Source organism: Helianthus annuus, chromosome 2 (genome assembly GCF_002127325.2).
Source record: "Helianthus annuus cultivar XRQ/B chromosome 2, HanXRQr2.0-SUNRISE, whole genome shotgun sequence".
Classification (NCBI taxonomy): Eukaryota; Viridiplantae; Streptophyta; class Magnoliopsida; order Asterales; family Asteraceae; genus Helianthus; species Helianthus annuus.
Window position 1 is genome coordinate 80,806,018 of NC_035434.2, and position 72,089 is coordinate 80,878,106.

A 72,089-nucleotide genomic window follows, 5' to 3' on the forward strand; every position below is an offset into this window, starting at 1 on the left:
ACACAATATTATTCCTATATCATTCATATATCACTCATGCAACAACAAATTTCGAATTCTCTAATTTCATCCAAAAATTCAAGTAGAGATTTCTTATAAAATTCACATACCTTATGACCCCCTTACAGTGGTGATCACCAATCTAAGCTCGAATTTCATTTTGGAACTGATTTGTGCCTCCAATTTATGAGTTTTGTGTGATTTAGGGTTTGATGGAGGTTCTTGGTCGCCCCCTGTATTCTATTCAATCCAGACACACACTCAATGTGTGTGTTTGGTGTTTTTATTTTGTTTTTAATAAGTTAAGTTTCAAACTTAATACCTTTAGTCCCCCATTTATTATCAGGTTTTTATCTTAGGTGTTTTAACTCACTAGCAAGCCACTACAAGGCTTTTCCTCTAACTAGGTTATTCTGTTTCTGGTTAATTCATTTTGTTTATTTACCAATATTGTATTTATAATAACAAATTTATATTTTCGGGGTGTTACAGTTAAAAACAATATATTATGATATCTATATGTACGGATAATAAAAGAAAAATTAATATAATTAAACCAAAATCTATGGATAAAAAGTTATGGAGAAATAACTAAAAATGAGAGAGAGAGAGAGAGAGAGAGAGAGGGGAGAGTTAATAGAGAAGAAAATTAAGGGATTGTAATTAAACATACTTGACAAATGTAAATCTTACTTTTTTAATTTAAAAAAAATGATCAATGGTTAAGATTAGTTCATTCAGTTAACTCTGAAGAAGTTGTTCACTCTTTAACACACACACACACACACACACACATATATATATATATATATATATATATATATATATATATAGGTTAATGCTAGACAAAAACCCTTAAATTTTTAGAAAACTCTGGAAACTCAAATCTCCCCCCATTTTTACCCAACCTCCCGACATTCTTTTTTTGAAAAAAATAACACATGTAATATACATGTTTTAAAGTGTTTTGCGCCAAAAAAAAAACAAAAAAGCGCCGAAGGGATTTTTTTTTTTTTAAAATAAACAAATTTCAGCAATGTCCGGTTGCCTAACATGTGTTTGGCACAAAAGATAGAAATTGCTGAATTTTTTTTTTTTTAAATCATCCCTTCGGCGCTTTTTTGATTTTTTTGGCCAAAAACTCTTAAAAACATGTATATTACATGTGTTATTTTTTTCAAAAAAAAATGTCGGGAAGTTGGGTTTTCTAGGGTTTTTTATATATATAGGGTTTTCTATATAGCTCTACCCTATATATATATATATATATATATATATATATATATATATATATATATATATATATATATATATATATATATATATATATATATATATATATATATATATATATATATATATATATATATATATATATATATATATATATATATATATATATATATATCTCGCAAGGATTACGTTAATTAAACGAATGCTATGTGTGTGTGAGCAACAATTTGTAAATATCAACTTTTACTTAGATATATGTTATTTTCTTATACTTTTATATCAAACTTTACTACTTTTACTTAGATATATTTTATTTTTTTTACATTTTTTAAATATTTTGGTAACCAATAAAATAAGTAAAACATGTTTAATAAAAAGTAAAACTACAAATTAAAATTTGTTTATGTAATTGGTAACCAATAAAATAAGTGATAATAAAAGAAATATTTTAACAGTGAAATAAAATTTCTATAAATTTGTCTCCAAGTTTAATTGTATAACTCTAGCATAATATATTTTATTAATGGAAAATTGCAGATCCCCAAATAGATTATATGACAGCAAACCCTAGAATTTCTCAGGAACATAAGCATAAAATCCTAAGCTAATCAACCCAAAAGAAGTCTGCAATTGGGACAAGACCGATTGTCTTTTAACCATTCGTTAATACATTTTTCATGAAAAACATGCCAGCTGCAGGAAACCCTACCCACCATGGATCCCTCCACCATGTCTTCCAGGCAGACGCTGCATACATTCCCTTCCTCCTGCACCTCTTCCATCCTCATCATTGGAGTCGGTCTCATACCCGGTATCACTCTGCCAGTCAAAACCACAAATCCCTCAACTGGGAGCACCATTCGTTCTTCTTCCTGCGCCTCAAACGTCCTCAACATCTCAGATCCGCACTGTATCAGACGCAAAAACGTCTGAGTCACAGAATCTTGAGGCATACCTGCCTCTCCCATGAATACCCAAGCTGGAACCCATGCCGTTATGTTCGGTAGTGTGCCCCCCTCGTAGTAGCATGGAGCAAACAACTCCAACACATGTCTTCTAGGATGCAAATACGACTGAGGGTAGTGAAACATCACCACCAACTTCAAGTAAAACTGGGGGCCGGAGTTGGGTTGGAAAGTCTCCTCCGGTACAATTGCCTCATTGGCCTCCCGAATTACGGACTGGAAACTGTATTGTACCATTTTTTATGCAGAATTAAGAAATCATGTGAGAGTAGAGATGACATCTTATAGGCGGTGTATCAGATTATCGTAATATCATTTGCAGTATAAGGATGTTTATTACTATTAGTTGTTTGGTTATCATTTCTTTATTTTTTTTCTGGTAAAACATATGTGAGAATGTATGTTAATACTAGTTTCACTTTGTGGCGGAATCTTAACTTTTTAGTATTAATTGTGTGTTCTCTTATCCAATAGAAATAGGGGTCAAGTTGTGTTTTCTTAAGAAAATCAGATTTTACGTACAACAAGTTAGAAAATATTTTATGACCGGGTTAGTGAACCCTATTGACCCTTGGTTGGGCCGTTACTTTACAAAATAATTGTGTTATATTAAGATGAGAAAACAATGTTTTACATGGTTAAAGAGATTGTATCTAGAAAAAAAGGATTATATGTAAGCCGTATGCTTGAGATAGTAATAGATTTCGGTTTGTAGAAATGGAGTCGAGTTCTATTAAGTTAACTATCATAACCAGTGGTGAAGCTTGAGATTTCCGACGGGGGTCGAAAACATATACATCCAAAACTTTCTATAGAACCAGGTGTCGAAAACGTATATACCCAAAAATTTCTATATGAAAACCACATATATTACACTACTAAGGGAAAACTTCGGGGGTCGGGCAAACCCCCCACTCCCCCCCCCCCCGCCTTACACCCCCAGCCCCTTCTAACCTGCGCCAATGATAATAACCAAGGTCGTTTAGTAAGAGATCAGGTTCGGTATCTTTCAATAAAGCCAACTTTGTAACACTATCTATATACATGGTTTTAGTTTCTCATAATAGAACTAGGTTGACTGTATATAATCAGGTTATGTATCTTTCAATACTTCGATTCTTCGGTTATGTAAGACGTTAAGGGCACATATAAATTCTTATAGTTTAATTTAGTGGCTTCACATGTGGAAATTAGAAATTAGATGGTATTGTATGTGAATTAGTTTTTATTTCTTTAACTTTCTTTTATATGATTTATCTTAATAGAAGTTACATATTTACTGAATCATATAGAAGCTAAGTAGACGTAGGAGTGAAACAAAACTTTGGTGAGAGGCATCGTGAATGCGCGAAAAACTGAAGGAGTCAATTAAACAGAACGAGGACATTTTTACTTCGGTCATCAAATTGTATCAGTGAGGCCGAAACTAAGTGTCCCATGCTCAAGACATTCAGTGATGTATTAACTTAAAGTAACGCCATTTCTAATAATAAGCCTTAAGGTGTAATGTAATTATTAGGCATACGATGAGTTCTCTAAAACTTTTAGTGAATACACATCTTGTTATTTGGTAATCTACTTTGGTATATATTCTACTAAGTACTTTCAGTTTCTTACCAATATGTGGTATCCTAATTAAGTAAGGAAAATTTGCATAGTGCGAATCAAATGATGGATGATAGTTTTAAATAAAATACAGATTGTTTGGAGGTCAGTAATAAGACGTTCGAACACCAAAAAGGCATATATTCATATATCAATTGGAATTAATATGGATAGAATGAAACTACTAAATTGGGACCATACACACCGTTAAAGCGTTTAGGAAGACATTAACGGACACGTTCGAATGTTTAGCGGTCGAACACCAAAAAGGCATATATTCATATATCAATTGGAATATGGATAGAATGAAGCTACTAATTTGGGACCATACACACCCTTAAAGCGTTTAGGAAGACATTAATGGACATAATAAGATTCTAGTAGCATGAAAGCTACGAACATAGGTTGCAGGATGGAAATATAGTTAGGACAATATAGGTGTTAACCACCATAGGTTCGTCCTGATTTCCAAAACCGATAATTTTTATGGAATACCTTCAACAGCACGTTTCTAAATGCGAGGTAAATTCGTTTTTATAATCTATCCAATTGTGTCAGCTATGTTGTTTGAAATCATTTCTTTTGAAAACCTCTAGAGATCTAGTAACGAATATCCGTATGACCAGAATTGTTTTCAAAAATGTCAACATCATGCGTCGGTGGAGAGGAGCATCTGCCTTGCGATGCGCTTGTGCGTGTGGACGTAACACGTGTCCATTTCGTAGGAAGAAGTGGCGGCCGGCACATCAAAGCCAAAAAGGTAGATGATGCGTCCGGCTTCCGGCGCTTGGTCTTGGCTTGGAGGCGCCTCGAGACTTGTGGCTTTGGTGGCTCCGCATACGCATGGTGGCTTGATTACACATCATCGTGTATATTTTTTTAATATTCAATGAAATTCAAAATAAATTTATAAAAGCTATAATTAAATACACAACGAGGATTTAATGTTTTGAAGAGAAATAGATGTTTTCGTACAGCATGAGCTCATGAAAAAATACACGTTTTCTTTTTCAATATGAATGAAAAAATCGTTTGTTTTATTTCCACATGACGTTTTTCTTAGCTTTAAAATTGCAAGTACCGATTTTCTCTCTAGGTGGTTTGGATCAAGATCCTCCAAGTGAACAAATCTTAATCCAAGAAAAAGTCACTTATTTAAGAATCTTGGAGATGACAACGTGTAGATGACTTTCCATTAAGGGCTTTCCAGTTTCCACCGATATATATACACCACATATCTAACTCCCATTTCTGTCAACAAATAAAATTTGAAGCAACCTTGATATTTGGAGAAATTCTTTTGAAACGTGTGTATAAAAATTTGATTGGTGAAGAAGGTATCCAAATTCTTGATACTGGGTCCCAATTGTTTTCAAAACGGATGAATAATTGTACGGTAAGTTAATGCGTCCAAGGACTCAAGAGAAGTGTCTATGTGTACGATATTGAAATTGTGTACAGTGAGTAAATGGCTTGCGTCGAAGGACTCTTTGGATGTGTCGGCTAGAGGCATATGATGCTCCACCGGTCAGATGGCATGACCTTTCTAGGCGTCGGCCAGACGTATATGATGCATCCACAAGCCAGATGCCAGGACCTTTCGGATGCGTCCACATATCAGAAGCCAGGCCTTTTGAATGCGTCAGCCTGACGCTTCAGATGCGTCCAAATGTCAAAAGCCAGACCCTTTAAATGCGTTGGCCTAACGCTTCGGATGCGTCAGCCTGGCGCAATGACATGCGTCTTACAAAACCCAAAAGAGACGCAAGCCGAGCAGCCTGGCAAGCTATTTACGATGTGCCTATTATAGTGTCCAAATAGAAGAGAGGAAGAAAATGAAAGGTGCAAGTTTGAATGAACAAGATCAAGGCTAATTATAGTGATCAAAAGATCACCAAATCAAGTCAAGTGTCCAATGAGGTATTAAGGACTGATGAGTGTCATCAGACATGTCAAAATGAGGTGAACTGGGGGCAAATTCGCGTCTTGGAGGCCAAGGAATGCAGCTAAATGGACAACTGGAATTTCTGCTGTGCTGGGTGTCCCTTACAGACCGTAAGGGTCTGGCACCGTAAGACCCTTTGAGAACAAATGTTTCACCTTTTGAAAGATAAAGCCCTTGGACTTGTATTATCACGTGTTTACCATTTTTAGCCCTTCTAATTTATAATTTAAGCTATGTGAAGGGTATAAAGGCATATAAAACTTGGATCTTGTTCCGAATATGTCGTGAATATCTTTTCAGTCAATCATACGATTACGTATTTCGTAAGTAAAATATAAAATTTTATTGAATACCAAAATGATCAAAATTGTACAATGTTTAAAAATTGCAAATGTCACAAATGAAGCACAGGTGCATGTGGCTAGGGCACTGGGGTGTGACTCTTCTTCTTTCTTATAAAAGTCTTATTTTTCGCCATGAAATCACTCCTTTTGTCGGTTTTTGAATATTTTTATTCTAAAAATTAAAAGTAAACAAATAAACGACTTATTTCCAAAATTAAAAAAAGGAAACACTAAAATATATGTTAGGTTTTGTACATATCCAGGGTCCCCGCTAGTGATTATCTTTAAGGAAATATTTTTCAAAGAGTGTCACCTCTTATATACCACTTCATGTTTACAATCACACGTATGTTGGAAAAGTTTGATAAAGTTTAGTCTATTTTTCTCATCTTTATTTGTTCCAACCATACAACTTCATGCATCGATATCTCATTTATCTTATCCCCATGTTGGACATAGGTTGGTTTGTTATGAGGCTCTCACATCATACAACACAAACACACGAATGATTATTTATACAACACATATATAAATATAATTAGTGTCCAAAAAATTTAGTGAAAACCCCATTTTCACTAAATTTTCTCAAACTTTTAATATTTATAAGTGTATTCTATATGTTCTGTATGTTTCCTATTTATGTGCCTAACATCTCTTGGGGCGTGCGCTTTTTTTCGCCTTACGTCTAGGTGATAGGAGAGGATTTTGCAGCTTGCGTGTGCCTCTCGCATTTGACAACATTGGGTGCATAGTTTCTCCACACCCACGGTTTGGATCTTCATCAAAGTAAGATCCCTTGATCTTGGTAGTTTGTTTTCTTGTACAAACCATTTACACGGCCAATCTCCTACCATATCATAGACCATTTACTCTCTCTTTTGCTCTTGCTTTCTCTCTCACTCTTTCTTTCTTTCTCTCTCTATATATTATTTCTTTTCGATGGTTTGAACATGTGAACTTTTAGTGTTGACGTTGTAAGACAATTATCATTTTTATATGTTCAATCAAGTTTTGTATGGCCATTGTTAAAGAATTGAAATCTATATGCACCTATATAAGGCAATTATAGGATGAAATCTTATATAAGTTAAGAAAACTATGAAAACTCAAATGAATGGACTTCCTTTTGCTACGTGTTATACTTTTATGCTGGAATATGTAACAGGTTGACACACATAGCATTTTTCAGTACATGTTGCAGAAAGTGCTTTTCAGTACATGTTACACGTGTCAAGCTCTTACATGTTCCAGCAGAAAAGGTGTAACATGTGGTAAAAGGAGGTCCATTCATTTGGTTTTTCATAGTTTTCTTAATTAAAATGGGTTTTCTTTCTATCCCTCCCCATATATATATATATATATATATATATATATATATATATATATATATATATATATATATATATATATATATATATATATATATATATATATATATATATAGGACAAAGATCCGTTAGGAACCACCCCTTTATTGCGAGAACCGCGAGAACCAGTGTGAACACAAACAGTAATACCTAAAAAAATCTAAAAAACACCAAAATTTTTTTTTTATTTTTTTACTATTTTTTTTGTAAAATTCGCTAGATTTCCTTTACAATAAAAAAATAAAAAAAATTCAAAAAAAAATTCAAAAAAAAAAATTCCGAGTCACAGCTATCCATGCACATATGCATTTGTATCGTTTCTTTGAGAAATTCCGTAATTCATTACAAATATTAGATAATTGCACTTTCATTTACACTACCACGTGTAATACACTAGTTTTTACGTTAACAATATTAGACATGCACATGTGCATCTATATGTATCAACATGAAATAAGGTGTTTTGGTACAGTAATTTATCTTTCGTCTATCATTCTATCCATAATACACAAACACGCACATGTGCATTTTTGTCATTTCTTTGAGAAATTCCGTAATTCATTACAACTATTAGACAATTGCACTTTCATTTACACTACCATGTGTAATACAATACTTTTTACATTACCAATATTAGAAATGCACATGTGCATCTATATGTGTTAACATGAAATAAGGTGTTTTGGTACACTACTTTGAATTCACTTTCCCTTTCATCTATCATACCATCTATAATACACTACCATTACCTCTTACAATCCATAATACAATACCATTACCTCCTACCATCCATAATACAATACCATTACCAATATTTTCACTTTATTACATGTATGTAAACACCATTTATACCATCCAATCAACATATTACATCATAAATTGACAACTATAACCAAACTATCAATCACTAGATATAACTAAACAAAAAACATATATATGGGCCTATTTCTCCATTCAAAATCACAAACTTTTTGTACCAAAACACGTTATATCATGGTTATACCTAATGATGCACATGTGCATTTTGAATATTGGTAATGTAAAAAGTAGTGTATTACGAATGGTATTGTAAATTAAAGTGCAATTGTCTATTCCTGATAACGTATTACTGAATTTGTCGAAGTAATGATACATATGCACATGTGCATGGATAACTGTTACTCGAAAAAAAAAAGTTTTTTTTTATGGTAACGAAATATAGCGATTTTTTGAAGAAGAATATTAAAAAAAAATAAAAACTTTTTTGAGTGCTTTTTTGATTTTTTTTAGATTTGATTTTGTGTTCACGTTGGTTCTCGCAATAAGGGTGCTTCTCGCATGAACCTTACCCTATATATATATATATATATATATATATATATATATATATATATATATATATATATATATATATGTGGAAGATAAAACGGAAACCCACTTGAGCTGAGAAAACTCAAAAAAATCCTATGTAACATTTTTATTTTTTTCTAAAAAAATAGGGTATATAACATAAATCTATTGAACATATTAATAAAAAATGTAAAAAGCGCCTACGAGGTTTTTTTTTTTTAATGTTCAAAATTTGTATGTTACATTTTTTTGGACATATATATTATGTAACATGAAATTTTTAACATTTTCAAAATATAAAATACTCGGCGCTTTTGTTGTTTTTCTTTTATAAAAAATGTTCAAATATATGTATGTTACATTTCCTATTTTGTTAGAAAAAAATAAAAATGTTAAATGAGGTTTTTACAAAGGGTTTTTGAGTTTTCTCAACTTAAGTAGGTTTTCATTATATATAGGAACAGGATCAGGAGAGAACGCCTCAAAGTGTGAGAACGGTGAGAACGATTCTCAGCCACAAGATCTTAGTGGTTTGTGGCTTAGATTGATGCGGTGGCATTTTTGTAAATAATAGCGGCTTTGGAACTAACAGGAGGGGTAAAATAGGAAGATCCAAGCAAATGTGCACATGCTAATCACATGCCATTTTCCCCCATCATATTTAAACACCAATAGCTTTTTTATACATGATTATTTTTCGAAAAAAATACACCATAAAACTCAGCGTTTTTTATCTTTCCAACGAGTATACTATTGATATACTTTTCGAAAAAAATTAACTAGGTTTTATGGCGTTTTTCTGAACTGAGTGTTTTATGGCGTTTTAGACTAGGTATTTTCATGGCGTTTTCTGAACTTGCTCCATAATAGCGCGCATCCCACATAATCACGCATGCCACATATTAGAGCATCTGTTAGAGCATCTATTAGAGCATCTGATTAGAGCATCTAGTACTAGAGCATCTATTAGAGCATCTGATTAGAGCATCTAGTACTACAACATCAATTATCTGATTAGCGCATCAAACAATAGAGCATCTTCTGCTGCTCTATTCTGCGTCGCTTGCATACTGCATTTGTTTTCTAAACCTAAATTTCTAACAATCTTTTTCAGAACTAGGTGTTTTTATGACGTTTTAACTAGGTATTTTCATGGCGTTTTTCTGAACTGAGTGTTTTATGGCGTTTTCAACTGAGTTTTTCATGACGTTTTTCTAAACTAGGTGTTTTATGGCGTTTTTAACTGGGGATTTTTCATTGTGTTTTTCTGAATTGGGTGCTTTTATGGCGTTTTGTTTGAACAACCAGTTCATGTGAGTGGGTTTTTGATAATATTACCCCTTAGTGTGATTTAGCATCAATGCCACATGTCACCACCAAAATCGTTCTCACCTCTAAATCCTGACTCTCTATACATATGTATATATATATATATATATACATATACATACGTATATATATAGATATATATATATATATAGGGGACCGCTAGAATGAGAACCACCACGACTTGTAAGAACCGCGAGAACCACACCATCCGGGTCGCCGTTTACCACGATTTTTTTTTACAACTAGATGTGTGTATTATAAACACAGTCGTAAAAAAAAAAATTTAAACGCCCCCCCCCCCCCCCCCGAGGGGGTAGTTTTTTACACCACAAGTTTGGTGTTTTTATTTTTTTTTCATTTATCTTTTTTTTACACCAAACTTGTGGTGTAAAAAACTACCTCTCGGGAGGGGGGGGGGCGTTTAAATTTTTTTTACGGCTGTGTTTATAATACACACATCTAGTTGTAAAAAAAATCGTGGTAAACGGCGACCCGGATATTGTGGTTCTCGCGGTTCTTACAACTCGGGGTGGTTCTCATTTTAGCGCAATTCTATATATATATATATATATATATATATACGTATGTATATGTATCTTCTCAAATGAACCTCCCTCTATATATATATATATAAATATATATATATATATATATATATATATATATATATATATATATAGAGGAAGGTTTATTTGAGAAGAAAATTTATTTGAGAAGAAAACGAATAAAGGGTATAATTGTAAAATGTTAACTAGTTTTTCATTCGTCTTATTTATTACTATCTTTAAGTAATTAATTGCTCATAAAGATTATCATTCTCTGCACTATTTTTTTCCTTACACATAAAAAGTTATCCTACACATTTCGAAATTTATCATGCACATATTTAAATTTATGCTACACAACTCTTAATTTATCCTACACACTTAGTAATTTATCCTACACTCTAAATTAATTTTTTTATTTTTTGATAAAAAAATATACATTTTGAAAAATAAGTTACAAATTTAATGTAGTTAGCTATTAAAGAGGAAGACTACAAATTAATGATCTATGTAAGTTTACAAATATACCCTTATATTAAAATTAAATGCAAATATTAAATGAAGTAAAATGAAGCATTCTTATTGGTTGAAACTTCTTTCTTGTTTCTGCTTACAAAAAAAATCTTCTCATTTGAACCCTTTACTATATATATATATATATATATATATATATATATATATATATATATATATATATATATATATATATATATATATATATATATATATATATAGGGGAAGGTTCAAATGAAAACCACTAGTTATTGTGAAAACTCGAAAACTAATTAAAAAAAGCCAAAAAAACATACAAATTTATTTCTTTTTATTTTTTTTTTTGTAAACCATATTTCGCAGGTTTTTTTATATAAAAAAAATTTTCAAAAAAAAAAAATTAGTGTAGTGCACATGTGTAATACTACACATGTGTATGTGTACTACACATGTGTATTATTACACATGTGCACTACACAATTTTTTTTTTTTGAAAAAAAGTTTTTTTTATATATAAAAACCAGCAATTTTTATAAAAAAAATTGAAAAAAAAAATTTTGTGTGTTTTTTAGGCTTTTTTTAGTTAGTTTTCGAGTTTTCACAATAAAAGTGGTTTTCATTTGAACCATCCCCTATATATATATATATATATATATATATATATATATATATATATATAGGATGGTTCAAATGAAAACAACTTTTAACGCGAAAACTCGAAAATTAACTAAAAAATTCTAAAAAACACATCAAAATTTTTTTTACAATTGTTTTATTAAAAATCGCTAGTTTTTGTATATAAAAAAACTTTTTAAAAAAAATTGTAGTGCACATGTGTAATAAAACACATGTGTGCTATTACACATATGCAGTACAAAATTTTTATTTTTTTATTAAATGTTTTTTATATAAATAAAATAGAGAAAATTGGTAAAAAAAAATTTGGTACGTTTTTTAGACTTTTTTAGTTACTTTTCGAGTTTCCGCGTTAACTAGTGGTTTGCATTTGAACCTTACTCTCTGTGTATATATATATATATGTATATATATGCATACACACACATATATATATATATATGTATGCATCTATATGCATATATATATATATATATATATATATATATATATATATATGAGTAGGGATTCGCACGGAAATTGTGTTTTTCCTAGAAAGTCTAGGAAGCGATCTGGTCCATCCGATTGGTGTGTTTAAGGGTTGAGATTAAATCAATGGCAATCTTGTAATATTTGAGTTTAATTAATTGATTGTTTTAAATGAGTAGGGGCAATTTTGTCAGTGGTCGTGTTTTAAATCAATTAGATAACCGCCCAGTTCCTAAATTCAAGCGATTTTCCCTCTCTCTCTCTCTAAACCCATCTTGAAAACCCCAATCCCTGCCAAAAATAACTACAATCATGGAAGAAAATAAGTTTAGAAACGATGGAGAGCACCAGATCAAATTAAAACACTTCTCCACCATCTCCGAGTTCATCATCACCATCCAAAAAATCGCATGTTTGGCCCGTCATGCTGGGCCTGATAAAACTTAACTATCTATCATCAACCAGCCCTTAAGGCTTCTTGACGGTCTTGTATAACATTGAGGTTCCTTGAAAAACCATTAGCTGGAAATTCTTCCTGTACTGCTTCAACTGTGACATAATTTCAAACGTGTAATCATGTTAGTGCCTTTGTACTATATAACAATATTTGCAAATCATATTCTCCGCGTGAGGCCATTTTAGTCATAACCACGTAAAATATAACAAGTATATAAGTATTAGAGAAACGATAAAGAGTGCATACCTCTACATCCGGCTTCCTCTCAAACCCAAACTTCTTGATCCACATATTAGCTTCATCAGCAGCAGGAAGTGCGAGAATTTTTACATTTCATGAAGCCAGCGGTTCTTCAATACATGATAATTAGACAAGACCGACGAAAAGCAAGTAGAATAGGCAAAATGGGCAGAGTTCGGGTAACGGGTCAAAACAGGTCGGATTGGGTTATTGACCCATTACAGATCAGGATGGGTTGACATGAAATACTTTGTCCAGGACCTCTATTGTTATATAAATAAGAGTCAGAATGATTATTTAAATCACCAAACAGAATCATTTTGGCCGGTCTCGGGTTTGGTTTTCTTTTTTTCAGAACCGTACGGTTCAGCCAAGAATTTGTTCATAGGCGTACTTAGATCCATAAGGTAAGCAGGATTATCTGTTCGACATTTAACCTTTGCATATTGGTAATGTTAAATTAATATCGAAGACTCGTATAATCTTTTATAATAGTAGATAGTGTTTGGGTGTGCTTAAAACTGTTTGAAGTTGTAATAATTATTTAAAGAACTCACATTAAAAAAAAGGAACATAAAGATAATAAGAGAGAAATCTCAAGAACTATTCAAATAAAATGAAACGTGAAAACTTACCACTGCCAAGAGAAAGATAGAGATAATAAGTCGAATTCGATGTATCCCTCTTAATGAAGCACTGAATCGTGGTATCCCGAGGCCCTGGCTGTAATGTAATTTAGTCAGGTTACTACTGAACGTTGATAATAACTTAAATATGCGGGTGAGCTAGAAAAATCGAATGATCTAACTGTAAGTAAATAAACAAAAAAACCAAACAGAAATAACCAAGTTGATTGAGAAAAACCAGTGTTTGAGTTATGTGTACAAGTAACTGAACTAACCGAACATACATTAAAATCATCCTTTATATATATTTTTTATAAATATTATGTTATAGTTTTGTTATAATATTTATAAATAGCATATTAGTTGTCACTTATTCTCTTTTTAAATTAAAAACACTACTAATACTTTATTTTGCCCGAGATATAACTGGATTTACTAATTCAAGTCATCTTGAATCCACCTACACCTGCGTCTAGGGCAGACGATTAACTAATCCGTATTAAACCGAACTGTTTATAACCAAACTAATAAGGTATGAAGATATAAAAAGCAGAACCTCGTTATAGGTTCGGTTTTAACCCATAACCAAACCAGACCAAACCAAACCAAACCGACCCATGCATACCCCTATAGTCAAAACCATCTGACTAATTAACAATCTACCTGTTTCAAAGCGATCGGAAACGTAATCTTCCCTAAAGATTCAGTGGAATCAACGATTTCTTTGCAAATTTCCCTCCATGATCTACACACTGCTGCACACACAACAACATTTTTTCGCGCGGGCCATGTACTTTCACTCGCTTCTAATCTCTTTATCACATCACTTAACAGTTCAGACGGAAAGATTTGCCCAACCGCTACGAGATTCAAAATACGGGTGATCGTGTCTGTCCAACTTATCAGATTACACAAACATTTTATAAATTTATCTAATACAAATGCTATAAAAAGATATGATGAACATAGCACGACACACCTGCCTTTAGTGCTTTTAGTGCTCGAACTACCCTCCTTATTGTGTGTAACCCATTTCCTAGGACGCTAATTGGAACAGAGAACAAGGCCTACCATCCTTCAAAATACATTTAAAATCATCACATTAAGAAACATAGATATGTAAATACATGAACTCACCATCAACGTCATCTTCTTCATCGTCGGTTCCGGAGCGTCACAGCCACGTAGCTTCCTCATGCTTCCAAATCACTGAACCCTAGCAAAGAAGGTAACGAAAACTGACAATCAGTAAACAAACCTATCAGATTTGGGCTTGTAAAATTCTTGAATGTAGCATAAAAACTTAGATCTGCAAATAGATGGTTAAAATTGTCATTTCTAGTATTTGGCCATGGAAATTAGACGTTACAAATTACACGTAACGTTAAATGTTCTTGGTTTTCTTGCCATGTGTATAGTGGAAATGAAATACACTGTGAGTTGTTTCTTTAGCAAACCCTGAACCCTACTTGGCCCTGTGAACTCATATTTGTCATAATCCTATATTCAAATAAAACGCATCAATTCAACTTAAAAAATACAAATAAATTATCACAAGCAGCTTTTTATTATACAACATTATAGAATCCTTATACGAAAAACATATTTACTACCTCAAATTACGTGTTATTTCTGTCTCTCAGCTGATGCTTCCCAAAGGTTTTGTTTGTCTGATTTGGAACTCTTTGAGGACAAAGTCACCTATTTATTTAAAAAACAAAATCAATAGTAAAAAAACTTTAATTACCAAATCACAAACAGTTATGTGGCGAGAATGTAAATAAAGACCTTTTCATCAACCAAAAAAGCCTAATAAAACCCCAAAAATAGTGAATCGAGATGAAATGCAAGAAACCAAATAACGATATGAAAAGGCTGAAACATCAAACGCTACGTGCGAACAATTTTGAAGCCAAAATATATGAAATCGGACTTACAAGCGAACCCTAATTTGACGGGAATCGCATCTGCAACCACAACCACCGTCCGTCCGACCTTTCTTGCTCTCCTTCCAGTCATTCTCTCTCTCTTCGCGTTCACACTCTAAACTCTCTTTTTGCTCTCTGCCTCTTCTTTTCTTTTCTTTTCTGTCACCGGTGTTACTCCGGCCGCCGTGTACGGCGGAGATGATGTATGAAAACTTGCTGAAATCTTTCCTTGAGAGAGAAAAGACTCAGATCTGAGCTTAAAAATCAACAAAAACGTAAGACGCTAACAAAAATCAACAAAAACGTAACAATGGATGCAACAAAAACTCAGAGCCATACCTTTATCTATTACCGGTTGGTGTCAGATCAAGCACATGAACAACAATTTCAAGAACATCAGCGATTTTGAGTGAAGATGCCATAAACCCTAGATCTACAAAATCGCCTGGATAGAGAAATATAGAGAGAAAAGGATGGGTTATTAGGTTGTTGTTGTCGTTGAAAGAAGATGCCATAAACCCTAGATCTTCAATCCATGGCATTTCATGTTTTTCTACTTTGATTTAAAGGTAATTGACAGAAAGAAGCAGATCTAGATCTGATGGAATTTGAGAGAGAGAAGGATGAGATGAGGAGCGTTTGAATTTTGAAAAGTGACTTTAGGTTATATGCCGCCCAAAAAAGGGTATTATTGGAAAGATAAATATCCATATGCTTTAAAGACTTGTACATTATGCTTTAAGGGTGTTTTAAGGAAATTTCAATGACTTTAAGAAGTCCTTTGGATATGCTTATTAATATAGTATATATATATATATATATATATATATATACATATATATATATATATATAGTAGGGTTCCTACGGAAAGTGTGTTTTTCCTAGAAAGTCTAGGAAGCGATCTTGTCCATCCGATTGGTGTGTTTAAGGGTTGAGATTAAATCAATGGCAATCTTGTAATAATTAACTATATTTAATAGATTGTTTTAAATGAGTAGAGGCAATTTCGTCCTTATGTGTGTTTTAAACCAATAAAAAATAACCGTCAGAGATATCACATCTCCTTAATACATGCCAATTTCCCTCTCTCTCTTTCTCTCTCTAAACACAAATTCGGAAACCCCCAAAATCATACAAAAAATACCTAAAATCATGGATGAAGATAAGAGATTTTCCTTGTTCCATATACGTAAGATCAAGCTTTCATTGTACTGCGTGTTTTACAAAGCGATTACGGGTGATTCTTGTTAGTAATTGGCGGTATTTTGCTGGTTGCAGGGAAGAGATTCAAAAAGCAGGAAACTTTGGAAAGGATAGATAGCAGCGGAACAGTTACCGGAAGCCGATCGAAAGCTGGGGCGAAATCTGCTGATGTAAAACACATTTGTATGAATCTGCTTGCTGTTAAAACACAGCTGTATGAATCTGAATTGCTGTTAAAACACAGCTGTATGAATCTGAATGATAAAACACATTTGTATGAATCTGCTTGCTGTTAAAACACAGCTGTATGAATTTGAATGATAAAACACATTTGTATGAATCTGCTTGTTGTGAAAACACAGTTGTATGAATCTGAATGCTAAAACACAACTGTATGAATATGCTTGTTGTTAAAACACATTTGTATGAATCTGCTTGCTGTTAAAACACACTTGTATAAATCTGAATGCTAAAACACAACTGTATGAATCTGCTTGCTGTTAAAACACAACTGTATGCATCTGCTTGCTGTTAAAACACAACTGTTTGAATCTGAATGCTAAAACACAACTGTATGAATATGCTTGCTGTTAAAACACAGCTGTATGAATCTGAATGCTAAAACACAACTGTATGAATCTGCTTGCTGTTAAACCACAACTGTATGAATCTGAATAATAAAACACAGCTGTATGAATCTGCTTGCTGTTAAAACACATCACCAAGAACAAACTGTTAACACAGTACCAAGAACATGCTGATAGATTCCAGCAAGAAAACGAAGGAATGATTGATTTTACGTGAGATCAAAAATCGAAAACAAAAAATTCCGAAATTTATGTATAGTTAGTTATTGAAGATAATTTTCTAAAATAAAAATAGATTGTGAAAGTACATAAATGCCCTTTTAGATAAAATCCTTCAATGCCACATGTCGCGTTCTTATTGCTTCCTAGACTTTTTAGGAAAAACACACTTTCCACCCAACTCCTACTATATATATATATATATATATACATATATATATATATATATATATTACAATGGGAAACCCCACCCCAGTTCAAAAACCCCAAGAAACCCACATGTGTGGCTAGGATTCGGCCACGTCAATTGTGCACAAAGATGAAGTCAAGGGTAAATTCGTCATTTTACCCCTTACCTGAAAGATGTAACAGGGATGCACAGTGCACTTTTCAGTTGTTTCCCACTTTTGCATTAAATGCATGTACTTCTTTTATTTATGAGTAAATTGCCATTTTAGTCCCTGAGTTTTGTCTAAATTTGTCATTTTAGTCCAAATAGTTTTTTTTTTTTTTTGCCTCTGGGTCCCTGACTTTTCCCTTTTGTTGCCATTTTGATCACATACACTAACTCCATCCAAAAACTCCATCTTTAACCAGGGGTATTTTGGGGATTTTCATTTTAAATGTTTTCAATTGTCATTTTGATCCAATTCCAAAAAATCAAAAAAATTCCAAAAAATTCTAAAAAATAATAAAAATTCTAAAAAATCATAAAAATTCTAAAAATTCCAAAAAATCCGTTTCCGCACGAACCATTTCGAACCCGAACCGTTTCGAGCTAAACCGTTTCGACGCGAACCGTTTCGACCCGTACCGTTTCGACCCGAACCATTTCGAGCTGAGCCGTTTCGACGTGAACCGTTTCGACCCGTACCGTTTCGACGCGAACCGTTTCGAGCCGAACCGTTTCGAGCTGAACCCTTTCGAACTGAACCGTTTAGAGCCGAACCGTTTCGAGCCGAACCATTTCGAGCCATACTGTTTCGACCCGTACCGTTTCGACCCGAACGGTTTCGAGCTGAACCGTTTCGACACGTACCGTTTCGACCCGAACCGTTTCGACCTGAACCGTTTCGAGCTGAACCGTTTCGAAGCGAACCGTTTCGACGCGAACCATTTCGAACCGAACCGTTTCGAGCTGAACCGTTTCGAGCTGAACCGTTTCGACCCGTACCGTTTCGACCCGAACCGTTTCGAGCTGAATCGTTTCGACGCGAACCGTGCCTCGAAACGGTACGGGTCAAAACAGTTCAGCCCGAAACGGTACGGGTCGAAACGATTCAGCTCGAAATAGTACGGGTCGAAACGGTTCAGCTCGAAACGGTTCGGTTCGAAATGGTACGGGTCGAAACGGTTCGGTTCGAAACGGTTCAGTTCGAAACGGCTCGGCTCGAAACGGCTCGGCTCGAAACGGTCCAGCTTGAAACGGTTCAGCTCGAAACGGTTTAGCTCGAAATGGTACGGGTCGAAACGGTTCGCGTCGAAACGGGTCAGCTCGAAACGGTTCAGGTCGAAACGGCTCAGCTCGAAACGGTTCGGGACGAAACGGCTCAGCTCGAAACGGTTTGGGACGAAACGGTACAGGTCGAAACGGCTCGTGTCAAAACGGTTCAGCTCGAAATGGTACGGGTCGAAACGGTTCTCGTCTAAACGGCTCAGCTCGAAACGGTTCGGGACGAAACGGTACAGGTCGAAACGGTTCGCGTCGAAACGGTTCAGCTCGAAACGGTTCGGGTTTGAAACGGTTCGCGCCGAAACGGATTTTTTGTATTTTTTTTTAGAATTTTTATGATTTGTTAGAATTTTTATTATTTTTTAGAATTTTTTGGAATTTTTTTGATTTTTTGGAATTGGATCAAAATGGCAATTGAAAACATTTAGAATGAAAATCCCCAAAATACCCCTGGTTAAAGATGGAGTTTTTGGATGGAGTTAGTGTATGTGATCAAAATGGCAACAAAAGGGAAAAGTCGGGGACCCAGAGGCAAAAAAAAACTATTTGGACTAAAATGGCGAATTTGGCCAAAACTCAGGGACTAAAATGGCAATTTACTCTTTATTTAATTTTTTTTCATTTTCAATTTCTCTTTTTAAGAGATAGAATCTCAGTCACCATATATCAAAAGAAACCTACGATAATATAAAAACACACAGACGTTGTAAAAATCTAGAGATGGTTAGAGAGGGAAATATTAGAGGGAGAAGATCAGAGAGAGAGATGCTATGAAGAGCGGAAAGAGAGAGAGGTAGTGAAGATTGGTTCAAGTGGCGGAGTTCAAGCTGGTTCGAGTGGTGAAGGTGACGGTGGTTCCTCCTGCCGAAAACCCACTTAGTGGCTACTTGGCGGTGGTGCTTCACGGTGGTTCGCCGGAAAACCATGTCATGCCTCGTTCGACCGCAAAGTATGTCAACAAGGTTATCCGACAACATCTTTAAGCAGATCTCAACCAGGTTCGGGCGGTAGCTTTCCACCTTTCAGATCTGAGATTTCCTATTTCCATTTTTCAGCTCTGAGAATTTCTCGTTTCCATTTTTCAGATCTGAGATTTCTCATTTCCACCTTTAAATCTGAGATTTCCCGTTTCCATTTTTCGGATCTGAGATTTCCCGTTTCCATTTTTTAGTTGTCTTATATGTATTTGTTTAAAATTTTAGTTTTGTATCATTTTTTCTTGGTTGATTTATTTTTGGTGTTTTTATGGTGGATTGAAATGGCATAAGAATAAAAGTACATTAACTTGCTTTTGATTACCTGGGTGTTAATGGATAAAAACATACTTTGATTTTGATTATTTGAAGTTATGAACCTGCAAGATCTAGTATTTTTATGTAACACTACGTATCCGGGCCTTAGAAATGTAACAATTGAAGCAAAAAATGGTTGTCACATTTTGTGTGTTACAAAAATAATTGTAAAGGGCGTTGTTACAATTTTTCATATTATTGTAAAAATAGATTGCGCTTGTTACATTTTTTGTGTTGCTACGGGAAATAAAGTGCATTGTTACATGTTATCAGATTTTTTATAAAATTTAAGTGCCTGTTACAGAAATAAAATATGTGGTTGCATTTTTTATGTTACACAAATAAGTTGTACCTAATCATGTAAAAAATGTATGTTACATTTATGTAACATAAATGATATAGTTAACATTTTTTCATATTATTGTAAAAATAGAGTGCGTTGTTACATTTTTTTGTGTTGTTACTGATCGGAGTGTCGCGCTCCAGTCAAAGATAAGACTTATAAGCCCAAATTACCCTTAACAAATAGTTAGTGGTAGCAAGGGGTCGAACCACGAAGAGTATGTGGTTTGTGTGTGGATTCGATTGAATTAGAACAATTGTCACAGTTTATGTTTATGAAGCTTGCCAGATATTTTTGTATTTTTGTTTAGTTGAAAGATGTAAATTTAAACTAATGAAATTGATTTAATTGATTAATAACTACTAATTAGCGATTGCAAGAAAGATTGAATACTAAATGATAATAAGAAAAAGGGTTCACACCCGGTTTCGGTAATTGCTAACTGACGAGGTATAACCCGCATCGGTCAACCCGACCCGGTCATTACCTATTATTTTAATATAAATAGATAATTATAAATGATTATTCTAGAACTTTCCATCTCCTCACGGAAGTCACACAACCAAATCTCCAACTTTTCGGGAAGATCATGCAAATCCCTAACTTATCGGAATATATCCTAAGTTAGAGGAAACCCTAATGGAAAAACTATAAATAAAGGTAAACGTATAAGGTATGATCATCTGGCTCTCATATAACTTTCTCCTCTCAATCTTTACTCCCACAAACCGAGATTTATTCTCACGCCGGAGGGTGGTTACAGGAATAACCCCATTCCTGTAATGAGTCCTAACGGTGTTTCTGTTTTGCAGCTAATTGTTCGGGTCACTAATCATTGAAGTCCTAGCCCGTGATTACCGTGTAGGTCAGTGTTTCTTCATTGGCGCCATCCGTGGGACCTATTCGGTAACAGTCAGATAGAACCCCATGGCAAGTGATCAGAACGTAGCAGATCAAACGATGACAAGCAACAGACGAGCCTCGTTGCCACCACGCAGTCTCCCCCGGCTGTCACTAGGTCACTGGACCTAGAGTTCGAGGCGGAAGGACCGCCGCCGGGTTTTGGCAGCATCACCACTGTCTCTTCTCAGACTGTGGTGACAAATCCGTTTCTTTACTTGCCCTCACAGTTGCAATCGAGGGAGTCAGGGGGAACTAGTGGTAACATGTTTACCCCAGCGACAACCACTGGTGCACAGTCTTCACGCCTTGGCTCCATCCCTGTTATTACATCGGCAAACCCTAGCACCATCATGCCACAAACCAGCATGCCTCAATACTATCAACCTTTGGTTACCTGCTCGATGCCGCCGCTGTACTCTGCAGCGCTTACAGCGGCATTGTCAACACCGCCTCACCAGCCGGTTATCATGCCAGCTGGAATTATGAACGCTCCCGTCACACCAGGAAACCAAGTATACTTTCCCGGGTATTGTTATGCACCCCTGTATGGGTATTTACCCTCATACGGGGGCTCGACGTACCCACCTCAAGGAACCGTGCAGGGTAGCACTCAATCGCCATACGCGGCTTACATGCCGCCTTGGTGGACTTTCCCAACGTCACAACCAGTTTACACTCAGACTCCGCCGATAGCGGAACCTGTTTATGACAGAGGAAACACGGTCAGGCCCCGGGTGTCTCCAATAGGAAACTCCAATCCCATGCCAGGCATTGCCCCGGGTATAGATGCTCCACCGGTACAACCTATAAATGTGGAAGAAGACGAACTCACTAGACCGTACAAGCCGATAGACGCGACGTTCCGATCTAAATTCACCCGAAGAATCGCCAAGGCCCCTATCAAGGAGAAACCCAAGATGCCCCAAACGGTTGGCAAATATGATGGCCTTGCCGACCCGGATGACCATCTCAACTTATTCAAAAGTGCCGGCGAGGTAGCCTGTTGGTCCATGCCTTTATGGTGCAAAATGTTCGTGCAAACGCTAGTAGGCGCGGCCCGAGTCTGGTGGGATAGTCTGCCTACGGGCGAAATAGACAGCTTTGAAGATTTAGAGTCCAAATTTATCTTACAGTTCAGCCAGTAGCGCAGACACACGAAAGATAGAAACGAGCTCCTCTACATCCGTCGGCGAGACAATGAGACGGTGGAAAACTTTATTGTCAGGTTTAACAAGGAAAGCCTGGCGATCCCAGGCGTGACAAATGATTTAGCATGTGGAGCCTTCCTTCAGGGTGTAAACGATGATGAGTTACTGAGGACGCTTCATGGAAGGCACGGCGTGCCCCCAACAATCGATGAAATACTTCGAATAGCCAAAGTGTATGTCATACAAGAGAAGGCAGTGGCAGCTAGTCACGCGGCTAATAGGAAAAAAAGAAGCCCTGAAAAACCAGGAGGAGAGGGAGCACCGGGGGTCTAGAGGTAAAAGCAGGGGAGACCGATACCAGAGGAATGATAAAGACGCGCGGTACGATAGACACCGAAACTCCTATTCAAGAAGTGAGCCGTCGAAACCTCGATCCGAATACCCCAACCTGAGCAAGACACCGACAGAAATCTTAGCCTCGGAAAACCTCAAGTTCAACCCACCAAAACCGCTGAAAGATAATCCCAACAAAGATACGAGTAAGTACTGTGAATACCACAAAGGGAGCGGTCATGACACCAACGACTGTTTTCAGCTTAAAAAACAGATCGAATATTTTGTAAAGGCGGGCAAATTGGCACACTTAGTAAGAGATATCAAGCAAGGTCCACCTGTCGTCAAGGAAGAAAACAATAAGGCGGCAGGCAAGAGGCCGCGTGAATTGAATATGGTGCACGCGGATTTGGGAAAAGGGGCAAAACGGAGTTTCTCCACGCATGAACCCTGGATGCTAGCAACAATGATTGTAGAACCTCGTATGGAGGACCTACACCTTACAATGGACGCCCTAATCATATCCGCTGCAGTGGGAGAATACCGCATGAGGCGAATCCTGGTTGACACCGGGAGCTCAGAAGACATTATCTACGAGCATTGTTTCAACAAAATGCAACCAGAAGATAGGAAACTGCTTGAATCAGTGCATGCTCCCATCAAAGGGTTCACAGGGGAAAAGGATGACCCTATTGGTCAGATTACCTTCCCGGTAACGTTTGGACAAGCACCCAGGGAAAGAACCATACTCCTAACCTTCCTTGTGGTCCGTGCTGAGTCATACCACAATGTGATTATCGGAAGGTTCACCCTGGGGAAGTTGGATGCTATAGTCTCCACGGCACGAGGATTCATGAAGTTTCCTACCCCGCGGGGTATTGCAACAGTGTTCCGTGACAAGATTGGAGAGGTATTAAGTACCAAAAGATACCACCAAGGGCCCACCGGAGCTATGGGTCCAGCAAGGTGGGTACTAAGCACACGCCATCCGGACCAAATGGTCACAATCGGGGACACCCTTTCTCCAGAAATTAAAAACGACCTGAAGCAATTGCTAAGAAGAAATGTTGATATCTTCGCTTTTGAACATTCTGACATGACAGGAGTCCCCCAAGATAAAGCAGAACACAAGCTTGCAACGCTCCCGGGCGTCAAGCCGGTCGCACAAGGTAAACGCAGTATGGCCCCAGACCGAAGGGCAGCGGTTGTCAAAGAAGTACGAAAATTGGTGGAAGCTGGAATCCTCAGAGAAACACAATACCATACATGGGTATCCAACCCAGTAACGGTAAAAAAGCCAGATGGAACGTGGCGAATGTGCATTGATTTCAAAGATTTAAACAAGGCATGCCCCAAAGACGCATACCCGCTGCCTGAAATTGATTTAAAGGTCGATTCCCTGGTACCCTACAAATATAAGTGTTTCCTAGACGCGTATAAAGGGTACCATCAGATCAAGATGTCCAAAAAAGATGAAGAAAAAACGGCGTTTCACACCGATGTGGGCATTTTCTGTTACACAAAGATGCCTTTCGGTTTACGAAATGCCGGAGCTACCTATCAGAGACTCATGGACAAGGTGTTCGAAACACAAATCAGACGAAATTTGGAGGTCTACGTCGAGGACCTAGTAATTAAAAGCAGGGAAGAAAAGCAAATGTTAGAAGACATCGAGGAAACTTTCCAGAGGCTGAGAGAGTATAACATCAAACTCAACCTAAAGAAATGCTCTTTCGGGGTGGAAGAAGGGAAGTTCCTAGGGGTAGTTATCACCCGAGATGGTTTCAAAGCTAATCCAGAAAAGGTGGCCGCCATAGCGCGGATGCCTTCCCCGCGAACATTGAAGGAAGCCCAAGCTTTAAATGGACGGCTAGTGGCGATCAACATATTCCTGGCAAGGCATGCCGAGAAATCCTTACCTTTCATTAAAACGTTGAAAGATTGCCTCAACAAGAAAAATTTCAAGTGGACCAGCGAAGCGGAAAAAGCCTTGCAAGACGTGAAGCGTTTCATAGAAGGATTACCCATGCTGACAGCACCAAGGCCCAATGAGGTGTTAAAGATGTATTTAGCGGTAGCTCATACCGCAGTAAGCGCTGTGCTTATGGTTGAGCGAGACGGGAGACAAACACCAATATATTACATCAGCCGGGTATTGGCGGGACGCGAAACGCGATATCCCACATTGGAAAAGCTGGTTTTGGCACTTGTACACGCCACGCGGCGATTGAGAAGATATTTCCAAGCACACCGCGTACAGGTCCTAACCAACTACCCACTGCAACAAGTCCTGCACAAGCCAGAGATCTCTGGTAGACTGGCCAAGTGGGCAATTGAACTAGGTGCTTTGGATATTGAATATCAGAAAAGAACAACAGTTAAGGGACAAGTAATCGCCGACTTTCTAGCCGAAATTCCCGAAGGAGAAGCTATCGTGGACCCTGTCGTCCAAGACATCCCGGAATCCAGCACTACCCGGCAGACCTGGAAACTATACACCGACGGGTCATCAAGTGGAAAAGGATCTGGAGCCGGTTTAATGCTGGTAAGTCCAGACGAGATCAGACTGATGTATGCCTTACGTTTCGACTTCGAATGTTCTAACAATGAAGCGGAATACGAGGCACTACTAGCAGGCTTAAGAATGGCGAAATCTATGGGAGCAGCAAGGGTAGACGCGTATGTTGATTCGCTACTGGTCAACAATCAGGTAAACGAAACGTACGAAGCCAAAGATGAATCAATGGCAAAATACCTAGCGAAAACAAAGGAAATCATAGCTTCTTTTGATAACATCATGCTCAATCACGTAGATAGAAGTAAGATCCAGATAGCAGATGCTCTCAGTAAACTCACCACCTCAGGCATGGAAAAAGAAGTCAAAGTCGAAACGCTGCAGACACCCTTAATCGAACAACTGAATGTTTCCGCCGTTGCAGCGGAAGAGCCTTGCTGTTACACTCCAGTGTTACAATTCCTTAAAACAGGGGAGCTACCTCCCGCCAAGGGCGAAGCACAGAAGATACAAACGAAGGCGTTGCAATATGAGGTCAATAACGGCGTCCTATATAGAAAATCTTACCTAGGACCGCTGTTACGATGCGTCTCCCCAACAGAAGCAAAGTATCTCATCAGCGAGATTCATGCAGGTCTATGTGGCATTCACGCCGGACCCCGGGCGGTGGTGGCCAAAATCCATAACGCAGGATATTATTGGCCTGGGATGCACGAAGACACTGTGATAGAACTTCGGAAATGCCGTAGTTGCCAGAAATTCGCTCCTCAAACAATAAGGCCCAAGAACAGCTTAGTACCGGTAACAGCAGCATGGCCTTTCCAAAAATGGGCCGTTGATATCGTGGGACCTTTCCCGCCGGCCCCCGGAAAGCTAAAGTACTTAATTGTGGTCGTTGATTACTTCACCAAGTGGGTGGAAGCTAAGCCTTTGGCCAAAATAACGGCGGATAACGCCAAAAAATTCCTCTGGGAACACATAGTATGCCGGTTTGGATTGCAGCTATACCTGGTAAGCGACAATGGAACACAGTTTACAGATAGAGTTTTTCAAGAATGGTGCGCCAACCTCTAAATCCAACAAATCTTCACATCAGTAGCGCACCCCCAAGGGAATGGCCAGGTGGAGCGGACGAATAGAAGCCTGCTGGATGGCATAAAGAGACGACTAGGCCATGAGGGAAGCTCCTGGGTGGAAGAATTGCCAAACGTCCTTTGGGCACACAGAACAATGCCTAAGACGAGCAACAATGAAACCCCTTTTAGCCTAACCTATGGAGCGGAAGCAATGATACCCGCGGAAGCGGGACTGCCGTCACTACGCCGCCTCACCACGGGCGAAGATAATGATAGATCTTTAAGGGAAGGCCTAGACTTACTGGAGGAAAGGCGTGAAGCAGCCGCAATCAGCGAAGCAAAGTATAAGAAGTCATTGGAAAGATATTACAACAAGCGAGTGGCTAAGCAGACTTTCAAAATAGGCGATTATGTTATGCGCGACAACGAAGCAAGCAAGATGGAACCCTTGGGCAAGCTAGGCCCAAACTGGGAGGGCCCCTATGTCATCCAAGAAGACTTGGGTAAAGGGGCCTATCGCCTATCTCGACTAGATGGCACACCTGTACCACGCAGTTGGAACATCGCTTAATTAAGGAAATGTTACTTGTAAGGCCTTGCTCCTAACAGCAAGAGTGAACCTTTTTTCAAAACACAATTGTAACCCACCCACAGCGGGGTCCTTTTATTTTATTTCAGTTCAAGTTTAATAAAAGTCATTTACTTTTGTTTTTTACCATAAGTTACCATCGCACTACGACTGCATAAAACGGTAAAACTACAAACAATACCCTTAAACACGGAATACATTCAACTACATAAGTCATAGGGTTAATACATACAGCGCTAACAGCGGGTATCTTGGTAATAGATACACGAACCGCCACCAAACAGATAGGCATTTTTACACATACACATAACCTATCTTAAACAAACCAAGTACTTGTCCCTGTTGCTAAAAGCCAACACATGGGAACCAAAAAATAGAACATGTTCAAAACACCTACTGATGGAAGTTGGGTGCCATTACCACTGCAGGGGTATGCAGCACCACACCACCATCAACAAACGTAGAAGGATCAACGGCCAAGCTGCCAGATGATTCACCGTCCACCACTGGAGCCACCATTCCCGAATCGTCCATCAGATCCTTCTTGGAACAACCACCAGAACGACGTTGGTACGTAAAACGGTAACGCTGGACGTGATCCACCGGGATAAGCTTTGTCAAAACATCAGCTAACAAAGACAGCAAACCAGAATCCATCGGTTGAGGATTCTCAGGAACAACACTTTTACAGGCTCGATTCACCCGGGTCGCAGCAACGTTGGGGAGTGGCCTTCTTTTCCGAAGCATCGACTTCGTTACAGGATGCTGCAACTAAAGTAAGCCGTCTGCAGCATCCAGTACTCGGAAGATTTCGGAAAGTTGCTGTCTATACCTTTTTTTCTCCATCCTGTCCAACTACCAAATAAGGAAAAGGAAGGATAATATATTGAAGGGTCGAAAAGTCTTGACAGTGATGACGTTAGAAACATTAATGGAAAATAATCATTACACGTCACATTGCCACATTTTTAAAATACGGCGGTGTCAGAAATCATGACATTAGCATTAAAACGTCTGTCAAATCAAAACAGATATTTTCACCAAACCCAAGTAAAACAGTGTCATTTGCAAAACCATAAAAGTACATAACAAGCGAAGCAAACAAATTTTTTACTCCTCTTTAGACTCCTCCGCGGGGTCCAGCATCAAACGCAACGACTCTATACCATCTTCATTCACTTTATCCATTAAATCCCCATAACAGGACAATGGCTCGGTATATGCTGCTTCGAGAGCATTCGACATGTCACTTTGAAGCTTACTTTTGACAGCATGAAAGTCAGGAGTTATTTTGTCTAACTGTTGGCACTCCATATAGCCTTTGTAAACACCATCATGATGGCCAGACTGATAGGCAGCGGCAGACAGGCGATCAATCAGCGTCGTAAAGGGGGGCGACTCACGGAGATACTCAAACGCCCCCACCAAGCCATTGGTTATCAACCAATTCCTGTCACCCTGAATAGCCGCCAGCTGGCTAGTCAAGTCATCCACTTCGGCGTTAGACTGTGCCAACGCATTTTCAACCTCCTTTAGTCGGGAAGCCGACGATGTAGCAAGCCTGTTATTCTGGGTAACAAGAGAATCACAATGGTCCTGAAGCTCTTTAACTTTTCCCTCTCGCTCCTCCAGCTCCGCTTGTAGTAGTCGTACTTTGGCATGAGAAGCTTCTACTTCAGCTGTCAATCCCTGGTATCGCTCTTGAACCTGAGACACAAAATCAGTGTCAACGCGGAACCTTTCCAATTGTGTAGATAATTCGAGTCTCACCTTTTGAACCTCCGCTATAGCCTTACGCTCCAATTCTTCCTGTACATTCTTGGCCTGAGCCAGGACCCGGTCTTTCTCCACCATATCCCGGGCCCACATTATTCGTTCCTCAGCAAGGTGGGCAGTCACTCTCTTCAAATCATCTTCAGTTTTGTTTTTCTCTGACAGAAACCTCGCTTCCCTTAACCCAACAGCTTGAAGTTGACTCTCCAAGCGATACTTGTCATCTTTCAGCTCTTGAATAGCAGACCGCGCTTGGTGAAGCTGGGTGTTATCTTGCATCCATCTACACCGGATTTCTGCCAACCTTCGCGGTTGGCTCACGGAATCCGCTATAGTAGAATTCATCAGATCTTCGTTGTTCAACGCCTCCACGTATGCCGCCTCGGCTGGAGGGTACGCCCGCTCAACCCAGTGTTGAATCACGGGGGGGAAAATCAGCCTGGAAGATTCGGCGATTTTCCATTGGGGTTGATAGCGTTTATCCTGAGCATTGGGATCCCATCGGACAGTTGGCAAGAACAGGTCATCAATCAGACGGGCGCCGTCATCAGCAATACCACTGCTTGACCCCCCAGCTTCACTAGCAGCAGCACCACTGATGCTGGTCACTTCTTGTGCTGCGGATGCGGCGGTAACTTCCTTATCAGCAACAGAAAAAATGCTTAGGGGTGAGTCAAACAAGGACGGATCAACGCCGCATGTCCGTGGTGTGACAACAGGGTCGACGGTAACAACTACAGATGCGGTAGGCGTCGGAAGCGGTATGGCACAGCTTATAACAGTGGTAACGCTGGCCTGGGTTTTGGGCTCTGTAGGGCCGCCAGTACCGGAACTAGGCAACGACACCCCCACAGACGATACAGGAGCTAATGTAACAATCTCAGTTTGAGTCCCGCCAGAGGCACCTGCACATCAAACGGCATGGTTCAGCAACATGAAGCTCTTAAACTATATCAACATGCAAGGTCGATCAATACATACCTAACGGCAGAGCATAAGCAGCTTGTACAGCCTCGAATGCACTTAAAGTAGGGACAACAAATGTTTTCCGCTTTTTCGAGGTACGAACAGGGCTCGTCATAACGGCGGTCACAGAAATATCTCCCCAGGAGACGCGGTCTCCTCAATGGAAGAAACAACTACATTGGTCGCCGTATGTTTCTTTCCAGTAAGCTTTATCCGGGTGGACCTCTTCTCCAACACAGGAACACCGGTGTTTGGGACAGCTGGCAGGGGGAAATGTATATAGCAGGGTCCGCTGGTATAGCAGGTAAAATAAACTGCTCAAGGTGCATCCCTAATACATCCAGTTCCCCTTCATCCAACACGCGGTCAGCAGGCCTCAACACAAGGTGTCGCGGAGGATCAACAAAATCAAACATACTCCATTCCCCTTTGGATTATGTGTACATCATTTTTAAAATCTAAGGAAAATATGACCAAAGGTAATTAAACATACCTGCATCATCCCTTCGAAACGAAGGGTACTGCCTAATATCACGCCACAACAAACTCATGCCTGCCATCACCAGGGCACCTTCAGGGATCACCGTGCACTCGAAAGGACGACCACACAATTTAGTGTACAGGACATTCGACATATACGCATCCTCCGAAGGACCGTCATCCTTGACCTTATCCTTCGGCCCTTTTTCCCTCCAGTACGTCTCACCGGGAATAACAGAGTCATCAATATAGAAAAACTTTTTCTTCCAATCTTTGTCTCTAGAACTGGTAGGAATGTCCCTAAGACAGGACACATCGGTATCTCTCCGGTCAAAGGTAAAGAAGGGGGATTTCCATACAAGAACGAAGAAGGCCCTAAATACAACTACTTTCGGAATATGACCTAGGGCAATGCAGCAAATTCGAATTGGCGAAGTTTAACCAACCCAAGGGGATGTAATTGAGAAATGTGAATACGGTAGTAATCAAGCACCAATTTAAGAAACTTGGTAACGGGTAATCGAAAGTTGCAGAACCTGAAAAAATCACTAAACAACGTGATTTTGCCCGATTTCAATGTAAACGCGGTGTCCGTTTTGGACGGCAATACAGGGTTCCGTTCGGCCCGGATGCCGTAGTCTTGCACAAGGTTGTTGTAAGACGTTACACCCCACTTACAGAAAAGCGCATCGGTGGCAGAGGAAGACGACTCACCAGGTTTCGAAGCCATTTTTGAGAAATTAGGGAAATGAAAAACAAAGGGTGTGAGGGAAAGGAATTTGAACCCTCATATATAGAAGTGTTACTTATATGCAAAGGTAACTTTTCAAATTCAAAAAGGCGTACGGACGGAAATACGTGTCCAAACAGGGTAAATACAGTTGTCATACCAATGATGACCTAACTGTCACATCCTATCTTGTCGCCGTCACTTCCCCACAACGTAACGGCACTATACCCAACGAATTTAGTATTAAGCATAATACACTAACTTTTTTTCTCTCCTAGTCCGAGCTCATGAAATTCTTTTCATGACCTCGGACTAGGGGGACATGACGAGGTATGACCCGCATCGGTCAACCCGACCCGGTCATTACCTATTATTTTAATATAAATAGATAATTATAAATGATTATTCTAGAACTTTCCATCTCCGCACGGAAGTTACACAACCAAATCTCCAACTTTTCGGGAAGATCATGCAAATCCCTAACTTATCGGAATATATCCTAAGTTAGCGGAAACCCTAATGGAAAAACTATAAATAAAGGTAAACGTATAAGGTATGATCATCTGGCTCTCATATAACTTTCTCCTCTCAATCTTTACTCCCACAAACCGAGACTTATTCTCACGCCAGAGGGTGGTTACAGGAATAACCCCATTCCTGTAACGATTCCTAACGGTGTTTCTGTTTTGCAGCTAACTGTTCGGGTCACTGATCATTGAAGTCCTAGCCTGTGGTTACCGTGTAGGTCAGCGTTTCTTCACTAACCTAGGGTTTCTACAAGTTTTTAGATTCAGCTCAATTGCATACGATTAGCGGATTTAGTGTACCGTGACTTAGGTGCCAATAACTATCAACGCTTCGAAAAACGGACAAGAATGCACTTTGTAATCAACACAAGTAAAACCTAACCACGATAATGCATAACTACACATAACCATTTCATAAAGTCATAACTTTTAACATCGTTCGACAATTTACGAATACGAAACAAATGTAAACTATTGTCAATGGTTTCAAAAATCAAACACAATTTGTCACCAAGTTGAAACAAGAACAATTCGAAACCCTAAATTTAACAACTACCTACACCGGGGTGAAACCGAGGTGATTAGCCGCTCATGGTTGAAGAAGCTTGAACAACGGATGATTGGAACTTGTTTTGAATCATCTTGAAGCTTAAATGATGGAGAATTGGTGAATGTTGAAGGTTTGGTGAAGGATGATGGTGGAAGGATTGATGGTGATGATTAGGGTTTGTATAGATTGATGATTGCGAATGATTGGTGATGATGATCCTTCTTGATTCGGATGATCTTTGTGATGATAGATGGATTAGAGATGAATTGGTGTGTAAGATGGAATGGAGATGAAGTGGTGATGATATTAGGCTCCAAGAACAAGTTTCAAACTCAAAAACAAGTGTAACTTACGAAAATCAATGCCCGCGACCCAATGAAAATCGAGTTTCATCCATCTAATCACCAAAATCGCGTTTCAGGAAATTACAAGCCGTAGCCGACGGCCCTTAACCCGTCGGCGACGGGCTCTGAATGATGAAATCCCGTCTGACAGCTTAATTAACTGGATACGCATGTTTCTGACTTACGGGCATTTCCCGAACCCGTCGGGGACGACCTATACCCGTCGCCGACGGCTTGTCCAACTCCGTTTCTCCAATCTTCGCTTCTTGCACTCCCGGTTGATCCATAATGCGTCCCGGTGCTCCGGTTTTCGACCCGTTGACTCGTAAAGCTCCCGAAAAGCTCCTTAAAGTCCATCAAACCTGCAAAACACATTTTTGATTAAAGGTAGGCTATCCGAAATTAAAACTTATGTAAAAACATTAAGTTATGCAATAATAAACACCGGTTTTCAACCATGTATCACATCCCCACACTTGTCTTTTGCTTGCCCTCAAGCAAATCTGTTTTTCACTTTCACATGGGTCGAACAACGAATACACTTCCCATTCCCAAGACGAAAGTTAAGGTCTAGTGTCATACAAAAGTTCACATTCTTTACAATTTCCACATATTTACCGGTCAAGTGAATAATCACATATACTAATGGTTATCCAAGATTAACCCGCCCGTAAAACTAACAAGTTATGCATATCCCTCACAATATTCTCTCCACTCGGCTGAAAAGTTGGCTAATGTATATAATGTATTAGCACATAAATCAATTAATCGCTCAAAACCGATTAGAACATGTACCCGCATAGGCTTGCAACTCAATCATTCTCCACCACTGATCACGAATACTAAGCACAAGTCAAAAGGTCTTTGAAGGGTTGTAACGGGGCTAGGCTAAGGGTAGGGAATAGGATATTTTAAAGTGGCTAAGGTGATGAAAATTCGATCTTTATTACAACGCAACTATTCTAAACTCAAGTAAATTATAAACATCAATTCCAAGGCAATGATGTTCGCCTTTTATTCAATAACTAGAAAAACATATTTTTGGATTTTTCTCAATGATTTTTCATTCTTTTTCACAACATTTTTTTTATGTAAATCACAACTATACAACTTAAACTCCTATAATCGAATTTTCATCACACGGTTTAAAAGAAAAGGCTTATGGTTATGGGCTAAATGGATTGTCAAACGAAAGGTTTAGGCTCAAAGTTGGCTTCTAGGGGATAATTTTTGGGTAAGGATGTAAAAATGCTGTAACAGGAGAAGGTTTCCCTGATGCCTTAATCATTCTCGTGCTTGTATCCGGTCTATGGTCTCGAACGTATCAAAAGTTGCAAGTTCTACAATACGCGACTAATGGTTCACTCAAACAAAGAAACATGTATATGTAAATCTATGATGTGAAAGTGGCTCAAAACCTCACGTGTAAAGGGTATGGTATGTGACATGCATAATGTACTAGTTTCTTAGGCGGATTATTCCCAAATAACCACCCGCCAAATACCCGTCATGCTATTAATTTGAACTTGACCATGACAAAAGACCAAATGGGTTGTGCCATCCCTCGTTGACTTAGTTACTTGTGCTTTTAAGATCGCTTTCGAGACAAGAAATTTTTGAAAAATTTTTGAAATTTTCCCCCATCCCCACACTTGAGGTAAACATTGCCCTCAATGTGTAGTCTTTAAATGAACGGGTCAAAATCGAAAGTTTTTACTACTCCCCCATCCCCACGCTTGAGGTACACATTGTCCTCAATGTGTAGGAACTAGAGTTTTAAAAATGCACAAGGGATGTGACACGACTAACCTTCCCAACATTTCACCCCGGAAAATACAATACAAAATACAATCCACTTATTCCTAACTAAGAATCAAAGTAAAAGGGAACACATGCACCTGATTTTTGTCACTTGATACTCATATCTCCTTCGTCTCTTCATAAAAATGGTTGTCCCGCGAACATGTTGTACCTACAAATTCTAATCCTTGTGTAGAAGCATGCTTCTCACAACCATCAAAGTTTGTTAGTTACCTAGTTCTACCCTTTTTATGAAACACAATACCAAGCCATGCGTTGTTTCACTTCGATTTATATGGAAAATAATTTACAACAACAACAAACCTAACTCATTTTCGTAGGAATCACGGTTGCATTTAGCGTATGCAACAAGCCCATTTAAACCCCCTAATAGCTTGGGAGGACGAGTAGCTCTCGTGAGGGTTACATAGGGAACATACCCACAACGTTCATTTAACTAGGCAAAAATTAAATAAAAACGACAAAGAAATAAAGAACCAAAGTATACAACAACAACACAAAACATACCATACCTCTACCGCTGATATCGCTCGTTGGGATCAACTGCGGGTTTGGCTGGTATTGATAACCAGTGAGGGCCTCAAACATCTCCCTATAGTTATCGAGTGGACTTTGCTCCCCTTGAGGCGGTGGTTGGTACGGAATTGGGATAAAGCTAGAGCCTACCGCTTCGGGCCAGTGAGGAGTCGGGTCGGGTGGGCCTTGTGGGTGGGGAAGGTCGGGGTAATTTGTCCATCCCGAGTGCTCGGCATATGGGAGACCGGCTTGATAGTCTCTTTGGCATCGCTCCTGATCGTGGTGCACCTTGGCATTATTAATAGCCATTTGTTGAGAGACATACAAGGCACTCCAGCGGCGTCGTTCCAATTCTCTTGCTTCATTCTGACGCGTTGCCTCTGCTTCTTCCCATGCCCGTCTTCGGGCTGCCTCATCCTCTTGCATCTTCGCCAACTGTTCCATGTGTGACCTCTGCATTGCTTGGAACAGTTGTTGCTCTTCCACAAAATTATTCATTCTCTCCCGATGGGCTGCTTAAACTGCCCAAAACTCCTGCATTTGGGGTCCCTGTGCCTCCTCCCAGGCTTCCCTCCTTCGGTTATACTCTCAGCCTTCACCTATGCATGCAGAGACATTGTCATATATCTCTTGCTATCCCCGATCAAAATTTGTGTAGGAGGGCACCCGTCTAATGTTCACAAAGCCTGCCACATCTGCATTAATTTCCCAATGCGGCCTCATGTATCTTTGTCTTGGTCTTTGTGGACCGGAGGGTTCAGCTTCCTCCTCTTCATCACCAATTTCTTCATCTTCTCCCGATTCCGGTGGTGTCCCTGAAGTAAGAAACTCATACTTATGACCCAACCTGTCGGTCACAACATACTTGTTCCCCGAGAGTTTAATCTGTATTTTCAAGTTCTTCTTCATGGAGGCCTTGTTAATTTCCTCCTACGGTTTAGTTACCCATAGTGATTCCGTGAGTAAGCAATTTTGTTGAACGATCATGGCACTAATGAGGCATGCGTATGGAATAAAACGCCTCTGGGACGACTCCCGAGTAGCCCACGTATTCATCATCACTATGTGTCTCCATGATAATGTAGGGGTCCCGTAAATCAAAGAGTGCACCACCCTACAGTCACTCGCTCTAACACCTCCACGATCACCAAACCTCACTAAAATGTTCTCAACAGAAATCCCTTGGAGAATCTTTGCCTCAATCATCATTTGATTTCTTTTTGCTTCTCCTCCTTTGATGTAAGGTAAGACAACTGCTATCAGCTGCTCGGGATCATCATTGTTCATATGATTATCCAAGAAAAGCTCAATGGGTGGGTAATCGTATGCTTGCACTCCCAAGGAGTCGAAACGCGCAATACAATTCATTGTTTCGAAGGACATTGTCATGTTCCCTCGGCTAGTCTTCCCCACCAATTTCCACTGCGATGGAGGTTCATTTTTGTTCACGAGCTTCAAAGTGGATAACCATTCACACACCTCCGCTAAATACACCCTGGAGGTGTTGTCTTCACACCAGTCAAGGACTCTTTCCCAACCTTGATGTTCGAACATCTGCACAATCCCAATATGTCGAAATTCTTCCATGTTCACAACCCGTTCACATATCACCCTTTCTGGAACTGAGGTGTTCACATTGGTTACCATCTTCCATTTCCATAACTTAGCTTCCAACTTCCTATCCTGATAACCTGATAATGGCTTGTTTTTCTCATCATCCCGAATTTGAGCTCTACGGCTATCCCTAAATTTTTCCCAAGCCCAGTCTTGCCTGGATAGTCTCGCATCATTCTCTTCCACGGAGCTAAGTTGCTCCCATTTCTTCGGTATTAAACTGGAAGAAGAACCGACTCCTGATGATGAAGATTGCCCTGTAGTCTTTTGTCTTTTACCACCGGCCATAACTACAATCACAAACAAGCAAAACATCAATATAAACCCCAACAATTACTGAACTCTCAAACTTTGAACATAATGTGTGATGTTGATATTTTAATTAACAAGTGAATGTAAAATCACCTTTTTAAACTTCCAAAGTCGCTCATTTTATCATATACTTATCAATTTCCTTGTTAACTTGCAATTTCTTATAAGTTCAACAATATATTCAACATCACCTTCATGTTCAATCATGTTCATAACAAGTGTAATCACTTCACTATGGTTATAACATGCTCAAATTCCATTCAAAACAACTAATCTCACTCAAAATCATGCTAGAACAACATACATTGTCTAAACAACCTACTCTTAAACTAAAAAGTTTAAAATTTCGGAAGGAAAACACTGAATATATGATAATCAAGCATAAATTTAAAGTGAATCCATACCTTTGTGCTATTTGAACAAGAAAAACTATGAAAAGGTGCAAAGTAACAAGATTGATGAACACCCCTTCAAAAACCCTAAGTTACACACCCAGAAATCTTGCAAACTAGCAAGAATTGACGAAAACCGTGTTGGGGGTTTTGTTCTTCTCGAAAAATCACGCAAGATGGACTCAAAAATCAGGTGAATTGGTGAAGAATTGAGAGAGTTATGAGAATTTGAAGGTTTTAGGGTTCTTGGCAAAGGGATGAAGAAGTTGAAGGAGAATGTGTGAAGAGAGAGAGAATAGATACGGATTTTAGAAGTTTGGAAGTGAATAGATAGGGTTAATACTGATATTGGTTGAAAGTGTGGTTAAACACAATCTAAGAGTGAGTTAAATTGGAACAAAAGGGTGCTAGATTCGAGCTTGTACGTCAATGACCGAGCCAGCGTCGGCTGGTTAATCATAGCCCGTCACCGACGGTTCCCAACCCGTCTCCGACGGGTTACCTTCTGTTCAAATTCGGGCGACGCCATATGTGTCTGGATACGGGATAATGGGGCAGACGGGTGTTTCCGGTGCCCGTCGCCGACGGGTTCTCATTTTTTTTTTTAGAAAACTAGGAGGAAAATTATGGACTTTTAATAAAGGGACTATATACATACAAAAATCCTAAAAATTATTAAAAATCTTTTTGTACATTTTTAAAAGTTAAATTTTGAAACGTGAAAACCGTTAACGGCCCTACCACCCCCCCCCCCAAAAGTCTTGTATTGTCCTCAATGCACCTAATAAAGTTTAAAAACATACCTGACTTCTTCAAAACTCGTTTGGGATATCTGGACTTCACACAATCAAACGGAGATAGCATGAACGGAAACGATTATATCAAAAACACTCAAACAATTAAATAATTATACATAACTTTACACAAAACGTTACAGGTCCTTTTTATTCGACCTCATAAACCGGAATGCTTACCACGAAGCTCACCGATTCCTTGTTCTCATCCAACTTTTCGTTACCGTCGAGGAACGGTTTTAGCCGATGACCATTTACCGTTTGTCGTACCCCACCCTTCGGGTCCTCGATGGTAACATCACCCAATTGTCCGACCCGAGTGATAACATAGGGTCCCATCCATTTGCTCCGGAGCTTTCCGGGAAAGAACTTGAGCCTCGAATTGTAAAGCCACACCTTTTGGCCCACCTCGAACTCTTTCTTTCTCAACTTGGCATCATTCGCTTGCTTCATCCCATCCTTGTATTTAGACGCGCATTCATATGCCATTTCCCTTAGCTCTTCCAACTTGCATAGCTTGAGTTTCCTTTCCTTACCTGCATCATCATATTGAACATTAACTTCCTTAATAGCCCATAATGATTTGTGCACAAGTTCAACCGGTAAATGACAATTTTTACCGTAAACCAACCGGTAAGGTGTAGTGCCAATAGGTGTCTTATGTGCTGTACGGTAGGCCCATAAAGCATCGTTCAACTTAATTGACCAATCCTCACGGTCCGCCCGCACGGTCTTTTGCAAAATCTCTTTGATTTGCCTATTTGACACCTCGACTTGCCCGCTTGTTTGCGGGTGATAGGGGGTAGCAATCCTATGGTCAACAGCAAACCGCTTTAGAAGTTTCCCAAACCGAAAATTTTTAAAATGAGATCCTCCATCACTTATGATGACACGAGGAATCCCAAACCTTGAGAAAATATTGGTTTGAACAATGTTACACACTACAGAATGGTCGTTTGTCTTGGTGGCTATTGCTTCGACCCATTTTGAAACATAGTCAACGGCCACCAAGATATACAAATTGCCATAAGAATTGGGGAATGGGCCCATGAAATCAATACCCCATACATCGAAAACATCGACTACAAGGATTGGTTGCATGGGCATTTTGTCCCTTTTTGAAATACCCCCTAATTTCTGACACTCTATACAATTCTTGGAAAACTCATTTGCATCTTTAAAAATAGTAGGCCAATAAAGACCACTATTTAACACTTTATGACCCGTTTTGTGGCCACTAAAATGGCCACCACATGCAAACGAGTGTAGATGCTGCAACACGCTTGGAATCTCTTCGTCATCTATGCATCTTCTGATCCCTTGATCCGCACACTCCTTCCACAAGTGCGGTTCTTCCAACCGATAATACTTGATTTGAGACATGAAGTGTTGCCTCTTCCATCTATCCCAATGTGCTGGCATATCACCTGTAACAAGATAATTTACAATGTTAGCATACCGGTAATTTATCTAATTTCATAATTTGCTCATCTGGGAAAGACTCATTGATCTCTAAAGATTTCGGATCCTCTTCGACCATCAACCGGGACAAGTGGTCCGCTACCACATTCTCGATACCCTTTTTGTCCCGTATCTCCAAATCAAACTCTTGGAGCAACAACACCCATCGGATTAACCTCGGTTTTGCATCCTTCTTCTCCATGAGGTACCTAACTGCAGTGTGATCAGAATAGATAATCACTTTACTATCCCATATATAAGACCAAAATTTATCCAATGCATATACCACCGCAAGTAGCTCTTTTTCGGTAGTGGTGTAATTTAATTATGCATCCGAAAGAGTCTTACTTGCGTTGTGTATGGCAACGGGTTTCTTATCGACCCGTTGTCCCAACACGGCCCCCACCGCATAATCACTTGCATCGCACATAATTTCAAAAGGTAAAAGACCAATTTGGCGATTGCAAGATTGGGGCCTCGACTAACTTTTCTTTTAATTTGTTAAAAGCGTTTTAGTAATTTTCATTAAAATCAAACGGTTGGTCTTTTAACAATAAAGTGCATAAAGGTTTGATTATATCATTAAAACCCTTAATAAACCGCCGATAAAACCCCGCGTGACTTAGAAATGACCTAACACCTTTAACAGTCGTGGGATACGGTAAAGTAGATATAACTTGTACCTTAGCACGATCAACCTCTATCCCACGACTCGACACCACGTGTCCCAACACAATTCCCTCTTGAACCATAAAATGGCTCTTTTCCCAAATTAAGACCAAACTAGTTTCGACACACTTTTTAACACTTTATCTAGTTGGTCCAAACAAGCCTCAAAAGATGACCCAAAAATTGAGAAATCATCCATGAAGATTTCCAAAGACTTCCCCACCATATCTGAAAAGATACTCATCATGCACCTTTGGAAGGTGGCGGGGGCGTTACACAATCCAAACGGCATTCGCCTAAATGCGAAAATGCCGTAGGGACAAGTAAACGTGGTCTTTGCTTGGTCTTCCGAATGGATGGCAATTTGGTTATAACCAAAATAGCCATCTAGGAAGCAATAAATTTTTTTTCCCAACAATTTATCAACTATTTGGTCAATGAACGGTAAAGGAAAATGATCTTTGGAAGTTGCGGTATTCAACTTCCTATAATCAATGCAAATTCGCCACCCGATTACCGGCCGAGTGGCTACCTCTTCACCTGCGTCATTTTTGACGACTTGTATACCTGCTTTCTTGGGAACCGTCTGTGTTGGGCTCACCCATTAGCTATCCGAGATCGGGTAAATGATACCCGCATCGAGCCATTTCAGCACTTCTTTCTTCACCACCTCCCACATATTCGGATTTAATCTCCGTTGTGCATCTCGAATGGGAGTTGCATTCTCTACCGTGATGATTTTGTGCATCACCACCGAGGGACTAATACCCTTCAAATCCGCAATGGTCCATCCAATCGCTGCCCGATTGGTGACCAACACCTCCATCAACTTTTCCTCTTGCTCCACGGTTAAATTTGATGCAATAATAACCGGGAGTGTATTGCCTTCACCAACATAAACATACTTGAGATGCTTCAGCAATGCCTTCAACTCAACCTCCAGAGGCTCTACTAAAGATGGCTTCAATTTAGTGTTAATGCTCTCCGGTAAACTTTCAACTTGGTGCGTCCATGTCGGTTTTCCTTCTCGAACCGCAAGCACCTCCAAACTCTTCACTTCCTCGTCTATGCTCCTTTCCACCTCCACCTGTGACCTGTCAAACATATAACAATCCTCCATTGTGTTTTCCCCATACACGAATGTGTCGCAAAGAGGTATACACGTGTCAACAACGTCTGCCATATAGCATTCATCATCATCAACTGGAGGGTTCATAAGTCCGGAAAAAACATGCAACCTCAACCTTCGGTTTCCAAATGTCATGTCAACCGTTCCTGTTCTATAGTCAATTTGAGCATTTGCAGTTGCTAAGAACGGTCGACCCAAAATCACCGTAGGTTGTTTGGTTGGGTCCTTGGCCACGTAATCAAGTACTAGAAAGTCCACCAGATAGTAAAAATCCTCGATTTTCACTATCACATCCGAAACAACTCCACGGGGTAATTTGGGTGTCAAATCGGCTAACACCACCATGGTGTTTGACGACTAAAGTGGACCAAACTCATATTGGTCATATAAACTACCCGGTAGAATGCTTACGCTAGCACCAAGATCCAGAAGTGCCCGGTTGATTTTAAAATCTCCTACTTGAATTGAAATGATAGGCGCACCCGGATCTTGGAGCTTAGGTGGAAGTGCACCCGATCGAATTGAACTCACATTTTCGGTTAAATATAATTTTTTAGGAAATTTATGAGTTCGTTTCTGCGTGCACAATTCTTTCAAGTACTTAGCATAAGACGGTACTTGTTTTATTGCATCCAAAAGAGGTAAGTTTATTTTTACTTGTTTGAAAATTTCCAACAACTCTTCTTGTTGTGGACCTCTTTTGTTTACAACTTTTTTACTAGGTCCCTTCAATGCTTCGGGATAAGGGACGGTATTAGCCTCCACACCCTTTTCCTTAGCCTTAGGGACAGGGATGGTAACAACGGGAGTGTTATTCTTCTTTTTCAAATCATTTTTATTCTGACCCGTTTGACCATCCTCCTGCTCATCCTCACTAGCATCTTCCACCACCCCTTCAACAAACTGGGGTGATGGTGGCTTGACACCACTATCTATGACTCGACCACTACGCAAAGAAATTTGATTAATTGGTACCTCATGTGTGTTTCTCGAGCTTGACCCTTGCTGCTTAGGGTTCACCGTGGTGTCACTTGGGAGATTTCCCGTGCTTCCTCTCATTTGAGCCATCTCCTCCGCGAGTTGACCCACTTGCTTTGCTAATGCCTCATGTGCTTTGTCCCGAATCTCATTCCCTTTCTTGGATTCTTGCATCATCGAAAGCATTGCATCCATTTTCGCGTTCAAATCATTGCCACCCCCTTGGTTGTTTGACCCGCTTCCATTACCGCCTTGGTTGTTGTAATTTCTTTGATACCCACCTTGATAATTATTATCTCTACCTTGGTACCCTTGATTGTAATTACGTTGATAGCCTCCTTGGTTACCACCTTGACGATTTTGATATGATGACCCGCTTTGATTACCTTGTTGAAAGTTCGGGTTCATTTGATTCGCGGCATTCCCATATCGGATGTTGGGATGGTTTCTCAATCTGGGATGGTAAGTGTTCGAATTCATGTCATTGTTCTTTCTATCTCCGAACACTTGGTTAACTTCCTCGGTATATTCACCCGGACCCGTTGGACATTGATCGGCCCTATGGCCAATATCTCCACAATCCTCACAAACCGCAAATTGGACTGCATTTACCTCTTTCTTTTTCATGCGGGCCATTTCCCGTTCTCATGTGGAAATCCGATCCTTAGAGTCAAGATCGGGTAGTGAATCGGGAAACGGGATGTTTCTTAGCTCTATCGGCCGATTCCTTCTCAAGATACTCCCAATAGTCATCTTCATGATTGCTCAAAAGAGTCCCGTTACTCGTCGATTCGAGACGATTCCAGGTTGTATCATCCAACCCACGTACAAAACACTTCACCAATTCCCACTTTTCTATTTGGTGATGTGGGCATCTCCGCATCAATTCTTTGAATCGAGTGAATGCTTCATGCAACGGTTCACTTGATTGTTGCCGAAACGACCTTATTTCATCCCTAGCGTCGTCGGTTTTCGCCATCGAATAGTATTCGTCTAAGAAGGCTTGTTGCATCTCACCCCATGTCCGGATGCTATTTGCCGGAAGCGTGAGAAACCATTGTTTTGCCTTGTCTTTCAACGAGAATTGGAACAAACGAAGCTTAACCTCCTCTAGTGCAAAGTTGTGCCCCCCAATAGTGTTACAAATGGAAGAGAACTCCGCCAAATGTGTATATGGCTCATCATTAGACCTCCCGTTGAAGTGAGGAAGTATATTGATGTAATGCGGTTTACAGTCAAACATCCTCCATTCGTATACTATCGGAGAGTCATTTTCGGTCACTATCGGTCGGAAACGGTCATTCACTCCCCGTGGAGGTTGTTGACGACGATGCGGACCGTTAACTTCTTGATCACCCATTCTTCGATTGTCCCTTCGATCACTGCCTCTATCACCTCTTCTATTATCTCTCCGATTTCCACATTGGTTACCCCTTTGGTTACCCCCTCCCACGAAACGAGGAATCCGATTAGGGTTGCCATTGTTATTGTTGTTGCGACCCCCACCATTCCAGTTCCGTTGATAATCATTTCGTGGTTGACGGTTGTTCTCGTAGCCATCATTTCATCCGTCCCCATAACCATAATCGTCATCCCCAATGTAGTTGGCATTTTGATAGCCAACTTCTTCATCTTCGTACCCTCTTGCATTGTAGCCATTACCCCGATTGATGTATCCCCAATCTTCATCATCATCCACTCGATCATCATAGTAACCCCCATCATCCGAGTTTTCTATATGAATGCTTACATGTTCCGGCAATTGATAACCGAGAACACTATAAGGTTCGTTATCGGGGATTGCATTCCTCAAGTTATCGATATTGAAAAATGGGTCTCCATTCGCGGGATTGCCGCGATCACGATTACCTCTTCGATCAGAATTGACATACCCATCATCAAGGTTGATGGGTAAAGAAGCTTGTCGATGAAGGTTTTGTTGTTGGTGTGTTCGTTGGTTGTTATTGGGATTTGGGTTTCTGAAAGGTGGTGTGGGTGGTCTAGAGTTACTTCAGTATTGATATTGGTACTGGTTTTGGTTTTGGTTTTGGTTGGAGTTTTGGTTCGCCATTAAATCGGTTTCAATGGTTGGTGTGAGTTGTGGTGTTTGGTTGGTTTGATTAGAAGCAAGGGTTGCTCCTAACCGGCTTGTTCGGTTTCTTCTTGCTACTCTTTCGATTTCCGGTTTGTAGACTAAAGGTGAAGTCCTCCCGGAGTTCCGCGTATGCATGCACTACCTGTAACCTGCACAAGTAACACACCCCACGTAACAAAGAAAAAGACAAGTACAAAAAGAAAGCTAAGCAAATTAAACAGATAATCACGAAATTCAAGCAATAATACAAACACAAAGCGCACGCACTCCCCTTCAATGGCACCAAAATTTGGTCAGAGTGTCGCGCTCCGGTTAAAGATAAGATTTATAAGCCCAAATTACCCTTAACATGTCACACCCTGGCTTTGCGGAAGCGTGGGTTAATTTGGTGTGATTTCTTAATACGATAGCTTAATCACAACAAAGCTATATGAAAGTAAAACCATGCAGATCATCCATTGATTTAAGTTTTAAAATAAAAGTAACACAACATTGTCTTGAAGCGTTGACACATGCAATGGAAATTACAACCTACTGACATAAAAACATTGTTAAGAAGACATAACCATAAACATAAAACAGACATAGTTTAAGAACTGTGACTCGTCCAGGTAAAAGCCACAACCCCTAAACTTGGATGATCCCATAACTCTAACGCAGCGTGAAAACGTAGCATACCGTGCCAGATCCTTAGTTCCCTGAAATACATGTAAGTTGGAAAAATCAACAAAAATTGTTGAGCGAGTTCATGTGTAGTGAGTATGTAAAACCTTTGTAATTATAAAAACCCTGGTATGTAGCAAATAAGGAAATAAAGAGATCACCAATGGTTTGCAAGGCCATTGATATGTGTGAAGTGCAGTAGGAAGACTCAAACCTAGCAGATTTTTGCGTCGGGCACCAAGTCACCCCGAGGTCCGTACTGTTGGGCCTGGGGCTGGGCTCGCTACACCCAGATAGATCTACCGCTATTGTCCCTCGGTCCTACACTGAGGATTAATGGCCTCCTTACGCTAACCATACCATGTAAAAAGTACTCGTAATCATAGTAACATGTATTTCACCCCCGTAGTTTAAAAACTAAAAACAGTTAAGAGAAAAGGGGGACATGAACTCACCGTAGTGCGTTTCTAACTAGAAATCTCCCAGTCAACCTGCTGTGTGACGACCTACACGTACTAACTTCTATTAGACGGACGGCCGTGCCTTAGCTTAAGGTTTAACGTCTTTGGGAAATAGTTAGGCAACTATTTCGTAATTACATTTCGTAATTATTTGGTAGATATATTCCTTCCCAAGGATGGGGGCTTTAATACATGTGCGTTCGTATAACTTCGAAATATATTATTAAGTCTCACTTAATAAAATATATTTTATTTCATTTGTCTAAAATACTCTTCTTCCAAAATATAAATATTTTTCCTAAAAATATTATATTTTATTCTATATAATTTTCCCAAAATAATACTTTTATCAAAATACGCTTTTAAGAGTATTTTCTGAAAATACATAAGTTACGTTGTAAAGTTCGGGTGGTATTAATAATACTGGTGTAACTTAAATATTTATTGTGAGGGCGTTAGTATTATTTTGAAGTCGTTATTATTCAGTATGTTCCAGTAATATTATTTTTACTCTTAAAAATAATATTTACGTAGTTCACAAAATAATCATGAAATTTACACAAGTGTTACTATTAAAAATATATACTAACTATATATTTTACAAGTCTTATTTATGAAAATCCCACCTCCGATACTTGGTTATTTTGTAATAAAAATCATGGCGAAATTTATTTGGAAAAACAAGTTAAAAAGATATTTTTAAGCACTTGTCATGAAAATAATTCTAAGTGTTATTTTCTGGAAAAATTTCGCCAGAGTTTCCTCTGAGGTGGCCACGCTTACTAGAGTATCATTTTCTTTTAAAAATTCAACCAACAATTTTCCCACCATCAACAAACAATATTTCAACATCAACTAGTCAAAAATATAGATAGATCGCAAACACATGAACTTGCAGTTTGTGTAAAAGTAGGTAGTAATCTTCCATCATTTTTAATACATCTTTCCATTCTTAAAAATGAGATCGGTTTCTTGAAAGCCTTATTTTTAAAGAAAATGCATCTTTACAACTTCTTGGTCAAAAATTACAAAGATATTTCTTTGTTAAATCCTTTCGTTACACAAGTGTCTACACACTTGTTTGTTCACAAAAACACCTTTAGTTTATGAAAGATCCGACTTTTAAACATGATTTCATTTTACACTTGGTTCTTGGAAAATACCACTTGTAGATCTTTAGACAAGAAAAATCACCTTTACACAAGTTCATGTTCATAAGTAGTAGTGTTCATCATCTTACCATGTTTACACTTTACATAACACTAGTTCATGTTTCATGAACATGACCTAGCCGGGTTAGATGACGATCCGAACTACTACTAGTATCAAACAACATAAAATAATCATAACAAAACAAGATTCATGAGTTTTACACTATTAGTTTCTTTTTATCCACCATGTTCATTACACTTTCAAGACTTTAAACTTTGATCTTTAGTGTTTATAATTTTTACCCATTAAATCTCTTATTAACCACCTTAGACAAGATCAAGAGGGTGTTTAGAGTCACTTACTACTAGCTCGTGGCTAGGGGAGAAACTAGACGAAAAATAGGTGGATAATACCGTCGTAGAGAGGTCCTTTTGATTCCGTGAGCACCGAGTCTTCTTGTATGAGATCCTTCACCTTTGTGTATTAGTAGAGTGCCTTGATCAAAACTTGAAATTGGTGGGGTGCTGTTAGGGGGGTTCGGCTGAGAGTGTTAAGGGAGGGAGAGATGGCCAAGTTTTGCTTAAGTGTTGTGAAATGAATGTTATGGACCCTTGAGTTATATTTACAATACACTTCAACCTAATTACCCATGGGATTTTATGTCCAATAGATATGAAGCAAGTTGGATTAATTTAATCAAATGTGTAATAGGGTGTCCCCTCATGGGAGCGAATTGGTTACAAGGGGGGGGGGCAAATGGATTGGATTTGGACTAGATAGTTAAAGTCTAGATAGTTTAATTAGAAGGTTAAACCATTTACTAGTGGGTTATGTTCTATAGCGGGTATTAGGGTATTTGAGGACCCTAACTGGCTCAGAAAAAGAAAAACAATGATATTTTCCATATTTTTATGTCTCGGGTAAAGTCCGGTTGTTCGGTTGGATACTGATCCGTTAAAGTGCTTAATAAGCATTTAAAGTGTCTTTAATATTATTTTTAGTGACACAATGTATTCCCGACACTTGGGAAAGTGTCTAGTATTATTTTCCCATGTCTTTGCACTTTACTAGTTAGCTCAAATGCTGAATTTTATATTAAAGTGCAGAATTTTGTGTTTAAAACATGTTTTAGGCACATCCGGTCAGTATAACTATCACCTAGTGACGCAGTTCTACAATCCTCACTTCCCTACACTTCCTACTAGTGTAGTAAACTATTCCCGTCTCATACTGGCCTTAGAGACAGTGTCTGTCTGATGCTGGCTATATCAGCATGTTTAATAGTTTATCCGTTCATTGTACTACTATGCTTTTGTGCATCAAGTTTGTCACTGTAGTTCCGTTTGTAAATAATGGAGTGACAACAAATATAGTATGATGCATGGTTATGTATATTTCAGAAATCATGTAGCAGTTTATTCACAACTGTAAGTAAGCACAGTAATTAAGCATTAATTAAATATTAATTAATTTGTACGGATACCTGGTTTGGTGAGGGTTGTCACATAACAAATAGTTAGTGGTAGCAAGGGGTCGAACCATGAAGAGTATGTGGTTTGTGTGTGGATTCGATTGAATTAGAACAATTGACACAGTTTATGAAGCTTGCCAGATATTTTTGTATTTTTGTTTAGTTGAAAGATGTAAATTTAAACTAATGAAATTGATTTAATTGATTAATAACTACTAATTAACGATTGCAAGAAAGATTGAATACTAAATGATAATAAGAAAAAGGGTTCACACCCGGTTTCGGTAATTGCTAACCTAGGGTTTCTACAAGTTTTTAGATTCAACTCAATTGCATATGACTAGCGGATTTAGTGTACCGTGACATAGGTGCCAATAACTATCAACGCTTCGAAAAACGGACAAGAATGCACTTTGTAATCAACACAAGTAAAACCTAACCACGACAATGCATAACTACACATAACCATTTCGTAAAGTCATAACTTTTAACATCGTTCGACAATTTACGAATACGAAACAAATGTAAACTATTGTCAATGGTTTCAAAAATCAAACACAATTTGTCACCAAGTTGTAACAAGAACAATTCGAAACCCTAAATTTAACAACTACCTACACCGGGGTGAAACCGAGGTGATTAGCCGCTCATGGTTGAAGAAGCTTGAACAACGGATGATTGGAACTTGTTTTAAATCATCTTGAAGCTTGAATGATGGAGAATTGGTGAATGTTGAAGGTTTGGTGAAGGATGATGGTGGAAGGATTGATGGTGATGATTAAGGTTTTTATGGATTGATGATTGCGAATGATTGGTGATGATGATCCTTCTTGATTCGGATGATCTTTGTGATGATAGATGGATTAGAGATGAATTGGTGTGTAAGATGGAATGGAGATGAAGTGGTGATGATATTAGGCTCCAAGAACAAGTTTCAAACTCAAAAATAAGTGTAACTTACGAAAATCAATGCCCGCGAGCCAATGAAAATCGAGTTTCATCCATCTAATCACCAAAATCGCGTTTCAGGAAATTACAAGCCGTCGCCGACGGCCCTTAACCCGTCGGCGACGGGCTCTGAATGATGAAATCCCGTCCGATGGCTTAATTAACTGGATACGCATGTTTCTGGCTTACGGGCATTTCCCGAACCCGTCGGGGACGGCCTATACCCGTCGCCGACGGCTTGTCCAACTCCGTTTCTCCAATCTTCGCTTCTTGCACTCCCGGTTGATCCGTAATGCGTCCCGGTGCTCCGGTTTTCGACCCGTTGACTCGTAAAGCTCCTGAAAAGCTCCTTAAACTCCATCAAACCTGCAAAACACATTTTTGATTAAAAGTAGGCTATCCGAAATTAAAACTTATGTAAGAACATTAAGTTATGCAATAATAAACACCGGTTTTCAACAACGTATCAGTTACGGAAATAAAGTGCATTGTTACATGTTTTTAGATTTTTTATGAAATTTAAGTGTCTGTTACAGAAATAAAATACGTTGTTAGATTTTTTGGGTTACATAAATAAATTATACCTAATCATGTAAAAATATGTAAAAAAGTATGTTACAATTATGTAACACAGATGATATAGTTAACATTTTTTCATATTATTGTAAAAATAGAGTGCGTTGTTATTTTTTTTTGTGTTTGTTACAGAAATAAAGTGTATTGTTACATATTATCAGATTTTTTATGAAATTTAAGTGGCTAATACAGAAATAAAATACATTAAGTTTAAAAATGTATGTTACATTTATAAATTTTGTGTTACAGAAAGTAAATTGTATCTAGTTATATAAAAGTATGAATGAGAATATAGAAAATGAAAAAAATAGTACACATGTTTCTTTTTTTAATCGATGTCAGTGCTTTGAAAACAAAAATTGTCATCCCCATATTTCCCATGATTGTACTTTTTAATATTATTTTAGTAAAAGTGTTATCATTTTTTTACAGATTGATTACAACCATCAATAGCAATTAATCACAGATAAATATAGGGTTTTCTGAGTTTCTTTAACTCAAGAATGTTTTCAATTTATCCTATATATATATATATGTATATGTATATATATATATATATATATATATATATATATATAGTGAAGGGTTCAAATGAGAAGAATTTTTTTGTAAGAAGAAAAAAGAAGAAGTTTCAACCAATAAGAATTCTTCATTTTACTTTATTTAATATTTGCGTTTAATTTTAATGTAAGGGTATATTGGTAAACTTACCAAAATCATTAATTATTATTCTTCCCCTTTAATAACTAACTAAATTAAATTTGTAACTCCTTTTCAAATATATATTTTTTCCAAATAAAAAAACAACTTAATTTAAAGTGTAGAATAAATTACTAGTTGTGTAGGATAAATTACTAGTTGTGTAGGATAAATTACGAGTTGTGTAGGATATATTTCAAGGTGTGTAGGATAAATTTCGACTGTGTAGTATAAAATTCTATAACGTGTAGGGTATATGTAGAAAAATTTTGATATGTGTAGGTTTTGTAGATTATATGTAGGATAATTAATGATTAGTTGAGTAATTAATTAAAGAGTTAGATATTAATGATATGAGTAATAAATGAAATATTATTTTACTAATATGCCCTTTCTTCTTTTTCTTCTCACATTAAATTTCTTCTCAAATGAACCTTCACATATATAAATATATATATATATATATATATGTGTGTGTGTGTGTGTGTGTGTGTCTATGTATATATATATACATGTGTATGTATATATATACATAGGGTAAGGTTCATTAGAGAACCACCTTTATTGTGAGAACCATGAGAACCAATGTAAACACCAAAAAAAACTTAAAAAACATAAAAAAACCTAACCACCCACCCAAAAACAAAACCTAAAAAAGACCTAACCCCACACCACCCCCCCCCCCCAAAAAAAATTACCTACCCCCTCCCCCCAACCCCCACCCAAGCTAAAATGCTAAAAACTAAACCCCAAAAAAAACAAAAAAAATCTAAAAAACACAAAAAAAAATGTTTTTTTTTTAATATTTTTTAGCTAAAAATCGCTACTTTTAGTAGCTAAAAAAATACTTTTTTAAAAAAAAACATTTAATTGTTTTTTGATGACGAAAATTAGCGATGCTTGTAACTTGTGGTGCTCAAAACTACACACACGACATTTTTTTTTTAATTTTTTTTTGTTACAAATGTGTTTATAATACACGCATCTACGTTTATGAAAATTTTTTTTTGGTCCAACTCGCCCCGGATTAAAAAGTTCTCATGGTTCTTACAACTGGAGGTGGTTTTCATTTTAGCGGTCCTATATATATAGAGAGCCGCTAAAATAGAAACCACCTCCAGTTGTAAGAACTGTGAGAACCACTCTCAACCAATAAGAAAAAGGGGTATTGTGGTCATTTACCCCAAATGTCTAATCTTCCTTCTCTCTTCATTTAAAGTCTCTGAATTTAAAAAAACCCCTCTCCTCTCTCATCTCTCATCTCTCATTTACATTTTTCATTTCTCATATCAATCCATTATTCAGATCCATCTTCTTCCAATTGCAACATTCTTTTCACTCACACAAATTTAAAACCCCAACTCTCATATCTCTCTCTCTCTTGAAATCCTTTATCACCCACCATCATAATCATCTTCAAGATACGTTCACCCCCATGTACCACCTTCTTCTCCGGCAATGGTGGCGGCTGAGGCTCGACGAGGACAGACAGAGTGAGACTGAGAACAGAGAGAGGCGGCGGAGGTAGGTGGACGACGGCGATCAAGAGGGTTTTCCGGCGACCCCCCTGAGAAGGTGAAGATGGTGAGCGACGGTTAGTTGATAAGATTCAGAGGAGAGAGAGAACATGAACGAGAGGAATGAGGAGAGAGCGGCGGCAGTGAAGACAGGCGACGGTGGTGCTGCGGATGCCGATGAACAAGTGTCTGAGATGCTTGAAACCGGTAGAGCCCAGCTCGGCCGATGTTTTAGTCAACTGAAAAGTAAATGGGTTTTTTTTTTTTTTTTTTTTTTTTTTTTGCAATTTGGGCATGATATGGTTTGAATTTTGAGATTGCAGAATTATTAATTCAGTTTTTTTTTTTTTTTTTGAAAGAGGTATAATTTATCTTGAATTTTGAGATTGGGTTGCAAAATTACCGTCGCTTGAATTCAAGCTGGACATTGAAGTGGGATGTTGAGTAACTTGAATTCAAGCTGGAATTCAGTTTTTGAAAGGGCTATAATTAATTCAGTTTTTTTTTTTTTTGAAAGGGGTATAATTAATTCAGTTTTTTTTTTGCAAGGTGTATCATTCAAGTGGGATGTTGAGTAACTTGAATTCAAGCTGGACATTGAAGCCGCCATTAGCTTCGGCTCGGTCTCGGTTCGAGTCTTGCGGTTCGGTCTCGGTTTGAGTTGGTAGAATGTAGTGTAATTTTTTTTAGATTGGGTTGCAAAATTACTAATTTATTTATTTATTATTATTTGGAAATGGGTGTGATTTTTATTGAATTTTGAAATTGGATTTGGATTTGGATTGCACAGACGGTGTATCATTCAAGTGGGATGTTGAGTAACTTGAATTCAAGCTGGACATTGAAGCCGCCATTGGCTTCGGCTCGGTCTCGGTTCGAGTCTTGCGGTTCGGTCTCGGTTTGAGTTGGTAGAATGTAGTGTAAAAACGTAAAACGTAAAACATAAAAGGTAAAACGTGAAACGTAAAACGTAAAACGTAAAAGGTAAAACGTAAAACGTAAAACGTAAAAACGTAAAACGTAAAAACGTAAAACGTAAAACGTAAAACCTAAAAACGTAAAACGTAAAACGTAAAACGTAAAACGTAAAAACGTAAAAACGTAAAAAAGCAAAAAAGCAAAACGTAAAATGTAAAAAACATAAAACGTAAAACGTAAAACTTAAAACGTAAAACGTAAAACTTAAAACGTAAAACGTAAAACTTAAAACGTAAAAAAGGTCCCGCTTATGGGGTCAAATCAATACGCTCTAAGAAGAAATATTTGAATATCAATTGAGCTAAAAAATTTTATCCCGTAAACCGTAAATTTTTTTTGAAAAAAAAAAGACGGGCCGTAAAATACGGAACGTAAAAAACGGCGTGAAAAAACGGGGCTAAACGGGGCGTAAAAAAAATTGGGCGAAGACGGAGCGTAAAAACGGCGTGCAAAAACGGCGCGCAAAAAAATGGCGCGAAAAAATAAATGTGTCTTGTTAAAAATTCTGAATTTAAAATGGCTTCTAATAAAAAAATTTGTTTAAAAAAACCAAATATTATAATAATACAAAAGAAGTAATAAAAAATAATAAAGACAAAAAGACAAAAAAAGTAATTTTACTAAACTGCCCTTTTGCATTAAAATATTAAAAACATAATAAGACAAAAAGTATTTGATATTCATTTTAACTACTTTTAATCTCATTCATCCATCTCTTTGATCTAGTGGCTAGGAACTGGTTCTCTCGGTTCTTACAACTTGAGGTGGTTTTCATTTTAGCGGCCCCTTATATATATATATATATATATATATATATATATATATATATATATATATATATATATATATATATATATATATATATATATATATAGGACAAAGATCCGTTAGGAACCACCCCTTATTGCGAGAACCGCGAGAACCAGTGTGAACACAAACAGTAATTCCTAAAAAAATCTAAAAAACACCCAAAAATTTTTTTTTTATTTTTTTACTATTTTTTTTGAAAAAATCGCTATATTTTGTTAATAAAAAAAATAAAAATAAAAAAAAAAATTTCGACTAACAGTTATCCATGCACATGTGCATATGTGTCGTTTCTTTGTCAAATTCCGTAATTCATTACAAATAATAGTCAATTGCACTTTCATTTACACTACTACGTGTAATACACTATCTTTTACATTACCAATGTTAGAAATGCACATGTGCATCTATTTGTATCAACAGGAAATAAGGTGTTTTGGTACACTACTTTCTCTTTCATCTATCATTCCATCCATAATACACAAGCATGCACATGTGCATTTCTGTCATTTCTTTGACAAATTCCGTAATTCATTACATATATTAGACAATTGCACTTTCATTTACACTACCATATGTAATACACTACTTTTTACATTACCAATATTAGAAATGCACATGTGCATTATATGTATCAACATGAAATAAGGTGTTTTGGTACACCACTTTGAATACACTTTCCCTTTCATCTATCATACCATCCATAATACACTACCATTACCTCCTACCATCCATAATACAATACCATTACCTCCTACCATCCATAATACAATACCATTAACAATATTTTCACTTTATTACATGTATGTAAACACCATTTATACCATCCAATCAACATATTACATAAAAAATTGACAACTATAACCAAACCATCAACCACTAGATATAACTAACCAAAAAACATGTATATGGGTCTACTTCTCCATTCAAAATCACAAACTTTTTGTACCAAAACACGTTATATCATGGTTATACCTAATTATGCACATGTGCATTTTGAATATTGGTAATGTAAAAAGTAGTGTATTACTAATGGTATTGTAAATTAAAGTGCAATTGTCTATTCCTGATAATGTATTACCGAATTTGTTGAAGTAATGATACATATGCACATGTGCATGGATAACTATTACTCGAAAAAAAAAGTTTTTTTTTTTTTTTTATGGAACGAAATATAGCGATTTTTGGTTAAAAAATATTAAAAAAAATAAAAAAAAATTTTTGAGTGCTTTTTTGATTTTTTTTAGATTTTATTTTGTGTTCACATTGGTTCTCGCGGTTCTCGCAATAAGGGTGGTTCTCGCATGAACCTTACCCTATATATATATATATATATATATATATATATATATATATATATATATATATATATATATATATATATATATATATATAGGGAAAGGATGTATAGGAAACTTATTTGTAGTAAGAAAACCTAGTAAACTCTATGATAACCATTGATCAACATGATCCAACGGTTGAAATTATTAGATAGTAATTTGATTTAAATTTAATAGCATTTAAGTGGCTGGAGGGGTATTTTGGTCTAGACATATCACATACAAGTACATAAAAATAATATTTAATAACATTCTCTCTCCACCTTTCATTTCACTAACACTCTCTCTCCACCTTTTTCTCTCTCACCAACATTCTCTCTCTACTTTTTTCTCTCAACAACATTCTCTCTCTTACTTTATCTACAACTTTATTTTTCATTCAAATTAATTTTGAATTTCAGATTAAATAAATTCATTTTATTATGACGGAATTTTTTTGTTCGTAGTTATACTAGTAATTGTTACATATGTAACTAGTTAATATGTGAGACTGGTATAACAAAATAAAGGGGAGACATGGATTGTATAAGGTAGGGCGTCCAGCCACTTCTCACACCATTTTTCCGGTTTCACATCGTGGTGACTGATTTTCAGATCTGAAGTTATGGTGAAAAATTTTTAGATCTGGAAACATCTCGTACCAGCAACCGACTTCTTCCAACAACTAACAACCACTAACACAATCGTCTTCTTCCTTGTTAGCGTTAAGTAAAACCAGATTTGGCAACACCATCAACAACCACTAACACAACCGTTTTCTTCCTTGCCGGTGGTAAGTGAAACCGCCATCGTTAAACGTTGTAGCCGTCAATCAGTAAGTGAAACCACCTAGTGTACTTTAAACAAATCGTCTTCTTCCAACAACCACCGTTGTTAAATGTTGCAACAGCCAATCAGATGTTGTGATTGCTGAAACCACATTCAATTAGTGGCTAATCGGTTGTTTTGTGGGATATGATTTCAATCAGTGGCTAATCAGTTGTTTTGTGCGATATTATTTTTTGGGTCAATGTGGCAAGTGAAAAAAAGGATAAGAAAACAATGATTAATCGAATTGAATGTATTAATTGTCTAGGTGAAAAAAGGCAGGTGAAATTGATATGTTGTATCCATTTTAATATTGTATTCCATATTTTGTATTAATCGAACATTTAGCATATGTCATTTTGCTTGTGCAACTTAATTTGATCTCTTTTTAGTTTGTTACATGTGTTACCTTGTTTTCTAGGTAACATGTGTTACAATGCTACATCCTATGCAACTACTTTATGTAACATGTGTAACACATGCTACATCTTGTTTTATCTAAATAAAGGTTACATGTGGTAACATGTGTAACGTGGCTATACAAGTGCTAGAATCTGGTGTAGAACATGCAACTACTCTATGTAACATGTGTAACACATGTAACATCCTGTGTTATCTAAAGTTATGTTACAATCAGTGTAACGCGTGTTACAAATAAAAGATAACATGTGTAACCTTGCTATATAAGTGTTGGCCTCTGATGTAGATCACGTAACTACACTATGTAACATGTGTTATCCACTTTGGAGTGACACACGCAAAACATGGAAATTGATAAAAAAGATATTATCCAATCAAAACCTTCATGAACATATGAGCCCATACGTGGTAATGTTTGACCTTGATTGGTACGTGGAGGTAATGACAAGTCGCCATACTCATCACTCAGTTGATCTATAAAAATGGTGGGAGCGATAATTACGTAGGGCAAGGCTAACTGTGACAATTTATACACATTAAAAAAATTGTAGCATAGGGGAACCCTTGTAGCATATACAACAAATATACTAGTTAAAAATAATTGAATATGTTGTGACATATGTTAACCAATATGTTGTGGATTTTGATATGTTTAAACCTTTATAAGATGAGGGTGGAACAAAGATCCCAATATATAACCATGTAAGAGATGTTCCAAGCAATGTTGCATGTATTAGGAGTATAAAGTGCTGTACAATCCAACAATATTACATCATTTATGGAGTAAAAAATATGAACGTGTAAGAAGATCAAGATATGTAACTTGTGCCATAATCCCACCGTTTAAGAATGTAACTTGTGTTACGAGTGTCAAATGTAACTTGTGCTACGTATAACTTTCTAATATAACACATAAAAAGCTAGAAAAAAAATATAACACAATGAAAACACAATGAAAAAAAATATAGTAAAACCGATGCTTCTTAATATAACACGTAAACAGATGGAAAAAAGGAAATTTATAAGGGTGCAAACACTTCAAAATAACTGATTCTATTACACAGTCCAGATATGTAAAAGATCACACTTTTGTTTTGTGACTTTTTGACTGAAAAATCTGCTTGATCACCGAAAGTTTTATACATGGCAAGAAGAGGATGGAACTGCTTGTCAACAATAGGTGTCCAGTATTTCATGGCGTGGGGCTGTTGTTGATCATCTGTAGAAAAGTAGACATGTTAGAGGTTAAAAAACACATTAACACGTGTATACTCAGGTTGTAGACCAGAGTCTCTAACATAAGGGTGTAATGTGTATATCATGAGTATACATACGTTACCACTTATGTAAGAAATGTAACTCCATGTATGTAAACGTATGTTACATGAGCTATACATACATGTAACATATGTAACCTGGATATACATGTGCTATCCTCTGGTATAGAATATGTAACGACACTATGGAATTACTTGTCAACAATAGGTGTCCAGTATTTCATGGCGTGGGGCTGTTGTTGATCATCTGTAGAAAAGTAGACATGTTAGAGGTTAAAAAACACATTAACACGTGTATACTCAGGTTGTAGACCAGAGTCTCTAACATAAGGGTGTAATGTGTATATCATGAGTATACATACGTTACCACTTATGTAAGAAATGTAACTCCATGTATGTAAATGTATGTTACATGAGCTATACATACATGTAACATATGTAACCTGGATATACATGTGCTATCCTCTGGTATAGAATATGTAACGACTCGATGGAATTACTTGTCAACAATAGGTGTCCAGTATTTCATGGCTTGGGGCTGTTGTTGATCATCTGTAGAAAAGTAGACATGTTAGAGGTTAAAAAACATATTAACATGTGTATACTCAGGTTGTAGACCAGAGTCTCTAACATAAGGGTGTAATGTGTATATCATGGGTATACATACGTTACCACTTATGTATGAACTGTAACTCCATGTATGTAAATGTATGTTACATGAGTTACACATACATGTAACATATGTAACCTGGATATACATGTGCTATCCTCTGGTATAGAATATGCAACGACTCTATGTAACATGTGTAACCTGGATATACATGTGCTATCCTCTGGTATGAATATGCAACGACTCTATGTAACATGTGTAATATGGATATACAATAATTATAAACCAGATTAACACAAAACGTTGGTCATGTCATTCCTTTTGTCCAGGTGTTTAACATTGAAAACAAAGATAGAAAATTTTAAGATGCCTATTGTTATTTGAAAAAGATATTAAGATGCATGTTGTTATTTGAAAAAGATAGACAATTTTAAGATGTGTAACACATGTTACAACTACCTATTGTTTTGAAGTAACGATGAAAAAAGATATATTTACTATTAACTCAAAACAATAAGCAATTGTAACATGTGTTACACATATTAGGAAAGATTGTAATATAAGAGCTACATGTGTAACACATGTTACAACTGCTTATTATTTTCAAGTAACAATGAAGGAATCTTTTTTCACAACATTATGCAGGTACATGTAAGAATGCCTATTACTACTTCAAAACAATAGATAATTCTAACATCTGTAACACATCTTAGAAGGCCCACATGTAAAGGTGTCAGGAATGTAAAAAAATGCAGATCTGTAACACATGTTACAAATGCTTATTGTTTTGAAGTGACGGTAAAGATATCTTTCTTCACAACCATTTATCTTAATAGTTAGATGTGTAACACATGTAATACACCTAACGTTTGTTAGGAGACATTGTAAGACAAGAGCTACATGTGTAACACATGTTACAACTGCCTAATGTTTTGAAATAAGAATAAAGGAATCTTTTTAAAATGCCTATTGTTACTTCAAAACAATGGACAATTTTAACATGTGTAACACATCTTAGAATTGTCTATCTTTTTGAAATAACAATGAATTTATCTTTTTTCCAGAACCACTTAGGGTAAGGGTTACATGGGTAACACATGTACAACTATCTGAAAATTAAAAAAGGCAGATCTATAACACATGTAACACATGTTACAAATTGTTTTGAAGTAACAGAAAAGGTTGTAACGTAAGAGCTACATGTGTAACACATGTAAAACATGTTCCGTATATTAATTCAATATATCTACTAACTTGTTTGTCTGGTATGTAGCATCGAACGCTAACACATCCCCAAAAGCCTTGTAGTTTAGCTTGGAGATCTCATCAGCCCAAAACACAGCATTTAATTTCCCATCAGATACAACAAAGTCATAGTAGAAATTTGGAAGACTTTCCCTTCGATCACGAAGGCGATCCAGAAAAAGTTGAGCATCTCGGTTACCTATAAAAATCCTCAACTTCTGGCTAAAGTTTTTAAAGTCGTCGGGAGTACCATGCACATTGTGATGACCATCTTTAATACTTACATATAGTTGTGTTACACATGTTACATATAGTTGTTGCATCAAAAAAAAAATTCCTTCCCAACAACATCCGTATTCATACTTACAATGAAAATAAAAATGAATTTTATATCAATAGTTGTAATGCTTCTGAAAATGGTCATCACAATAACATCCATCTTTACAACACATAGCATCCAACCAAAAAACACACCATCGTCACCACGAAAACCTGATGATGCATTGTAATGCTTCCGCGGGCTTCGCTTCTTGATAACCATCTTCATCTTGAACACAAAACATCTTTTCACCTATGAACAAAAAAAGTACATCAATATTAATCTTCTATAGTTAAAACTTATTAATCTCCTATGTAACATATGTAACATATGTAACGTGGCTATACATGTGTTACCTCTCTAGTGTAACACATGTTACAAACATGTGTTACATATGTGCAACCCCCCTTTGTGTCTAAAAAAAGGGTTGGGGTAACTATAAGTAACTTATGTAACGTTGTTGCTACATATGTACCTAATTATCCCACAAAAAACATGACTTTTTATTTGTAAAATAAACGAGATATTCCGAATAAATTATGAAGTTTATACATTTTGTATCATTTTCATATATTACCCTTTTAATGATGTTATGGGTAACATTTAATGTTATATTACCCTTTTCTAACATTATAGTTTACGTGTTTCATTGAATGGTTTACAACAACATTTTTATGGTTTACTTTTAATGATGTTATGTGGTACATGTAATGTTATATTACGTTCAACAATACTCCTCTTTACGAGATGTAATACTTCGTCTGATTTTAAGAGAATCTACTTATGTTAACATATGTAACACCCTATATGCAACATATGTAACCCGCAGTGTAACACGTGCTACAACATATATGACAAACAATTTAGAAATTTTAGCATTAATCTTCGTAAAAATATCAATATACTATGTACAAACAATTTAGAAAGTCAACATTAATCTTGTTAAAAAATATCAGTATACTCTTCACATAAATGTAGCTGATAGAAATGTAACATATGTAGCAAATTATGCCAGTAAAAAACACAAATTTCTATTTGTAAAACAAACCCGATATCCGATTAAATTATGGACTTTCTAAAGGTAATGAAAATGTAATATCAGAGTGAATTTATTCAAAAAACAACTAAACAACAAAGAAATTTGAAACATACATCGTAAAAATTATGAATTTTCAAACTAATTATCTACCATCAATGGTGATGCTGAATTTAAACAAAACCAGAAAACAAATTATACCAAATCCAATTTATAAACCCTAAAAAAAACCCAGCTCACCCACAGCCCCCCCCCCCACCCACACACACACACACAAAAAAAAAATCCAACTATAAGCAATCATTAACTCAAAATCGCTTGACAAGCAATTTAGAAATTTAACATTAATCTTCATAGAAAATATCAATACACTTTGAAGAGAGAAATACAACATACAAAAATTTCTTCTAGATCTTGATTTAAAAAATAAAATAAACAAACTAGCTCTGATTTTAAATCTACCAAACGTTATACAAAGTATAAATCTAAACAAATTACATAAATAACAAAAGTAAGATCTTTAAACCTGTTTCTCTCTCACACACTTGTGCGTGTGTTCTTGGTGTCTAGGTGAACAAGATGAAAATTGTTGTTTCTCTTTCCAAAACATTAGCTTTCTCTCTCTAAAAAACAGAAACAAAGATGTGATTAAAATGACACCGAGCTTCCTTTTCTTTGAGAGCTTTGATGGTGGCTTCGATCTTCAATGGTGGATTCGATCTTCAGATTTGGTGGCTTCGATCACCGATGAAGTTGTTCCAGAATACACGTCTAGGAGAGTATGCACTAAGATCATCCACAAAGTCATGTGGATCACCCATGAAACACCCATAAAAAACTAGCACTGTGTTTGAGTTTGTGTGTGAGAGAGAAAGAGATGAGAATGATCAATGGGAGAAAGCAATGGAGTTAGGGTTTTTGAAGAAGAAAGGAATGGGGGATGAAAAAGGAAGAAAGAGATGGATTCTGTATGTATTTTTTGGTTTAAAAAAGTGATGAGATGATTGGTAATAAATGACTTGATGGGATGGGGAAGAGGGTAAAATGATAGCTTGAACAAATGACTAATTTGCCCTTTTAACATGTGTTTTAAAGATATGGTGTGGATCAATCTTGAGCACACAATTCAGGTTTGCCAAGTTTTCTAGATTAAATGGGTTTTTCATAGATACTTACATTATATATATATATATATATATATATATATATATATATATATATATATATATATATATATATATATATATATAGGGGGCTGCTAAAATGAGAACCACCCCGAGTTGTAAGAACCGCGAGAAGTACACCCCACGGAGCGCCGTTCGCCGCGATTTTTTTTTTACAAGTAGATGTGTGCATTATAAACACGGCCGTAAAAAATCACGGCGAACGGCGCTCCGTGGGGTGTACTTTTTTACACCTCAAGTTTGGTGTTTTTTAATTTTTTTTCTTTTTTCTTTTTTTTTTCACCAAACTTGAGGTGTAAAAAAGTACACCCTACGGAGCGCCGTTCACCGTGATTTTTTACGGCCGTGTTTATAATGCACACATCTACTTGTAAAAAAAAAATCGCGGCGAACGGCGCTCCGTGGGGTGTAGTTCTCGCGGTTCTTACAACTCGAGGTGGTTCTCATTCTAGCGGCTCCCTATATATATATATATATATATATATATATATATATATATATATATTTTGCAAGCATTACGTTAATTAGACGTATGCAATCTGTAAGCAACAATTTGTAAATATTAACTTTTACTACTTTTACTTAGATATATTTTACTTTGTTACATTTTTTCAATATTTTAATATTAGATCAGTTTTACGAAAAAGTAAAACTATAAATTAAAATTTGTTTATGTAATTGTTAACCAACGGGGGAGATGGGAAGTTTTGCTTCTTTTGAGGTTATATGGTTTACTAACATATAACCATTGTTGCAAAAATCGGCCTAGGCGGCCGATTAATCGGCGCCTAGGCGCTAGTCGGTGGCACTACCAGAAAATTGGGTTTTTGCGACTGCATTTCTAGTCGCAAAACAGTCACAATTGCCCTATTGCGACCGTTTTGCAATCGAAAATGCGGTTGGAAAAACACACGTTGCAATTGCCCTGTTGCAAACATTTTGCGACTACAACTATATTGTTGCGGCCACATTATGCGACCACTAAAATGGTCACAAATATTGTGACTGCTTCTAGCTTCGATTTTGTTGCGACCGTCTTGCAACCGCTTGCCTTTTATAAACTTGCGACGTTTTTGCAACTGTTCTGCTACCAAAAAAGTTTTTTTTTTTTTTTTTTGTTTCAGCTAATTTTTATTTTAAACCTGCTAATAGTTTATATTTATAAAATTCAAGCATGTATCGAAATTTCAAAAATTATATAAAATAATTAAAATTACAAATTATAATGTCAAATACCCGAGTTATTCTAACGAAATAACTATTCAAAATATAGTATTTATCTTCTAACTCGATCAGTCGTTTTGAGATATTCTTCAAAGTTTGTCATCCAATTAAGTTGTAGCATCTGGATTCTTTGCTAGAGTCACCGTCAATGATTGTGAAATTTCCAAAGCCCGTGTCCTAGTACCGTTGCAGAGTATATCCCGTGTGTTATGATGGGTGCTAGAATGTCATTTGCCTTGAAACGGTTGCAATTTTTATGTTCCAACCGTTTTACGACCGCTATGCATAATTTAATTTGGATTAATTATTTTAATGAAATTTGAGACCGATTTGCGACTGAAACAAGGCGGTTGCAAAAATTTGTGACCGTTTTGAGACCAAAAACGGGTTGTTCGTAAACCTTTGCCACCATTTTAATTTCGGTCGCAAATTGGTGGCTAATCTTGCGATCGTTTATTTCGCCTAAATTTAAGCTAGTCGGTCAAAAAATCGGTCAAAGTTGGACAAAAGCGGTAAAAATCGGTCAAAATCGGACTAATCGGGCCCATGTTTTTTCACCCAAAAAACCCAATTTTTGAAACATGGCCCGTGGTTTAAAACCCAAATTTTAGTTATAAACCTATTTTAACATTTAAGTTCAGCTATTTTAACATTTAACCCCCTCTATCTTTCACTAGTTACATATGGTTCCTAAACTTTAAAATTTATTAATAATAAGTATAAAGTTATCTCATAAACTTGTAAATTTATTAATAAAAAGTATAAAGTTATATATATATATATATATATAAATTTGTAAAATTATTCTTAAAAATTCCAATCCGATTAATCCCGATTAATCTCTATTAATCCCGATTAATCCCTAGGAGGTATCTCACCGGCCGACTATCGCCTAGCGCCTTCTACAACATTGCATATAACTACTAACCCGGTTAGCGATATACTAACCGTATGTTGTTCAAAAAAATTAAATAATAAATAAAAATAAGTTATAATAAAAGAAATATTTTAACAATGAAATAAAATTTCTTTAAATTTGTTTGCAAGTTTAATTGTATAACTCTAGCATAATATATTATTTTATTAATGGAAAATTGCAGATCCCCAAATAGATTATATGACAGCAAACCCTAGAATTTCTCAGGAACATAAGCATAAAATCCTAGGCTAATCAACCCAAAAGAAGCCTGCAATTGGGACAAGACCGATTGTCTTTTAACCATTCGTTAATACATTTTTCATGAAAAACATGCCAGCCGCAGGAAACCCTACCCACCATGGATCCCTCCACCATGTCTTCCAAGCAGACGCTGCATACATTCCCTTCCTCCTGCACCTCTTCCATCCTCATCATTGGAGTCGGTCTCATAACCGGTATCACTCTGCCAGTCAAAACCACAAATCCCTCAACTGGGAGCACCATTCGTTCTTCTTCCTGCGCCTCAAACGTCCTCAACATCTCAGATCCGAACTGTATCAGACTCAAAAACGTCTGAGTCACAGAATCTTGAGGCATACCTACCTCTCCCATGTATACCAAAGCTGGAACCCATGCCGTTGCGTTCGGTCGTGTGCCCCCCTCGTAGTAGCATGGAGCAAACAACTCCAACACATGTCTTCTAGGATGAAAATACGACTGACGGTAGTGGAACATCACCACCAACTTCAAGTAAAACAGGGGGCCGGAGTTGGGTTGGAAAGTCTCCGCCGGTACAATTGCCTCATTGGCCTCCCGAATTACCGACTGGACATGGTATTGTACCATTTTTTATGCAAAACTAAGAAATCATGTGAGAGTAGAGATGACATCTTATAGGCGGTGTATCAGATTATCGTAATATCATTTGCAATATAACGATATTTATTACTATTAGTTGTTTGGTTATCATTTCTTTATTTTTTTTTCTGGTAAAACATATGTGAGAATGTATTTAATACTAGTTTCATTTTGTGACGGAATCTTCACTTTTTAGTATTAATTGGGTGGTTATCTTCTCTTTCATTTTGTGAGAATGTATTTAATATTTTATGACGGGGTTAGTGAACCCTCTTGACCCTTGGTTGGGCCGTTAATTTACAAAATAATTGTGTTATATTAAGATGAGAAAACGATGTTTTACATGGTTAAAGAGATTGTATCTAGAAAAAAAGATTATATGTAAGCCGTATGCTTGAGATAGTAATAGATTTCGGTTAGCAGAAATGGAGTCGAGTTCTATTAAGTTAACTTAATGTAACGCCATTTCTAATAATATGCCTTAAGGTGTAATGTAATTATTATGCATACGATGAGTTCTCTAAAACTGTTAGTGAATATATATCTTTTTATTTGGTAATCTACTTTGGTATATATTCTACTAAGTACCCCTTTCAGTTTCTTACCAACATGTGGTATCCTAATTAAGTAAGGAAAATTTGCATAGTGGGAATCAAATGATGGATGATAGTTTTCATTAAAATACGGATTGTTTGGAGGTCAGTAATAAGACATTCGAATGTTTAGCAGTCAAACACCAAAAAGGCATATATTCATATATCAATTGGAATATGGATAGAATGAAACTACTAAATTGGGACGATACACACCCTTAAAGCGTGAAGGAAGACATTAACGGACATAATAAGATGTTTGAATGTTTAGCGGTCGAACACCAAAAAGGCATATATTCATATATCAATTTGAATATGGATAGAATGAAGCTACTAATTTGGGACGATACACACCCTTAAAGCGTTTAGGAAGACGTTAACAGACATAATAAGATTCCAGTATCATGAAAGCTACGAACATAGGTTGCACGATGGAAGTATAGTTAGGAGAATATATGTGTTAACCACCATAGGTCCGTCCTGATTTCCAAAACCGATAATTCTTGTGGAATACCTTCAACAACACGTTTCTAAATGTGAGGTAAATTCGTTTTTATAATATATCCAATTGTGTCAGCTATGTTGTTTGAAATCATTTCTTTTGAAAACCTCTAGAGATCTAGTAACGAATACCCGTATGACACTTTTAGAGTTAAAGTATTCTAAAATCAGATATTTATTTTGCAGCTTCTTTATGGGAAAAATTAACAAACTAGCAGTTGACCAGAATTGTTTTCAAAAATGTCAACCTCATGCGTCGGTGGAGAGGCGCATCCGCCTTGTGATGCGTTTGTGCGTGTGGAAGTAACACGTGTCCATTTCGTAGGAAGATGCGGCGGCCGGCGCATCAAAGCCTAAAAGGTAGATGATGCGTCCGGCTGCCGGCGCTTGGTCTTGGCTTGGAGGCGCCTCGAGACTTGTGGCTCTGGTGGCTCCGCATACGCACGGTGGCTTGATTACACATCGTCATGTATGTTTTTTTTAATATTCGATGAAATTCAAAATAAATTTCTAAAACCTATAATTAAATAAGCAACGAGGATTTAATGTTTTGAACAAAAATAGATGTTCTCGTACAGCATGAGCTCATGAAAAAATAGACGTTTTCTTTTTCAATATGAATGAAAAAACCGTTTGTTTTATTTCCACATGACGTTTTTCTTAGCATTAAAATTGCAAGTACTGATTTTCTCTCTAGGTGGTTTGGATCAAGTTCCTGAGTTCCTCCAAGTGAACATGTCTTAATCCAAGAAAAAGTCACTTATTTAAGAATCTTGGAGATGATAACGTGTAAATGACTTTCCATTAATGGCTTTCCAGTTTGCAACAATATATATAAACCACAAATCTAACACCCATATAACTGTGTGGGATTCCCCTACACCTGTTGGACGTGGACGTGTTGGGGTTGGTAGGCGAATCTTTTGGGAAGATCCTCCACATTCCTAAGCTCAGCGAGGTTGATTTGGACTTGTCCATTGTTAGGGTGGGAGTTCTCGTCGGTTCGTCAGGTAGGATTAAAGAGGGGGTCTCTTTGAAATGGAAGGACAGAGCTTTTAGGATCTGGGTGGAAGAGGATTCCGATGTCTGGGTCCCGGACTGTTTGGATAGGGACGACGAGTCTGCTTCGGTAGATGCCTCGTTGCCGGAAGACATCCCGGAGGTTAACAGTCGTAACTCCGGCTCAGGGGAGATGGAGGAACCCCAATCGTCGGTGTTTGGTGAGCCAGTTGAGAAGTCGCCGGTTGCTGCTGGCCCATTTCCTAACCTGTTTAATGCTCCTAGATCTGTGGAGAGAGAAAAGGTGACTACTGCGGGTCCCGAGGATTGTGAGGCTAGATCTGATCATGACGTGGACGGTCGTTTGGATTCCTCGTTGGTGGGGCCAGGAGGTAATGGGGGTTTTGTTATTGGGTCTGGTGGTAATCATAGGAGGCCTTTTAGGAGAAAGGGTATGGGCCGGTCCTGTTCTAAAGCCCAGTCTAATACCAGTAGGCCTTTGGTCTCGCCGGGTGCTGGAAGGCCAAATAAAAGACCTAGGAGCTCAGACAGGGTTGAGGAACCGGGTTTTGGATTCGTGGGGTTTGCTCCTTCTCCGAGTGCTCCTTTGGATTTGAATGTATGTGCTCAGGTCTCGGATAATTCGGCAGATGCCAGGATCCCGGTGGATAGCCGGAGTGATCTCCAGCATCGGGCTAAGGGGTCTGATGTCGACAAAGAGATTGATGCTACGATTGAGATCGGTGCTCGAGTTGGGGTGGTTATCGGCGAGTACTCAGAGCAGGCTCGAAACATCCTCGGTTCTTCAGGTATTAATGTGGTGGATCTATGAATTTTCTTTCCTTTAATTTGCGTGGTCTTGGGGGTGTCGAGAAGCAGAGGTGGGTGAAGGAATTGAAATCGAAACATGGTATATGTTTTATGGCCTTTCAGGAATCAAAAAAAGAGGTAGTCAAAACTGAGGATGTCATGGGTTTTTGGGGTAACAAGAAGTTTGGTTTGGAGTCAGTTGGCTCGGTTGGTTTTTCGGGCGGTTTGGTGTGCATCTGGGATACGTCCGTTTTCAGAATGGTTAATGTTGTTAAGAACAGGAATTTCTTGTGTGTTAGCGGCAACCTAGTGGGGAGTGGGTTGCGGATGAACTTCGTCAATGTTTATGCCCCTCAAAGTATCCCGGCCAAACTGGCTTTGTGGGAAGGGCTTGGTCAACTCATTTCGGATTCCGACGGGCTGTGGGTGGTTGCCGGGGATTTTAATGCGGTCCGATGTCGTGATGAAAAAAGGAATTGCGGATTCAAACAGACCTGTGCCAACAATTTCAATAGTTTCATCTTTGATTCTGGGCTTATTGAGTATAACATGCGTGGTAGGAAGTTCACTTATTCTTCGTCTGACGGGAGGAAGCACATCAAGCTTGACAGATTCCTGGTTAACTTGGGCTTTTTTAACACATGGCCTGATGCGAGTGTCGACGCGGTGTCAACAATTTTGTCCGATCACAGCCCGATAATTTTAAAAACTTCTTTGGGGAACTTTGGCCCCAAGCCTTTTCGGATTTTCGACTCGTGGTTCGAGCGGCCTGGTTTCCATGAGGTCGTGGTCTCGGCCTTAGGGAAGGATCCAGAGTGCCCTGGTCCCCCGGACTCTCGTCTCATGCGTAAGCTGGGTATTCTTAGGGCTGATTTAAAAATATGGAGGGATGAGATGCTCGCAAAAGGTTCGAAAGTGGCGGCCTTGGCTCAATCTGATCTTGAGTCCATTCAGGCCGTGATGGAGGTCAGGGATTTATCGGAAGACGAGGAGTGGACCCTCCTGGAATGCAAAAAAGTTTTAAAAGAGGAAGAGGATCGGAAATCCAGTGATTTCAGACAAAGATCTAGGATTAAATGGGCTAAGGACGGGGATGAAAATTCGAGCTTTTTTCACGCTATGTTAAACTGTAGGAAGGCCTCGAACTCGCTGCATGGTTTCGATATTGGTGGCACTTGGGTGTCCAAGCCGTCATTAGTAAAAAAGGAGGTTTTCAGATTTTTCAGATCTAAGTTCGTTGAGGATTGCGAGGTTCGGCCCCGGTTGGCTTGTGCGGATCTCAAAACAGTGCCAGAGTCTTTCGCCCCGATGTTGGATGCCCGGTTTAGCTTAGAGGAGATTAAAGCTGCTGTCTTCGGTTGTGGTGATGACCGGGCCCCGGGCCCCGACGGGGTTAACTTCCGGTTCGTTAAGCGCTTTTGGCATTTATTTGTATCTGATTTTGTCGATATTATGGATGCTTTTTTTGCGTCTGGTTCTATTAGTTTGGTGTAACACCCCGTGTTTTCCAAAGTCAAAGTCAAAGTCAAGTGTTGACTGTTATTGGAATTAAAGATTAATAAAGATTAATTTCATTTTAGTTTCATTTTGATTTTCGTATTATTTGGAGTAAGTGTTGTATAATCAAACTAATCGACCGATAATCGAACTGTGAATCAACGACCGACTGTGAATGTTAGGAAGTAACAATGCAATAAAGCTAGTCAATCAATAATCAAGCTAATCAAATCAATCATCAAGCTCAAGTGTGGGGATTTTAATGCTTTTATACGTGTGTGTGTGCCTTACGTGTTACTTGTGCATGTTTACTTTTATGTTAAAGTGTGTGGTGAATCAATCAAATCAATCAAGACTCAAAGGCGAATCAAACTCAAATGGAAATCGAACCCGAAATGGTTGTAAGGATGCTTGTATGTTAGATATAGTAGTTGAGACTAAAAGTAATTTGATTAGGAATTCTATCATTCTCAAATCATCGCTCATCGAACTCGAAATATCAAAAATCATCGCGAAACATTCAAAACCAGGCAAGCCGATCGAACAGGGCAACCTGATCGAACAGGCTAGCCGATCGAACAGGCTGTTCGATCGGACAGCTGCTCGATCAGGGATGCTGTTCGATCAGCTGACCCTTTCCTCTTTTGGAAGCCTATAAATAGGGCTGTCCTTGTCAAACTTTCCACTTTTGGAAAAGCTCTGATCGACCAGCCTCTTCTTCTCACTAAATCTCAGATTTCTCTCAAACCGGTAAGTATTTCACTCTAATCCTTGTACGTTTTTGTTCATTAATCGATTCTCCATCTTTCTATCTTTCAAAATCTGAATTTCATCCATGAAATCACCAAGATCTAGGTGTTCTTGAGTGATGTCATCATGGTGTTCTTGGTGTTCATCAAGAACTTCATGTTCTTGACTTCATTCAACCATGAATAAGCTAGATCTAACCGATTTCCACATAAATAACCTAAAATCTTCCAAAGATCTTAACATTTCACGGTGGAAAAAGGATTGGAAGATGGGTTTTCATCTATCTTTCAACTCTCTTACACTCAAAACAGTGAAAACGAGACTTGAACCGATTTATAAATCAATCTAAACAAACACATGGTTCAAGATTCGGGTTCTACCGAGGGATATACCGATCTCGGGTTAAACGTTAAACTTGGGTTCCAAACCGTCTCTGACCGAGTTTGGGTGGTTCCTGCTCGAGTCAGTAGGCTAAGTAGGGACTTCAGCTTTATGGTTCAACTCGTAGTCAAAATATCTCTAAAACATCACCAAGTAACGGGAATAACCAAGTGTTAAGTGATAGGTTAACCAAATCGAGAAGCTGGCCGAACGGCTAGGCTGTTCGATCGAACAGCCCAACCGAACGACTAAGCCAGCCGATCGACTAGGCTAACCGGTCGACTGGCACTTAGACCCACAAACACATGAAGTGTAGTATTGACGAGGTACTGTTCGATCGACTACGTCACTCGATTGTAAACATTACTACTCGGATCATGAGATACTATACCTCAAAACACTTAGACTTTTCGAAACATTGGAATGTCACCCGATCGAACATGCCAGCCGATCGAGTGACATATTTGAAAACAATGAAGTACTAGCCGATCGGTTGGGCTAACCGATCGAACAGCTGTTCGATTGGCCAACCTGAAAGGGTAGTACAAACCATCATACACAAACACATCCTTCACATCAAAGGAAGAAACAATCCACTTGAAGGAACCAGCCGATCGAGCCAGCCGGCCGATCGAATGGACGTTCGAACGGACTTCCAAACCAATCGAACAGCCCACTCGATCGAACTGCTGTCCGATCGAATGGCCTAGTCGATCCAAGTACATTGTCTACTTTTTCCACGTTACTCATCGTTGTGTTATCGAACTATTCAGGCTAACCTATTCTCAGTGCTCCCTTCAATCCACATCAATCACTGTGAGTATACTCGATCCCTTTTTGCTTTCAGCACTTTTGGGTGTTACATACGTAATCTATCAAATTCACAAACAACACGAACTATTTGAACGCTAACCTACTTGCATGTATTACTTGTCTAAACGATTGCTGTTTATTATGTTTACACGTGGAGTGCTATCTACCTGCTTTAGCAACGTAGTACTATAGTTTGGACTCAGCACCCGTTCACACGGGGGTTGCTAAGGACAATTACTTGCATGGATTACGGTGGTAATCATGTATTGCGAACTGTCTCGGACAGTCAACCCGAAGTCGTTGGTATCGATGGTCCCATGTTGATAATTTACATGCATCGTTTGCCCTTGTGTACGTGTTTGGTTATGCGTAAACTTTTCGAACTCTATATGCTATATCAAACTTGTGTACTCACCTTTACATTATATGTATTGACTATTATTTTAACGTATGTGACAGGTGTTTAAGCTACTAGCGTGCTAGGGAAGCGAGGCAATAATAAGCTTCTAGGAGCCTGTGACCTTAGGACAGTGTCCACGTACCTGCTCCAGGGCCATAATTATCTGTAGATCTTGTACTGGCACCTGTAGTCAGTAAGATTTACGGATAGCCGTCTAGAAGTCTTAAGACAATATTTACATTCGGTCTGTAATAATTAAGAATTTGAGTTGTCGGAACAGTTCCCATATTGTTTAGTTGATTTCTATGATAACTTGTTATTATTTGGGACACGGTATGGGACGTGTTATATAACTGAATTGTATGATAGTTGTTATGGAAACTTCCGAACAATCTGTTTCGCTCAGTGCCGCGCCCCGATGATTCCGCCATCGGTTGGGGTGTGACAGATTGGTATCAGAGCCATAACTATAGGGAATTAGGTCAGACACGATCTAGTCCGGATCGCTGTCT